The sequence below is a fragment of the Chlorocebus sabaeus genome, chromosome 10 (genome assembly GCF_047675955.1).
Source record: "Chlorocebus sabaeus isolate Y175 chromosome 10, mChlSab1.0.hap1, whole genome shotgun sequence".
Taxonomy (NCBI): Eukaryota; Metazoa; Chordata; class Mammalia; order Primates; family Cercopithecidae; genus Chlorocebus; species Chlorocebus sabaeus.
In genome coordinates, this window is record NC_132913.1 from 93,754,412 (window position 1) to 93,826,500 (window position 72,089).

The 72,089-nt window shown below is 39.3% G+C and overlaps 1 protein-coding gene across 16 annotated transcripts; it reads left to right on the forward strand.

Moving 5' to 3' along the window:
* The first annotated feature begins 5,102 nt into the window (after positions 1–5,102).
* On the forward strand, positions 5,103–44,020 carry ZDBF2 (zinc finger DBF-type containing 2). 16 transcript variants are annotated; one of them, XM_007965988.3, is made up of 7 exons: positions 5,432–5,520; positions 10,316–10,368; positions 11,314–11,357; positions 12,571–12,679; positions 21,382–21,484; positions 26,526–26,653; positions 34,312–44,020. In XM_007965988.3, the coding sequence occupies exons 5-7, from the start codon at positions 21,431–21,433 to the stop codon at positions 41,186–41,188; spliced, it is 7,059 nt and encodes a 2,352-aa protein (XP_007964179.3). In that variant the 5' UTR covers positions 5,432–5,520; positions 10,316–10,368; positions 11,314–11,357; positions 12,571–12,679; positions 21,382–21,430; the 3' UTR covers positions 41,189–44,020. The 16 variants fall into 16 exon arrangements, with proteins under 16 accessions (XP_007964171.3, XP_007964176.3, XP_072876080.1 ...); XM_007965980.3 differs by lacking the exons at positions 5,432–5,520; positions 21,382–21,484 and adding an exon at positions 5,103–5,387; XM_038001676.2 differs by lacking the exons at positions 5,432–5,520; positions 11,314–11,357; positions 21,382–21,484 and adding exons at positions 5,120–5,387; positions 11,390–11,466.
* Positions 44,021–72,089: the final 28,069 nt, after the last annotated feature.

Consider the following 72,089-nt stretch of genomic DNA (forward strand, 5'->3'; position numbering starts at 1 on the left):
AGTGGCGCGATCTTGGCTCACTGCAGCCTCCGCCTCCACCTCCCGGGTTCAAGCGATTCTCCTGCCTCAGCCTCCCAGGTAGCTGGGATTACAGGCGTGTGCCACCATGCCTGGCTAATTTTTTAGTATTTTTTAGTAGAGACGCGGTTTCACCATGTTGGTCAGGCTGGTCCCAAACTCCTGACCTCAAATGATCCGCCTGCCTCAGCCTCCCAAAGTGCTGGGATTGCAGGCATGAGCTACCACGCCATCCCCTCTCCTCCCCTCCCTGGCCGTCCCCTCCCTTCCTCCCTCTCTCTTTCTTTTTTCTCTCTCCTCTCCTCTCCTCTCCCCTCCCCTCCCCTCCCCTCCTCTCCCCTCCCCTCCTCTCCCCTCCTCTCCTCTCCTCTCCTCTCCTCTTCTTTTCTTTTCTTTCTTTTTTGACAGTCTCACTCTGTTGCCTAGGTTGGAGTGCAGTGGTGCAATCTCAGATCACTGTAGCCTTGATCTCCCGGGCTTAAGCAGTCCTCCCACCTCAGTCTCCTGAGTAACTGGGACTGTAGTCATGAGCCTCTGCACCTGCCCTGCCTGTTTTTTTGTTTGTTTGTTTGTTTGTTTTTTCTTGAGACGGATTCTCGCTCTGTCTTCAGGCTGGAGTGCAGTGGCACCATCTTGGCTCACTGCAACCTCCACTTCCCAGGTTCAAGTGATTCTCCTGCCTCAAGCCTCTGAGTAGCTGAGACTATAGGCACACGCTACCACACCCAGCTAATTTTTGCATTTTTAGTAGAGAGGGGGTTTCACCATTGTTGGCCAGGATGGTCTTGATCTCTTGACCTCCTGATCCACCCGTCTCGGCCTCTCAAAGTGCTGGGATTACAGGCGTGAGGTGCTGTGCCCGGCCTGCATTTTTTGCATCAACATTTTTGTTCCAACAACTGGGAAGATGAGGACATTTAACACTACTATCTTTCCCTCTACCTTACAGGGAGGAATCAACATGACAAATGGAGATATTTTCTGACCATTCACATTACTTTAATTGGATTTTATTATTTATTTATTTTTGAGCCAGAGTCTTCACTCTTTCTCTCAGGCTGGAGTGCAGTGGCGTGATCTCAGTTTCTCAGTTGCCTGCAACCTCCACCTCCTGGGTTCAAACGATTCTCCTGCCTCAGCCTCCTGAGTAGCTGAGATACAGGCTTAAGCCACCATTCCCAGCCAAATTTTTATTTTTAGAAGAGATGGGGTTTCACCATGTTGGTCAGGCTGGTCTCAAACTCCTGAGCTCAAATGATCCGCCTGCCTCAGCCTCCCAAAGTGCTGGGATTACAGGCATGAGCCACTGCACCTGGCCCACAATTATTTTAAAATAATGATTTGGATGGGGCATGTGCATGAATCCCTTTATGCTTAAAGAAAACATTTTACTTTTTAAAGAGCTAACATGCCAGGCTTAGGGGTAAAAGCTTTATAATGATCTCACCTGACTGAATAGGTAGAATGAAGCACACAGTAATAGAATTTGGGAAAAGAAATAGCCCACACTCTAAATTGATGAAATCTAAATTCTTTTATGACCCAGCTATGAGATCTTGTTTTTTCCCAATAGCCTTTCCTTAAGACATTAGCCTAATATTAGCTTAAATGGCTTACAAAATGTAGGCATTATTGGAGTGCTTTCTAGACACAAAAGAGCGGGTTTTGGTGTTCCTTAGAAGAAGGAAGAATGTGAAATAACAAATACCCAGCACTTTTTTCTCCCTGGACCAAATATGTTGGGAGAGGGAATGGAGTACATACAAACCCAACCCTGATCTCAAAGGTCCTTTAACTATGTTTAGATGTGTAATGTGTTTAGATCTGTAACGGGTTAATAAAGAATTGAGGGGGAAATTACACTTTTGGAGCTTAACCTTATAGATAACTAAGCTCTCCCACAAAACGTGCCCATTGCCAGTAGACGGAAATCTGATTTGTGCCAACTGCGGATCTGATGCAGAATGGCACTCCCTTTGATGTTTTATGATAGTATCATGTTGGAAGAAAAATTTTGCCAACTAAACTATAACACAACAATTTCGTGTAATTTAGTGTTTTTCTTTTTCTTTTTTTTTTCCTCTTTGAGACGGGGTTTCCACTGTTGTCCAGGCTGGAATGCAGTGGTGCGATCACGGCTCGCTGCAGCCTCTACATCCCAGGCTCAGGTGATTCTCCCGCTTTAGCCTCCTGAGTAGCTGGGACTACAGGCATGCGCCACCATACATACCCGGCTGATTTTTTTGTATTTTTTGTAGAGACGAGGTCTCGCTGTTTCCCAAGTTGGTCTTGAACTCCTGGGATCAAGAGATCCTCCCGCCTTAGCCTCCCGAATTGCTGGGACTACAGTGCGAGCCACTGTACCTGGCCTATTTTTATTTGATACTCAGAGCACTCTCAGACCTTGACACATTTATTACGCATTGATCTTGTAAAATTGGTTTAGGTATTTCAGAAACTTATTCATATTCGGAACTCAACTTTTACTTATATATTTTTTAAAATTTTTTTTTTTTAGAGACGAAGTCTCACTCTATCACCCAGGCTGGAGTGCGGTGGCGTGATCTCAGCTCACTGCAACCTCCGCCTCACAAGTTCAAGTGATTCTCCTGCCTCAGCCTCCCCAGTAGCTGGGATTACAGGAACGCGCCACCATGCCTCGCTAACTTTTGTGTGTGTGTGTGTGTTTTTTTTTTTTTTTAGTAGAGATGGAGTTTTGCCATGTTGGCCAGGCTGGTCTCAAACTCCTGACCTCAGGTGATCCGCCCACCTCGGGCTCCCAAAGTGCTGGAATTACAGGCGTGAGCCACTGTGCCGGGCCCAGAGCTCAACTTTTATGAATTACTTTTTGAATCAGTTGTCCATGGCTGTAGTTTTCCACCGAAGGTGTTGGTGATGCATCTAACCTTAAGAGTGCCCCAGCCAGGCACAGTGGCTCATATCTGTAATCTCAGCACTTTGGGAGGCAAAGGTGGGAGGATCCTTTGATGCCAGGAGTTTGAGACCAGCCTGGGCAACAAAGTGAGAACCCCATCTCTACAAACAATAAAGAAAATAACCAGGCATGGTGGCACACGCCTGTGGTCCCAGCGGCTTGGGAGACTAAGGCAAGAGGATCGCTTGAACTTGGGAGATCGAGGCTGCAGTGAGCCGTGTTTGTGCCACTGAACTCCAGCCTGGGTGACAGAAGGAGACCCTGTCTAAAAAAAAAAAAAAAGAGAGAGAGAGAGAGAAAGTAAGAATGCTGCATTATATTGTATGTGTATGCAGCATTTTCTTCCAAGCAGCTGATCTTATTCTGCAAGTTTTGATGCTGGCACCTTCTTGATCTCACCTGAATATGTCAATTGCGTGTTTTCACGCAAAACATTCAAGACTTGTTTTCCTTCTTCAATGGTGTTATTGAATAAAATCTGTAGGGGTTGTAATTGACTAACCAGGCTATCAAGAATAATATCCAAGTTATTTCATTTTCGGGGGGGTGCAAGTAGGCTTAGTATTTAACTGTTCATATATAGGTTCCCCAAATCCGTCAAGAATGAATGTACTTGGTGAGTAACCCAGGGCTTCCAGAAGACTACTAGTTCTTAGCCAGCCCCATCTCTTTCTTTTCTAAATGCTGGGGAAATCTCTTTTTGGTCCTAGGAAAATCTTCTCCAGGAAAATCTTCCTTCTTTCCCTAGGAAATTCTCTCTCCAAGTTTGAGTGACTTTTGTCTGTTAATTCCCTTCCTGCTAGGGTTATGTGTTTTATTAAACAATGCACTTATCTCAGTTGAAATGAGGACAACCTGCACAGCAACATCCACGTTGTAATATGTGGAGGTAATGACAACCGGGTCTGTACTGCTACCTGGTCAACGAGAGTTTGTAAGATGCATCTTGATTTCACAGATGTTAAACTGTGGGGGAAAATGTGGTTTAGCATCTGTGAAATACATAATGTCATGGTGGTTGGATCAATGTAAAGTGGATTTTCTATAATTCCAAAGTTAGGATGTGGAAAAAACTTGCCTTAAAAGAAATCCGTACTTTTTGGTATGTTAAATCTAAGGGAGGTTATAAATCGAACAGTTGCAGGAGTCCAAGTTTAAAGTGAGAGAAAGATGTAGTGGGGGAAGAAGGAGCTGAGAAATACAGAAAGAATGAAAACAATGGATGCAAAAGCAACGGCAAGTTTTGTTTTGTGTTTGTTTGTTTGTTTTTTAAAGGGACAAAATCACAAGCTTATTAAAAAGGGTAACGACAATTATAGCTACAGCCAAACAGCAAAGTAGCTCATTTTAATATTATTTTTACATTAGACATAAGCCTTACAACAGGGCCTCTCTTCATTTTAGTAAAATTGGTTTAGGTGTTTCAGAAACTTCTTATCGCAGATTATAATTTCATATTCAGTAGTGTGATTCATTTAGGTTTGTTATCTCCGTTACAATTAAACTGTTTTTGCTCACAACTATATTCGTAATGGGTAGCGCAGTGAATATAATTGCATGACCTAATGTTTGTTAATATTCGTAACCCTTTAATGTGCAGGATAGATCTTTGAATACCTAACTTCCTTAAGCCTCAGTTTTCTCATTTGTCAAAGGGGGGACAATAATAGGATCCATTCAGAGTTACTCTGAAATGAAATGCAGTAATGTATAGAAACCTTAACGCCTAGCACAGCAAGCGCTCATTGAACACCAGCTTTTGTGAGATGCACCTCACTATGAAATAGGCGTGGAAACAGAAAACGACTAGCTCTCTTAGCCCCGTTTTCTTTTCTACATTCATATGTTGCTTTGAATTGGCAAGCAGCTTTTATTTGGACCCTCAAACGCTAAAACCTTGGTCTCTACTTCGCGTCCTAACTGCGCTTATGAGTCTAGTCATTTTCGTTGGAACGTGATAGATTTCCAAGCTCCAGAGTGGGGCCCTGACCAGGGAGGAAGTGTCCGCTTTAAGAGCTCCTGGAGGGGAGGAAGGGGCTCCTCAGCCCGGGTGGGAGAGTGAGTGAGTGAGTGAGTGGGTGGGCGGGCAGGGGGCGGTCCCGCCGCTCCTGCGTCAGAAGGGGTCCGGTTTTCGCACCTTCCCTGACGTCAAACCTCCATCAGGGTTGCAACGCCACGTTGCCTTGGATGCCTGCGTGAGTGGAGTCGCGACTCGGAGCCCGCGTCCTGCGAGACGCGCTCCCGCCCCGCTTCTCCCCTGCGGATTGCAGGGGCGGAAGGCGCCTATTTCTGGCTCCGCGGGCAGCGGGGCCGCGGCGCTTGGACGGTGTGGGGTTCAGCCGCCGCCACGGAACCGGAATAAGAAGGGAGACCGCCCGGCGCAGTCCTCGGTCTCCACCGCGGCCCGGAAGGAATCCGGGAGGCCTCCGCGGAGGTGAGTGCCACGGCGGGGGCGGGGCGCGGCCGGGGCGACGCCCGCGGGCGGGGCGTGCTCGCCGGGCGCCCGGGGCGCCTTCTTCCTGAGGGACGCCAGGACCACTCGCTGGGCTCCCGCGGCCGCCTCGCAGGTCCTCGGCTTCCCCCAATCCCGCGTCCCTTTCTGCCCCTGCTGCGTGAGAGGTGTCAGCGGCTCCGGGCCGGGATCGAGGTGGCGGGGCGAGGGGAGGGGAGGAGGTGGGGCGCGGGCTGCACTGCGCTTCTGTCCGGGGCCCTGGGTCAGAGTGGCCGGCAGACGAGGCCTCGGGCCCGGGCTCGGGGAGGGGGCGGCCTGCGGGGTCGGATTGAGGGCCGGGAACCCGCGGAGTCTTGTCCCTGGGCACCTGTGGGGCCGAGATTCCGAGCCACCTGTCCACACACCCCCTTTCCCCAGCGCCCTGCGTTGGGTGCAGTTGGCCCCAGACCTAGGCCTTTCCCAGCCTCGGGCTATTGTAGTTTATTTGGAAACGTTTGATTTTTGTGTTAGTGATCCTTTTACTACCGCCGTGCAACAGTTGTGTAAATGTGGTCATGTTACGCCATCGTTTTTCCTTGCTCCTAAGAAGGCCCTTACCAGCTCCTGCGATTATCCCACGCGATGATTCTTGGTAGCTCGTGGAAAAAATGCGTAACAAGATACTGGTTCTCAAGGGACCAAAACCCCACCCCCACCTAAAGGAAATAGCTTGTTTTTGTTTTTCTTTTTTACAGCAATATGCTACGTGTGGGGAGGGGGAGGGACGACGGAGGCAGCCTGTAGCGATCTCATCCTCGAGAGAATCTGCTAACAATTTGGGGGGGTATCTTTCCCTTCTCATTAATTAATACACAAACGTGTGTTGCATAAGGGGTGTTTATTTGCTTTTTTCACTAAATACATGGAAGACCTTTTCTCTATCGTTTGAACCAAAAGCCTAGAAGGCAAGAAAGCAACTCGTTAGAGAGTTGATAAAGTATCACTGCAGTGGCCAGTGATTTGGATAGAAATAAGCTGAATTCAGGGTAAGAACTGGTTTCTATAAAATATTGTTTACTCTGCGTAATAATTGGAGGCAGTGTTTTTTCAAACTGAGTTTTTTCAGCCGGTTCGTGAATTGTGAAATTAATTTAGTGGGTCATGACTAGCATGCAATTTTTTTTTTTTAAAAGATTGCATTAAAAAATCAGAATGCATTACATGTAGTGAGAGTATTGTTTTGTGAAAAATGTTTGTGCGCGTGTGCATTGTGAAATTTAGTGGGTCGTGACTAGCATGAAAGATCGCATAGAAAATATCAGAATGCGTTACATGTAATGAGAGTATTGTTTTGTGAAAAATGTTTTAACTGAGCGTGTGTGCCTGTGAGTGTGTGCTCGGTTGTAATTAAAAATGTATTGATTCCTGTGTGTCATGTTAAATAATCTTGAAAGTCGCTAATCCAAGGTACTGTCAGCACTCAGCTGAGCAATGATGCAATTAAAATAAACATTAGTTTTATTTTTTCTTTGGAATAGTGTTGTTGTTGATTGCAGCAAATAAGAGTCCTAATTATTTGTTTTCACCTAATATTAAAGCAAATAGTATTCCTAAAAATACAGAGAGGAAGTGTCAAAGTCGTTAAAAGGTTAAAGCATAAACTACTCAAATTGACCAGTGATCACATCTCAGTTACGCTGGTTATTGGTGTGAGACCTGCAATGAGATACCTCTTTTCTCTCAGCCTCAGTTCCCTGATTTGTTAAATGGGAATTAATCATGGCAGCTACCTTATAAAGCTGTTTGTTATTTAGATGAGATAATGCACAGGAAGCTGTTGACTGAGCGCCTGGCTCAGATTAAGTACTAAGTATTAGCTATTATTATTTTATTAAGACTGAATAGAGGTGTCTAGGATAATGCTTGTCACCAGAGGAAAGCCAGCATAGCGTGGATAATCCAAAAAAGGGGAAAACTGAAAATTAATAGTGTTGTGTGGAGGAACTGACACTGAATTAGTGTGGTCTTTTTATGTCATTCGGCCATTGTTTTGTCATTGCCCCTCAATTGCTTCCCTACTACTGGACAGAAAATTCAGATTGTCTTATTCAGAAAACCAAATGCCTTTCTATTGTCTTTCCTTATTACTATTTTTTATTAAGTTGATGTCTCTTTTGTCAGGCAGTTGAAAAATATGTTTTATGAGGGTTGTGGGTTTTGTTGGTTCTTACCACACTGCCACACTCAGTTTGAGAAATACACACACGACACCTCCAAACTCATTTCAGAAATATTTTTATCGATGTTTACCTCTGCAGCTGGTGCAGATCTCAGGTGTGCAAGAAATATTTCTTTAAAAAAAAAAAAAAAAAAAACAGCCAAAATGCTGTTTTATTTTTATTTTAAGACATTTCTACCTAAGTCATCTGGGTAGCTCAGAAATCTCTGTTCACTGCCTGGGATAGGTTTATGCAATTTTAAATGTTATATAAATGAATGAAATAAGAAGGTGAACATAGTCATTTTTTAAAAATAGCATTTTTATTTTTATGAAAAATAAATAGAATGCTTTGGATTCATAAAAAGGTTATATTTGCAGAAGAACTGGGTATGATAACTGTGAAAGATTGAGGAAAAATGTTTACCATTGATCATAATTCTGCTCTCAGATTTGAAACTGCCTTCAGATTTTTGTTCTGCTTTAGAGGAACAAAAATGGAAACTCAGGGGTGAATTACGACGTAGTTTATGAAAAGACATGTCTCGAAACTCTAATCTGTCAAAAAAGAAAAAAAAAAAAAAGCAACAACCCCCATACTAAAAATACCAGTGAAACAAAAAAAGCCCAATTTGGTCTTAAACATATATAAATTTAGAAGTTTTAAGTTAAATATTAAGGTTATGTGTAGATTTAAAAAATTTATCTTACGATTGGCTTTAAGAAGTTAACCCACCAACTACTGGTTCTTGTCTTGACAGGGCTTTTATCTACACTGACAGAATACTATGCAATCATTAAACATTCTATTTTATTTTACTTTATTTTCTTCTATTTTATAATAGCATTTTATAATGATATATAAAGGTACTCATTATATGTGGTTCAGTGAGAGAGGGTGGCTATACAATAGAATGTACTGTACCATCCCATTTTTGTAAAAATATGTTTAGAACAAAGAAGAATACGACACGTTAATGGTGGGTAGATTATGACTGATTTTTATGCTCTTTATTTTTATAATTGTACTATTATAAATGTTTTACTTTTGTAATAAAAATTAATAAAAGTCATTTTTAAAAGAAAAATTAAATGTGTGTTTTCTTGTTTTATAAGCATACATGACTATGCTTTAAGGGATACTGACTCTTAACTTGGAGATTTTGGGAATTGACTAATTCTCCAGTATTTTAGGAAATGGTGCTGAGTAGTTAATAGTTATGTCCCTTACCCTTTGGAAAGCTGTTTTGAGTAGGAGAGAATCATTTTTCCAGAATTTTCTTAAAGCACTCTCAAGTATACCTCTTTCCAAAAAAAACTTCCACAGTGCCTAAAGGTACGGTCTAAATTCTTTAGTCTGCATTTGAATACTACCATGTCAAAATCCAGTCTACTTTCCCTGCTTTATTGCCCCTTAAATTCTCAAATGAAACCTTAGATTCAGCTGGATTTGTTAATTTACTGTCTCCAAATGTACCTTGTATTTTCTTGCTTTTGTACCTTTGCTTGTTTGTTAATTGGAATATCGTTTCCCAACCTTTGAGTGAGTAAATCCCACCCATTTTCCAGTATCTGGTTAAAAAACCATATCCACAGTGGCATCCCTGGCCACTCTAGCTAAAACTGAACTTTGCAGTTGAACTCATTGCATTTATTATTTTTGCTGAGGCATTTCTTAGGCAGCGCCTCATTCTTTGGCTTGAATTTCTCAATTTCATTTAAAATTTTTTTGAGGGCAAGAAAACTTTGTCTCATATTTGTCTCTATCCCTTAAAGTTTCTACCATGGAACTCTGCATTGAGTAGGTGCTAAATAGTTATTCTTTAGGCCGGGCGCGGTGGCTCACTCCTGTAATCCCAGCACTTTGGGAGGCCGAGGCGGCTGGATCACCTGAGGTTGGGAGTTCAAGACCAGCCTGACCAACATGGAGAAACCCCATCTCTACTAAAAATACAAAATTAGCCAGGCATGGTGGCGCATGCCTGTAATCCCAGCTACTTGGGAGGCTGAGGCAGGAGAATTGCTTGAACCCAGGAGGTGGAGGTTGTGGTGAGCTGAGATCGTGCCATTGCACTCCAGCCTGGGCAAAAAGAGCAAAACTCCGTCTCAAAAAAAAAAAAAAAAAAAAAAAAAAAAAAAAAAAAAAAGTTATTCTTTGATTATACCGTGGTGTCACTGGCTTTCTTGAGCCCATGTGTTGGAATTTTTTCTTAATCAGTGATCCTGGATAAGGAGCAGCACTTTGCCCACAACAATGCGGAGGAATAAAAAACATGCTTCTGTTTAATAGTGTATTGATATCAATAGGTGATAAAAGAATTGACAGTATTTTTCATTAAAGCTAACGTGTACCTAAGCCTCGGGAAGTTTCTTATGAAGCTAATTTTGGGTTTGACAGCATTTTTGTTCTGAACCTTACCAGAGGCACAATTCAGCCTTATAGTCTTTTATAGCTACAGTTCCAGGAACCCAGAGACCTGCAGTGTTTGATGGTGGGTTAGATGGGCCATCACAGTCACTGCGCCAGAACTTTAGGAGGTCATGTGTGAGATTCAGTGGGTCATAGTATGTAAAATGCTTTGTGTTCCAAAGTTAATATTTTTTCTTTTATTATTGGGAACATGTCACTTTTCAAAATATATCTGGATATGTTTGGTCAATGGTAGACACTTATGGGACCTCTTTTAAAAAATGATTTTATTTTAATTTACAGATATTTGACTGAACTAATACAGCTGATGAAATACCTGACTTTTTCTGCTCCAGGTAAATAATTTGTTACTTTAAAAATATCAGGTTCTAGTAGAATTCAGAGTTTGTATAAAAAGACCTATTTAGGCATGCAAAGTAATATAAATCCAGACCCTAAAGAAGTGATCCCTTTAATAAATAAGTTTTATTAGTTTATAAAAAATGATGACTTATGTTATTGAGTCAACTTATAGCAGAATCACCTTGAGCATTTTGTTTTATTTTATTTTTTCGAGACAAAGCCTTGCTCTGTCGCCCAGGCTGGAGTACAGTGGCGTGACCTTGGCACACTGCAGCTTCCACCTCCTGGGTTCAGACGATTCTCTTGCCTCAGCCTCCCGAGTAGCTGGGACTATAGGCATCTGCCACCACACCTAGCTAATTTTTGTATTTCTGGTAGTGATGGGGTTTTGCTGTGTTGGCCAGGCTGTTCTCGAACTCCTGACCTCAGGCGATCCACCTGCCTTGGCCTCCCAAAGTGCTGGGATTAGAGGCATGAGCCACCATGCCTGGCCACCTTGAGCATTTTAAATATGCTTTATAATGTATGTCCTGGGTTCCCTCAACCCATGGGATTTTGATTTGGTAAGTTTCTGATGGGGTCCTAACATGTTAATTTTTAAAAATGCCAACACATGCTTCTGGTTTATTGTAACTCACTGCCATTATGGCACTAGAGATGATGGAAGTGGCAGGTGATAATGCCACAAGAGTTAAGGACCATAGGGTTAAAGACTAAAAATATTTAAGTATTTACATTTTGTGTGTATGTGATATCAGATTAATGGTTTACTTTTGTCCTTTATTTAATGAATGTTTTAATTATATTTTCAATCCCCCAAAAGTTTATTTTAGGATTTTTCAAAGCTTACATTTAAGCTCTAGGTTCTCTCAGCTTGAAATTTGCCTTATGTGTAAGTACAATTTAAAATAAAAGTTTGTTCTGTTTTATTGCTGTAGGTTAATAAGTGAAGTAAATTAGTGGAAAAAAGACCAAATTTTAAGTAAGTAATGTCTTACATGTTTTTTGTGTCAGAGGCTGATTTAATTGATTAATTTTCCCCATAAATGTGAGAAGTCAGAAAATCAATTTCTCATAATAAGAAGTAATAGGTAAGTAAATGTTATGCTAGCATTTTGACTTAATGAAGTTTTTTTCACCTCATCTTATGGTTTTAAGGCTGTGATTTCATTTTTCAGTTATTGATTTTAATGATTACATTTTTCCCATTGCAGAAATACTCATAACACATTATAGAATGATTGTTATATATTTTCCAACAGATGAGAATGCTTAAATTAATTGAAATACAAAATTATTTGCAATTCTATTTTCAGCTTAAAGCAGCAAATAAACTGCATTAAATTTTTTACTTAAAATAATCATAAATTATATGTACTTTGTGTCAGTTAATACATTGACTGGGCATGAAAATTACTGGGGGAATTTTAAAAATTCTGAATCCTAGGCTCACCTCAGCTCTACTAAAATTTTGGGTATTCATCCTGGTTTGGCAACCATGCAGTATGTAATGTTGAAGGATTACACTTTTAGGTGAGTGGAAACTGGAAAACTATTTATTTGTAGAGAAATCTAAACACTAGTAGGAAAAAAAATCTCTCCTGTTTATCTGGCTTACATAATTCTAAGAAGAAAAATGTTTTGTGTTTCAGAGGCTAAATTAATTATTCTGATTTTTAGCAACTGTGTTGGATAAATTATTTAAAAATCTGCCTCTTTGTGAGCTGAGCAGAAAATGCCATGTGGTGTCTTTACACTCATGATGACAGAGAATGAGACGTTGTCAAATAATCTGGGGTTTGATATGGAAACATGATGGGGAAATTAATGAGCTCCATTAGAGTATAGTAAATATACCATAACAATATCATAGAAGTAATTGGTCTTCACAAATTTAATATTGTATTCTTTGTTACTAAATCAATATCTAATATCTCTAATAAGTTATTAGAAAAACTAAATATTTAGTCATCTAGTCTTCAAATGTTGGCAACTAACTGTTCTTTCATAAGATACATAGTTCTTGTCTCTGCTCCAGGCTCACTTATTTATTCAGTGGCTCATGGCAGCCTTGTATATTTTCCTAATTATTAGAAGAAGAAGTGAATTTCTGTTTTCTGCTAATTATCATAGCCATTTTCCTCATAAGATAAGGAATTATCATGATTTTTGCCGTTTCTCTATTTGTTTTTCAGCTTGAGTATTCAAAGACAGTAGACATCTGTCTTCAGTTATTTATTCAAGATGCAGAAAAGACAAGGATATTGCAGTTATTGCCGTGTGCAGTATCATAACCTGGAACAGGTGAGAGGTTTCTATTAATATGATAATATCTCAAAGGACCTAGTTGTGACGTTCTCTTACATTTTATTAAATTCATTTATTTATTTATTGAACAGATCATATTGGAAATCTGTTAGTTGGCAGACACTGTTTAAGGTTCTAGGGATATGACCATGAACAAAAACCAAGCCTCTTTTTTCATGAAGCTTGTATTCTAGTGTAGTAAGACAGAAGATAAATAATATATAAATTTAGTACATAATATGTGAGATTGTGATAAATGTTATGAGGAAAACAAAATAGGGAAGGGGTAGGGCAGCCAGGTAAGGCCTTTTTAAGGAAGTGACATTGAGTTGAGATTTGGAGTTTGGGTCTCAGGTTTACATTTATCTGGGGAAAGAGTTTCTAGGTAGAGGGAAGAGACAGAGACCCCAAGGTTACAGAGTGGTTGGCACACTAACGAAGAGTCAGGAGGCTGGTGGCTGCATGGATATGGGGAGGTGGGGGAGAAGTAATAGGCAAAGAATTCAGACTAGTAAATTGTGTATTTTAGATTCAGGAGGTATATGGGCTTGTTTGTTACATGGGTATATTGCATACCTGGTGGGGATTGGGCTTCTACTGTACCCATTACCCAAATCAGAGAAGTCGATTCTTTAAGACATTGTAGGCTAACGTAAGGACTTTGAATTTTATTTCAAGTGACATGGGAGAGCATCTCAAAGTTTGAGCATAGGAGTTAAGTCATCTACTTTGTGTTTTAAAAGGCTCATTCTGGCTGCGGAGGGAAAAATAGTTGGTGTAGAGATTTAAAAATTTTGTTATCGTGATATAACTCATACACCATATACTTGACCCTTTAAGGTGTATAATTCAGTGAGGTTTTGTTATGTTCACAAAGTTGTACAACCATTGTCTAATTCCAGAACATTTTCGTCACCCTAAAAGGAAGCTCTGTATCCACTGAGCAGTAACTCACTCCTCCCTTCTATCACTAGCCCCTGGCAACCACTTGTCTATTTCCTGTCTGTATAGATTTGCTTATTCTGGATATTGCATGTAAATGGAATCAAACATTGTGTGGCCTTTTGTGTCTGCTTTCTTTAATGTAGCGTAATATTTTCACGGTTCATCCATGTTGTAATGTGCATCACGACCTCCTTCCTTTTTATGGCTGACAATGATCCATTACATGGATATATCATATTTTGTTTATTCATTGAGCAATTTATGGATATTTGGGTTATTTTTACTTTTTGACTGTTACGAATAGTGCTGCTATGGATATATGTGTACAGGTTTTTGTGTGGATATATGCTTTCACTTTTCTTAGGTTTACATGTAGGGTGGAATTGTTCGGTCATGTGGTAATTGTGTTTAACTTTTTTGAGAGGGTGCCTCACTGTTTGTCCAAGTGGCTGTACCTTACCACCAGCAATGTATGAGGGTTCCAGTTTATCCACATTCTTGTCAGCACTTGTGGTTGTCTTTTTTGTTGTTGTTGTTGTTGTTATAGCCATCTTAGTGGATGTGAGATGGTATCATTTTGGTTTTGATTTGCATTTCCCTAATGACATACAGTGTCTTTTCATTTGCCATTTGTGTATCTTGTTTAGAGGAATGCCTATTCAGATCCTTTTCCTGTTTTTAATTGTGTTGTGTTTTTATTGATGAGTTGTATAAGTCTTTATATATTTTGGATACTTGACCTTTATTAGACATATAATTTACAAATACTTCCTCCATTCTGTGGGTTGTCTTGTTACTTACTCTTTTTGTTTTTTGAGATGGGGTCTTACATCGTTGCCCAGGCTGGAGGGCAGTAGTACAATCATGGCACACTGTAGCCTCAGCCTCCTGGGCTCAAGCAGCTCTCCTGCCTCAGCCTCCCAAGTAGCTGGGACTACTGGTGTGCACCACTATGCCCAGCTAATGTTTTATTTTTTGTAGAGATGGGGTCTCACTATGTTTCCCAGGCTGGTCTCAAACTCCTGGGCCCAAGTGATTCTCCTGCTTTGGCCTCTGAAAGTTTTGGGATTACAGGCATGAGCCACCACACCTGGCCTTCTTTTCACTTTCTTGATGCTATGTTTTGATGCACAAAAATTTTAAATTTTGCTATGTTTTGCTCATGTTTTTTGGTGTCAGAAGGGTTGCCTAATCTCAGGATTGAAGACGTATGCCTATGTTTTCTTCTAAGAGTTTTATAGTTACTCTTACATTTAGGTCTTTTATCCGTTTTGAGTTCATTTTTGTATAAGGGTGTGAGATAGGGCTGTACTTTTTTTTTCTTGCGTCTGTAAAATTAAATCTATTTCCTAGAAATCATGTTAAGATTCATGCTCATCAGAGCTCACCCTGTGCTACCCATAGTGGATTTATATATGTATGTATTTATTTATATTGATTTGTTTACTTTTATTATTTTTACAATAATTATACATATTTATGGGGTACAGTGTGATATTTTGATACATGTATATAATGTGTAATAATCAAACTGGTAATTAGCATACTAATCGCCTCAAATATTTATCATTTCTTTGTGTTGGAAACATTTAAAATCCTCTCTTCAATTGTTTGGAAATTTACAATCAATTATTGTTAACTATAGTCATCCTACAGTGCTATATAGGACACTAAAACAACTAGAACGTATTCCTCCTATCTAGCTGTAATTTTGTATTCATTAATTATCGTCTCCTAATTTCTCTCCCCTGACTTCTTCCCAGCTTCTAGTAATCACCATTCTGTTCTCTACTTTTATGAGCACAACTTTGATGACAAGATTTTCTTCTTTTATGGCTGAATTGTATTCCACTGTGTATATATACCACATTTCCTTTTTTTTTTTTTCTTTTTTTCTTTTTTTTTGTGAGGTGGAGTCTTGTTCTGTCACCCAGGCTGGAGTGCAGTGGCATGATCTTGGCTCAGTGCAACCTTTACCTCTTGGGTTCAAGCAATTCTCCTGCCTCAGCCTCCTGAGTAGCTGGGATTACAGGAGTGTGCCAACATACCTGACTGATTTTTGTATTTTTAGTAGAGATGTGGTTTTACCATGTTGGCCAGGCTGGTCTTGAACTCCTGACCTCATGTGATCCACCTGCCTCAGCCTCCAAAAGTGTTGGGATTACAGGCATGAACCTCTGTGTCTGGCCCTTTTTTCTTTTATCTGTTGATGGACACTTAGATTGATTCTATATCTTAGCTATTGTGAACAGTGCTGTAGTAATAAACGTTGGGGTGCAGATATCTCTTTGATATACTGATTTCCTTTCCTTTGCATAAATACCTAGACAGTAGGATTGCTGGATCATATGATAGTTATATTTTTAGGTTAGTTAGAAAGCAGTCATAGGTGCTTGGAGTGACTGTGGGACCAGAGTCCTAGGCTCATAGGTTTATGAACCTATTGTTGCACCTGGATCTTGGGGTACAGATTTGCTCTTTGGTGGAGTTGGATGTCTTTTCTCTTTCTCCTTTGCACGTCTGTTCTGCCAGTGAGTTTTTTACTTTTGGAAGTTTTCATGACAGTAACTATTGTCTTTTTTACTTGCCAGATGTAGGACTCCTTTGATCATTTCTTTTTTTTTTTTTTTTTTTTTTTTTTTGAGACGGAGTCTTGCTCTGTCGCCCGGGCTGGAGTGCAGTGACCGGATCTCGGCTCACTGCAAGCTCCGCCTCCCGGGTTCACGCCATTCTCCTGCCTCAGCCTCCCGAGTAGCTGGGACTACAGGCGCCCGCCACCTCGCCTGGCTAGTTTTTTGTATTTTTTTTAGTAGAGATGGGGTTTCACCGTGTTAGTCAGGATGGTCTCGATCTCCTGACCTCGTGATCCACCCGTCTCGGCCTCCCAAAGTGCTGGGATTACAGGCTTGAGCCACCGCGCCCGGCCAATCATTTCTTGAAAGACTGGTCTAGCGGTGATGAATTCCTTCAGTTTTTGTTTCTCTGGGAAAGACTTGATTTTTCTCTCATGTTTGAAGGATAGCTTTGCTGGGTATAGTATTGTTTGGCTGTTGGAATGGTTTTAGCACTTTCAATATATCATCCCGTTCTTTGCTGGCCTTTAAAGTTTCGCAGATAAATCTACTGTTAGTCTAATGATGATTCCCTTATATGTGACTTGATGCTTTTGCTGTTTTTCAGATTCCATCTTTGGGGGTCTTCGACCTTTGACAGTTTATAATGTGCCTCAAGGAGGACATTTTTGGGTTGAATGTATTTGGGATTCTTCTAGCTTCCCATATCTGAATGTCCATAGACTTGGGAAGTTTTTTGCTATTAGTTCATTAAATAGGTTTTCTATGCCTTTCTTCTTGTCTTCCCTGTCTGGATTCCCCTAACACAAATATTTGTTCACTCAGTGGTGTCCCGTAAGTCTTGTAGGTTTTTTTCACCTCTTTTGCATCATTTCTTTTTTTTCCCTCTTTTGCATCATTTCTTTTTTTTCCCTCTTACTGGGTAATTTCAAATGACTGATCTAAAAATTTAGAGATTTCTTTCTTCTATTTTATCAAATCTGCTGTTGAATCTCTCTATTGTATTTTTTACTTCATTCATTGAATTCTTTAGCTGTAGGATTCCTGTTTGGTTCTTTTTTATGATTTTTTTCTGTGTTGAATTTTTGCTCATATGTGAATGGTTTTTCTGATTTTATTGAATTGTCTATGTATATTTTCTTGTCTCATTGAGTTTCCTTAAGATCTTTATTTTGAATTCTTTTTCAGAAATTAGTTTCTTTTCTTTTCTTTTTTTTTTAAATGAGAAAGTTATGTTCCTTTGGTGGTGTTATATTTCTTTGCTTTTTTGTGTTTCTTATATCCCTGCGTTGATGTGTCTGCATCTGGTAGAATAGTCACTTCTTCCATACTTTCTGGAGTGGCTTTCATATTGAATAACTTTCACCTGCAGCTGGGCTTTAATGTGCTACTTGGGAGAGTGTGGTTACTCTGTTGCCAGATAGATGCAGTGGTATATAGTCTTCATTCCGTTTCTTCAGCTGTGTTCACCATCAGCAATAACTGTGGGCACCTCAGTGGCCTACACTGTAGAAGTTTGTGGCGGTGGCAGCAGCATAGGCTGAATGTCCTTGATGTCAAGGGCTTCTAGGATCCACCTGTTCTTGTTTTCATTACAATGGGGAGACTTAGCTCAGTAGATTCCTCTTGGTGTTAGGTCTGACACGGCCTGTAAGCAGCTTTAGTAGCACTGTGTTCCAGTTGCAGGTGTTTGGAGTGGCTGTGGGACCAGGGTCCTAGACTCATAGGCTTATGAACCTATTGTTGCACCTGGATCTTGGGGTACAGATTTGCTTTTTGGTGGGGTTGGATGTAGGTTGCCCACAGAGCCAGGACCTGTAACTTTTAGGCACCCCCTAGTAGCTGGGGCCCAGGGAGTCAGGTTGTAGCTGAGATTTCTACCCCTGAAGGGCAGGGCACAGCACTGACCTGACTCCAGGGAAAAATAGTTGCTCTGGAGGTTTGATCCTGGGGAACAGGGTGTGGCTGCAGTTCAGAAATGTGAGCCAGTAGAGCTCAGTGGCAACTTAGGTCTCAGGGGATGAGGCATTGTGTAGTAGTGACTCTAGACACTGGGATGGTAGGACTCAGCAGCAGCAGATACATAGCTATTGTTTGGACCCTGGGTAGGGCAGGGAACAGTACAGTGACTCCATTCCCCAGGTAAAGGCATGTCTCAGCAGCTCAGACTCTAGGGGTCTAGTCTGGTCTAGGAAAGCAGAGTACTAGAGTTGTTTGGCTAGTAGGATGAGGTGTCTAAGCTTAGCCACTGCTCTCTTTCCCTGGGACATGAGGTACTCAGCCCTGGGGTACACAGCTGCTCAGCTTGGCCAGGACACCATTTCCCCAGGGGGCAATGTGCTGCTTCAGTTCAGGTTTGGGAGGGGATCGGGGACAGTGGCATGACTGTTCCGGGTGGCCATTTCTCTGAGATGCAAGGTGCCACTTCAGCTTAGGTACTGGGTTGTGTGACTACTCTAATATCTAAGGTAGTTTCCTGCAATTCAGGATGCTACTTTAACCTAGGCACTGGGGACGCGTGACTGCTTTGAGCCACAAAGATACTATTTTCCTGGGAGGCAGGGTACCACTTCAGCTCCAGCCTGATGGGATGAGAGCAGAGGTGGGTGAAGTGGCTTCATTTCTTCTTGATTCTGTGAGGAAGGATTTAACTACTGTTTGTATCTTGGCCTGGGGATGTCAGGCCACTGGGCTGGGATGATTCAGCAGTGGCTTAGCCTCAGGGATGAAAGGGAGCTGTGGCTACTTGCCCTTGGAGCAAAACACGTTTCAGCCATAGTTCCACTTGCAAGGTGGTGTAGCCACATGGGCTACAGGGGCCAGGGCACAGTATTGGCTTCTTCTTTCAGGGGAACACAGTGGTGTAGACTCCAGATAGCTCCTTCAGCTGGTCTTCGTCCTTGTGAGGACTGCAGGGGTGAGGTCTGTAGGTGTACAAGGTATTAATGGGGGTTGGTTTTTGGAATCCTCTTGCTTGCCTCCTTGCTATAGGGAGAAGTTCTTCCTGGTTCCCTGCTGATCCCGGTTGGGAATGGGGTGCTGGAGGCCTGGCATTCCCTTCTGCTTTCTGTGTTGCCTTTCTGAGTTCTTTGCTCACCCTGGTTTCTGTTTCTCCTCTGATGCACTCCATTGCCCTTCTTCAGTTGTTTTTGTTAAGATATAGTGGTTTGTTCATTGTGCTGGCCATCTTTTTCCAAGTTTGTTCTTTTGCATGTGATGTACAGTAGTACCAGCACCATTTGTTGAAGACTATCCTTTCCAAGGATTCAATTGCCTTGACATCCTTGTTGAAAATCAGTTGACCATAAATATAAGGTTTACCTCTAGACTTTCAATTCCATTTTATTTATCTATATATCTGCTCTGATGCCATCACCACATAGTCTTGATTACTGCAGCTTTGTAGTAAAATTTGGAATCATGACATTTGAGTCCTCCAACTTTGTTCCTCTTTTTCAAGATTGTTTTGGCTATTCTTGGTTCCTTGTATTTCCATATGAATTTAAAGATTACCTTGTTAGTTTCTGCAGAAAAGCAGCTGGAATTCTGATAGGGATTGTGTTGAATCTGTAGATACGTTCATGGGGAATATACATCTTAATATTAAGTCTTCCAGTCCATGAATAGAGGTATGTATTTCCATTTACGGAGAGATTTAAAATCTTTCAACAGTATTTTGTAATTTTCAGTGTACAAGTTTTATACTTCTTATGCTAAATTTATTCCTAAGTATTTTATTCATTTTGATGCTATTGTAAATGGAATAGTTTTCTTAAGTTCATTTTGGATTGTTTGTTGGGAGTGTATGGAGAGCTTCAATAGATTTTTAAATATTGATCTTGTATCATACAACCTTGCTGACCTTGTTTATTAGTGCTAATTATTTTTTTGTCGATTCCTTAGGATTTTCTATATACTAGATTATGTCCTTTCCAAATAGTTTTACTGCTTTTTTCCCCAATCTGGATGCCATTATTTCTTTTTCTTGCCTAATTGCTCTTGCTAGAATTTCTAGTATGATGAGTGTTAAATTACAGTAGTGAGAATGGATATCCCTGTTTTGTTTTGAATCTTGGGAGAAAACTTTCAGTCTTTTGTCATTAAGTTTGATGTTAGTTGTGGGTTTTAGCCTTCTATTCCTAATTTGATAAGTGTTTAATCATGAAAGGGTATAGGCTTTTGTCAAACGCTTTTCTGCAACTATTAGATAAGTATGTGTTTTTTTCCTTTAGTCTATTAATATAATATATTACAGTATTCGTCAGCTCAGGCTGCCGTAATAAAATACCATAGACTAGTTAACTTAAATCAGCAGTCCCCAGCCTTTTTGGCACCAGGGACCAGTTTCGTGGAAGACAATTTTTCCACAGACAGGGTGGAGGGGTGGTTTTGGGATTTAACTGTTCCACCTCAGATCATCAGGCATTAGATTCTCATAAGGAACACACAACCTAGATCCCTTGCATGTACAGTTCACAATAGAGTTTATGCTTCTATGAGAATCTAATGCCTCCACTGATCTGACAGGAGGTGGAGCTCAGGTGGTAGCGCTTGCTTGCCTGCCGCTTACCTCCTGCTGTATGGCCCAGTTCCTAGCAGGCCATGGACCAATACCTAACAGCCCTTCTTACTGTGTCCTTCTGTAGCAGAGGGAGAGGGCAATTTCTCTTCCTATTTTATAAGGCCACCAATCCTATTGAATGATGTCGCTACTGTTATGACTTCATTTAACCTAAATTACCTCCTAAAAGCCCTGTTTCCAAATACAGTCACATTAGGGGTTAGAACCTCAACATGTGAATTTTGGGGGGGATGCAGTTCAACCTATAGCAGTTAGATTGGTTGGTTTTCAGATGTTAAACTAATCTTGCATTTGTGGGCTAAATCCCACTTGGTCATGGTATATAATCCTTTTTATATGTTGCTGGATTTGGTTTGCTATTAATAATATTTTGTTGAGGATGTTTGCAGCCTTGTATTTCAAGGCTTTGGAGAACTATAAAAGCAGTGAAGTAATATGGGGCCCATATCTAGTGAAGTATTTAACAGAAACAATGGAAGCCAAAAGAAAGAAAACAACTGCACCTAGAATTCTCTACTCAATACGTATATCTTTTAATAAGGAAGGTGAAATAAAACTATTTTCAGGAAATAAAAATTAAGGGAATTTGTCACCAGCAGACTCTCACTAAAGGAAAAACTAAAAAGGAGTTCTTCAGGCAGAAGGAAAATGATTCCCGATGGAAGCTCAGAGATACAGGAAGTAATGAAGAACAGTGGAAAGGTAAATATGTAGGCATCTAAGTGAATTCTGTCTTGTGGGATGAACAACAATGGCATATAAATTGGGAGGGGAGTAAATAATGTTAATTTCTAAGGACTTTGCATTGTTTATAAAGAGAATAAAAGTAACAAGTAATTTTAGACATTGACAGTTCAGGGTTGCTCATTGTAATCTCTTACCCAAAATAAACTATGAAAAGTCTATAACTAACTACAGAGTTAACAGAAAGGGAAAAATTGAAATGATGAAATGTAGTCCACAAGAAGACAAGAAAGGAGAGGAAAAGGGATAATTGTATAGGCAAGAATAACAGATTGAAAAAGAAAAAGTTAAATACAACTCTATCAATAATATATTAAGTGAAAATAGATTTGATGCTTGAATTACAACTGTATTCAATATTTTGTCAGAGGTCCTGGTCAAGGAAATAAGGAAAGAAAAATAAAAATGATAAAGATTGGATAAGAAGAAATAAAACTATTATTTATACACAACATGTGGGCATAAAAACTCAAAAGATATCTAGGTAAACCATTAGAATCAATAAGTGAGTTAAAAAAGGTTGTTAGACCATTGTAAAAAGAAACTGTATTTTTATATACAGATACCATGTAGAAAATGAGATAAAAAAATTACAATAGCATCAAAGAACATCAAAATCTAGGAAATAAACATGAGAAAATGTGAGATCTTTAAACTAGAAACTATAAACATTGAAAGAAATTTTCATGTTCATGGATTGAAGAATCAATACTGTAAACATGTCATTTGTGCCTAGATTGTTATATTTATCCAGCATAATTTCAATCAAAATCTCAGAGAATTTTTTTTTTTATGAAAAGCCAATTCCAAAAATAAATGTGGGAAAGTAAAAGGCTCCAGAAGAACTAGGATAATCTTAAGAACAAAGTGAATAGATGTCCTCTATCAGATACTAAAACTTATGAAACTTTAGTCTAAAATAATACAGTCTTGCTGCAGAGTTAGACCATGGAAACAAACCAGGAATTCCAGAAACAGACACATATATGGACGTCTGATTTGTAACAAAGGTGGTGCTGCACAGCAGTGAGGACAGAACTTTCTTCAATAAGTGATACTGGGTCAATTGAATATTCATATGGAGAGGAAAGTGAAACTTTATTGCCGAATCACCCTGCATATAAAAATCAGTTAGAAGTAGACTATAGACGTAAATGTTGTAGCCAAAATAGTAAAGCTTCTAGAAACAGGAGAAAATCTCTAGGACTTTGATGGTAAAGAGAGATTTCTGGCCACAAAAACCACTGACAAAAAAAGATAAAAACTCTGGACTACAGTAAAGTTAAGAAACAATGGAAGATGTTTAAGAAAGTGAAAAGAAGCTCCAGAGAGGAAGATGGTACTCAAAACACATATAATTGAGCAAAGAACTGGTGTCCAGAATAAGGAATTTCTACACATCCATAAGGAAGAGACAGAACATCCATTTGAAAAACAGAGAGACTTAACAGACCCAGCATAAAAGAGGATATCCAGATGGCCAGTAAATATGAAAAGCTATCACAAAAATTACAGATTAAGGCCACAGTGATATAACAATAAACATCCTTGTAATTGCTAAAATGAAACAGACTGACAATACCAAGTGTTGATAAGGAGCTAGGAATACTGCTGGTAGGAATATACATTGGTACAGCCACTTTGGAAGACTGGTCGATAGTGAGTACTAAAGCTGAACGTGCGCAAATTTTTATGACCCAGAAGTTTCACTCCTATTAATGTACTCAACAAAAATACATGCACATTGGCACCAGAAGACACATACAAGAAGGTTCTTCACAGCATTATTAGTAATAGCCAAAAGCTGGAAACAACGCAATTGTCCGTCAAGAGTAGAATGAATGAATGAAATATGGCATATTCATACAATGAAATATTATGCAGAAAAGAAAATGAACAGATTCAGCTAATATGGATGAATATCACATATATAATTTGAGTAAAATAAGCTGAATGCAAAAGCATACATATTATATGACTCCATTTATATACATTTCAGAAAATTTCAAAACTATAGTATTAAAAGTTAGGTAATAGTTACTTTTGGGGAAAAGGGAAGGGATATTAGATTGGGATGAGACATTACAGGGATTTCTGGATGCTTGTCAACTTTTCATGGATAGATGGTAAGGATGTGTCTACTTTGTGATAGTTGATTGAGCTGTATGCATATGATTTGTGTACTTTATGTTATACATCAATTCAAAAAATCTAAAGGAACTGACGCCTTATGGGATGTAAATGAAGTTTTCTATTCACATTTCTTTTTTCTTTTTGCCTTGGCAGAGAGAGGACAAGGTTGGATTTTATTATTTATTTTTGTAATTTCAACTTTTATTTTAGATTAGGGGGGACACATGTCCAGGCTTTTTACGTGGGTATATTGTGTGATGCTGAGGTTTGGGTTACAAATGATCCCATCATTCAGGTAGTGAGCATAGTACCTGATAGGTAGTTTTTCAGCCCTTGCCCCCTGCCCTGTCTCTCCTGACCCAGTATCTCCCAGTGCCTTTTATTCCCATCTTTATGTCCACATGTACCTAATGTTTAGCTCCCACTTAAAAGTGAGAACATGCGGTATTTGGTTTTCTGTTCCTGTGTAAATTTGCTTAGGATGATGGCCTCCAGCTGCATCCATGTTGCTGCAAATGACACCATCTCATTTTTTATGGCTGTGTAGTATTCCATGATGTATATGTACCACATATTCTTTATTCAGTAAGGTTGGATTTTAACTGAATATTTATTTGTTTCCTTGTGCATTTGTCCCCTTTAACCACCAGGCATTCTAACTCTGGTGATGGGTCCTGGACAGTGGAGAGTTTTGTAGCAGGATTTTGAAAGTGTCATAATGTAGATTGTTCCTGGGGCTAGGAGCACTAGCTAGCATGGACCTCTGAAGTCAACATGGAAGAAAATAATGCCAAGAGTTGTAACAGTGGTCAGGAGTTAGCAACCTGATTTAAGTTCTTTAACACCTTTACTGGGATATTCTAAAATATCTTTTCTAAGTATTGTTAAATTAAAATGCACTGTTAAATTATAAATAACATGTTAGAAATATGCCATTTCCTAGCATGATACAAAGAAAGAGGATAAGCTTTGGAGTTATTAAAATCCTGGCCTTGCTGTTTGCTCAGTATAAAACTTTGGGCAGTTTACTCTAATTCTTTTTTTTTTTTTCTTTTCTTTTCTGTTTTTTTTTTTTTTTTTTGAGACAGAACCTCACTCTGTCACCCAGGTTGGAGTGCAGTGATGCAGTCTCAGCTCACTGCAACCTCCGCCTCCAGGGTTCAAGCAGTTCTCCTGCCTGAGCCTCCCCGGTAGCTAGGACTAGGCACACAGCACCACCATGCCTGGGTAATTTTTTTTTGTTGTTCACTAGAGACGGGGTTTCACCTTGTTGGCCAGGCTGGTCTTAAACTGACCTCAGGTGATCTGCCCACTGCAGCCTCCCAAAGTGCTGGGATTACAGGCCTGAGCCACTGTGCCCAGCCCAGTTTACTCTTAATTTTTTGTACCTTAGTCTTTTCATCTAAATGGGGACAATATTCTTAGTGAAAAGTCAGTGAAGATTACTGTGTAAATGGAATAGCACTGTGTTTGGTACATCATAGGTGCTCCATAGGTAGACTTTTTCCCATTCTGCTTGCTAGTCCACTAAATAATATTAGTAAAGAAAGAATCTTTCTGACTGTAGAGAGAATTGCAAGTCTGAAAAATTTAGTGTATTTATTTTAATTTTGTGTTCAAGTTAGGATTTTTAATTTCTGAAAAAAATAAAGGGGCCTTTTTTGTCAGTTAATCTTTGACCTCTTTTAATACAATAATCCAACCCTGTTCTCTCTCTTAACAGATTTTCATTTTAAAAAACATTTACTCATTGAAAAAGATAAGAATTTATAAGAAAAATTGAAAAATTACCCATAACTGCACCACACTGACATCTGTACTAGTAAGGTTTGGTATACATACACACTAGTCCCCCCTTATCTGTGGTTGGTTTCAGTTACAGCCAAACATGACTGGAAAATATTATATGGAAAATTCCAGAAATAAATGGGCAAATAAATCGCACGTCATTCTGAGTAGCTTGATGAAATCCTTTGCTGTCACTCATTGTCCCACTCAGAATATGAATCATCCATTTGTCCAGCATATTCCTGCCGTATATACCATCTGCCCATTAGTCACTCAGTAACTGTCTTGGTTATTAGATCAACTGTTGGATATCATGGTGCTTGTGTTCAAGTAACCCTTATTTTACTTTTATTACAGTGTATTGTTATAATTGTTTTGTTTCATTATCAGTTATTGTCGTTAATCCCTTACTATGTCTAGTTTATAAATTAATCTTTATCATAGGTACGTAAGGAAAAACATATATAGGTTTGGTACTATCCACCGTTTCAGGCATCCACTGGGGGTCTTGGAACAAATCCCCGGAGGATAATAGGGGACTACTGTAATTTCTTCCATTTACTTGTCTGTATGTTTTTAAACTGTAGTTTGACATGAAACCATACATGTAGTTTTTGCATTCCTCATTTTTTTCTAAATCCAGCACCTTAGACCGCTTGGCCACACTGCCACACTCATTTTTTCTTAATATGTAACGTTTCCCCATGTTATTAAAAATTCTTTGTATTATTTTAGATAGCTGCGTAGTATTACATCTTAGAGCCTATTATAACTGAAGTCTTTTACTGTTAGAAACTTAGGAGGTTTCCAGTTTTTTGTTATGCTATGATAATGGTATCTTTTTTGCATGAATCATTTACCTTTAAGACTATTTCCTTAGGCTATACTTAGGGAAATCTCATTATTTTACCTAAGGGAAAGTAGTTTTATGGTTTTTAGATGCAAATTTCAGAATTGCTTTATAGAAAAGCTTTCAGTTCATAATTTTACCAGAAGTATATAAATGAATCCATTTTGTCGAACTCTCACTACTAAATACTATCCATTTAAAAATATTCCATTTCTTTTTTCTTTATAGCATTTGTTCAGTGCTCAGCACAGGAGTTTGACCAGACAGAGTAGACGTCAAATATGTACCAGCAGTTTGATGGAGCGTTTCTTACAGGATGTACTGCAGCACCACCCATATCACTGTCAAGAGAGCAGGTAAAGTAGTTGATTGGAATAGTATTTGTACGTAGTTATATGTTACAGTGGGTGTTTGTGTTCATGTCCCAATCAATACTTTAAGTGAATCTTTGAATCAAGGAATATAAAGTGAAATTTTAGTAACTTTCATTTGCAATTTTAAATTTTTCTTAGCTTAAGTAAGAAATTTCACTATAGAAGATATGGACTACATTATTTTTTCTTCCTAAATAAAAGTCTTAGGCTAATAAATAATTGTATATCATTAAGATGTTTTATAAGTATGTTATAGGATTAAGCAGGGGGAAAAGGAGGAAGAAATAGTTTTTATCTGTTTGTTTGTTTGTTTTTTCTGAGGTGGAGTTTCGCTCTTGTTGCCCAGGGTAGAGTGCAATGGCATGATCTCGGCTCACCGCAACCTCCACCTCCCAGGTTCAAGCGATTCTCTTGCCTCAGCCTCCCGAGTAGCTGGGATTACAGGCACGCGCCACCACGCCTGGCTAATTTTTTGCATTTTTATTAGAGGCGAGGTTTCCCCATGTTGGTCAGGCTGGTCTGGAACTCCTGACCTCAGGTAATCCACCCACCTTGGCCTCCCAAAGTGCTGAGATTACAGGCGTGAGCCACCGCACCTGCAAAATAGTTTTTGGAAGGTTAGCAACAGAAAATCTGATGACAAAAGCAGAGTAAGGACAATCAAGTCAAAACTGAGTCAGTTCCACATTAATAGAACTCTTTGCTAATTCTGAGTAAAAGAGATACCAAAAAGAATTGGGTTTTTAAATAATCTGTCTTTATTTTGATAGCTTTTCTTGTATCCATATGTTTTAGTTGTTTTTAATAAAAGTAATTATTTTGATAACATTTAAGAGTTAATGCCCTATGTTAAAGAAAAACATTGGTAGAAAATCAGATTAAATACTGTGGTAAGTTTTTAGCTCCAGCTGTATAAGATAAGGTAAAAATAGATCATTAGCACATCTGTGCAGAATTAACTGAGATGTGCACCAATTAGTAGAAAAAGAGATAAACTTCTTTGCCTTGCAGATCACTAACATAGACCTTAGAAATGGCAAAAATATGTTAATGGGGAAAAGTTAGAGGAAAACAAGATGATTTCTTAGCTGATGGGAAGATAGAATTAGCCTATCCTGGGGTCAGTATAAATTTCCAGTTTTTTTTTTTTTGAGACGGAGTCTTGCTCTGTTACGATCTCAGCTCACTGCAACCTCCGCCTCCCTGATTCAAGCAATTCTTCCTGCCTCAGTCTCCCGAGTAGCTGGGATTAGAGGCACACATCACCACGCCTGGCTAATTTTTTTGTATGTTTAGTAGAGACTGGGTTTTGCCATGTTGGCCAGGCTGGTCTTGAGCTCCTGACCTCAGATGATCTGCCCACCTTGGCTTCCCAAAGTGCTGGGATTACAGGCATGAGTCACCGTGCCCAGCTCCATTGTATAACTCTCATGAGCAGTGCTTCAGCAAACATGTTTTTACATGAAACTGTTTCTTTTTTGTTTTGTTTTGTTTTTTTGAGACAGAGTCTCACTCTGTCGGCCAGGTTGGAGTGCTATGGCATGGTCTTGGGTCATTGCAACCTCCATCTCCTGGACTCAAGCAATTCTCCTGCCTCAGCCTCCCGAGTAGCTGGGATTACAGGCATGTGCCACCATGCCTGGCTAATTTTTGTATTTTTAGTAGAGATGGGTTTCACCATGTTGGCCACGCTGGTCTCAAACTCCCAACCTCAGGTAATCTGCCCACCTCGCCCTCCCAGAGTGCTGGGATTACAGGCGTGAGCTACTGCGCGGGGCCACATGCAACTATTTCTATGTTATATCTTGCTAGAATTTGAAGTTCTGGGTCAAAGTTTATGGACCTTAAAAATGTTTTTTTAATTTCTTTTTTTATTTTTTAACTTTCCTTTTTGGAATAATTTCAGGCTTACAAAAATGTTGCAAAACGGGTACAAGAAGTTCTTGGATCACCTTCCCCTGGCTTTCTCAAATATTAAATCCAAAATAACCACAGAGGGCCAGGAGTGGTGGCTCACACCTGTAATCCCAGCACTTTGGGAAGCCAAGGAGGGCTGATGGCTTGAGGTCAGGAGTTCAAGACCAGCCTGGCCAACATGGTGAAACCCCTGTCTCTACTAAGAATATAAAAATTAGCTAGGCATGTTGGCACATGCCTGTAGTCCCAGGTACTCGGGAGGCTGAGGTAGAATAATTCCTTGAACTGCACTCCAGCCTGGGTGATAGAGCTAGACTCCATCTTAAAAAAAAAAAGATAAAAAAAAAAAACCCCACAGTACAATGATAAAAACCAGGAAACTACAAATGCAGTAGGAGGATTACTTGACTAGGGGAGTTGGAGGCTGCAGTGTACTTTGACCTCCCTGCAGCCCGTGAATAGGTGCATCCAGCCTGGGCAACAAAGTGAGGCCTGTCCTGGCCTCTAAAAAAAAACAAGCCTCAAGCTGGACACAGTGGCTCACACCTATAATACCACCACTTTGGGAGGCCGAGGTGGGCAGATCACCTGAGGTTGGGAGTTTGAGACCAGCCTGACCAACATGGAGAAACCCTGCCTCTACTAAAAATACAAAAAATTAGCTGGGCGTGGTGGTGCATGCCTGTAATCCCAGGTACTCAGGAGGCTGAGGCAGGAGAATTGCTTGAACCCGGGAGGTGGAGGTTGTGGTGAGTCGAGATTGTGCCATTGGACTCCAGTCTGGGCAACAAGAGCGAAACTTCGTCTCAAAACAAACACACCCAAAGCAAAATCTCCCTGAACCCTGCTCAGAGGGAGCCAATTTTAAAAACACAAAAACCAGAAACCAAGAAATTACATTGATACCATACTAACAGCTAATCTATAGACCTTGTTTAAATTTTGTTGGTTGTCTTAACTCATGTCCATTTCTTGGACCAGAAGCCAATCCAGAATCACCCATTGCATTTTGTTGTCAGCATCTCCTTAGTTTTCCTTTATCTTAAATCGTTCCTCAGTTTTTCTTTGTTTTTAAGACCATGATACTTTCTTTATAGAGTACTGGCCAGTTAATGTATGGGATAGCCTTCAATTTTTGTCTGTCTAATATTTTCTTATGATTAAACTGTGGTCATGCATTTTGGGCACGAATATCTTAGAATCGATATTGTGCCCTTCTCAGTGTGGAATCAGGAGACACATAATGTTGCCCTATCATTTGGGTGATGTTAGCTTGAGCCACTTGATTAAGGTACTACTGTCTGCCAAGTTACTCCACTGTGAAGTTACTGTTTTTCCTAATTAATAAGGATCGGTATGGGGAAGAACTTTGAAACTATGTAAATACCCTGTTTCTTTTCTTACTTTTGCCCACTTATTTTGTGCAGCCATTAATGATTCTTTAATCAAAATTCTACCATAAAGATGATCTTGTTCTTTCACTTATTTATTCAAGTATTTAATATTTATTTATATCATTATAGACTCATGGATATTTCTTTTATTCTATGGGTTTTAATTTGTTACTAGTTATTATTTATTTTGTTGCTCACATTGTGTACGGACATTTGAAATCCTTGCTAGACACTTCCTAGAAGGCTATACCAATTTATACTCACACCAGCAGCATAAGAGAATGCCGATTTCCTGTCACTGTTGCTAACCCTGGGATTATCAGCTTCTTTTTTCCCTACCAAAATAATGGGCCAAAAATGTGTAGATATACATACTGATAATCCCATATTATCTATTTTCAGGTAGAACTTTTTTGTGTATTGATTGGCCATATTTTATTCTATGATATGTTTGTTAATATACTTTGCCCATTTTTCTATTGAGTTATTTGTATATTTTGGCTTTGTAAGCAATATTTGAGTATGAGTAATATCCTTTGTATTTTAAATGTGTTACAGATTTTTTTTCGGAACCCAGTTGTTTGTCTTTTAACTGTATATGTTATTCTTTATCATACAGAAATTAAAATTTTTGATTTAATCAGATGTAAGGAGAATTTTTCTTTACAGCTTCTTTTATGCCTTTTTCTTCATGCCTTTGTTTTTTGTTTTAAATACTTGTAATCATCTTGGAGTTTGTTTTTATATGTGGTGTGAGGCAGGACTTCTTGTATCTCTCATTATCCCTGCTGATATAAAATGTCACCACCTGTGTCATAACCTGAGTTCTTGTATTTGTGTATATGTGTGTATGTAGATCTTTTTTTTTTTTTTTTTTTTTTTTTTTTTTGAGACGGAGTCTCGCTCTGTCACCCAGGCTAGAGTGCCGTGGCCGGATCTCTGCTCACTGCAAGCTCCACCTCCCGGGTTTATGCCATTCTCCTGCCTCTGCCTCCCGAGTAGCTGGGACTACAGGCGCCCGCCACCTCGGCCGGCTAGTTTTTTTTTTGTATTGTTTTAGTAGAGACGGGGTTTCACCGTGTTAGCCAGGATGGTCTCGATCTCCTGACCTCGTGATCTGCCCGTCTCGGCCTCCCAAAGTGCTGGGATTACAGGCTTGAGCCACCGCGCCCGGCCGTAGATCTTTTTGAATATCATTTTGTTTCCTTGATTTTAAAAAAAATCACAGGCCAATAGTACGTTATTTTATTATATATGTATAAACTTTCTAACTTACAGGATTTATGATTTAAAAAAATTTCCTTTCTGTTCTCCTCTTGTCTAGACATTGTAAATTTTTCTATTTTAGCTTTCCTGAAAATCAGTTCTTGCTTTATTTTTGTTTTGTCTTCATTAATTTTTTCCTTTTCTTAATATATTTCATCTACCTTCTTATGGGGGCAATTTGGTTGTTATTTTTTTCATCTTAAATTGGATGCCCAGTTGTATTTATGAATTCTTTTCTTAATGAGGAAGTATTTAAAAGTATGACGTTTTTATTTTGGCCATATCTCATAGTTTTTATTTCTTTTAGATAATTTAAAAAATATTTTCTTTTTAGCGCAAGAGTTTTTCTTTTTAGCTCAAGAGTTTAGCTGTTTTTTGTTCGTTTGTAGGTCTCACTCTGTGGCCCAGGCTGGAGTGCAGCGTGTGATTATAGCTCACTGTAGTCTCAAAGTCCTAGGCTCAAGTGACCCACCTGCTTCAAACTCTCGAGTATCTGGGACTATAGGCATGTACCACCATGCCTGGCTTATTTTTTAAAATTTTTGTAGAAACAGGATCTCATTATGTTGCCAAGGCTGTTCTCGAACTCTTGGCCTCAAGTGAGAGGATCACTTCCAAAGTGAGGGGATTACAGGCATGAACCACCACACCTGGCCAAAAGAGTGGTTTTTAATCTTTAATGGTTAGTTTTTTAGAGAGCTTTTTTTTTGTTGTGTAGTTACAAATGATGTGTTAAATGTGGATTATGATTTAATTGTTAAACATATTATACACACACAAATACAGATGCAGATCAAAGCATCCAGATGGCAGTTCATGACCTTCTTGGGATTTTACAAACTGTATTTTATGATTCTACCTTCTTTTCTTTTCTCCCTTTTCTTTCTTTTCTTAGCTACATGTTGCAAAATTGGTTTTATTTTGAGAATGTTGTGGTAGTCCTTAAGACAAATGAAGAAGTCTAGGGTTCTGAAGAACTAGAGTAAAGTGGTTGTTGCACTGCAGTGTCATTGTTGAGAAGTATGAAAAATTAGGATTGTTTTTTGCTGCATCACAATACTTTGGATGCCAGGTTAACTTTTTTATTTTCCAAATTCAAAATTAATATTAAGGCAATCAATTTATATGGGAAAGATAGTAACAGTAATACTTAGGCTAAAATAAAATTGCATATGGCTGACACATGTGCATGTTCTCTTAGACAAATGACATCTCAAATTGGAAAAATTCAATACATTTTTAGGTGTTTATTTTTAATTTTTATAGGCTATTTTTATAAACAAACAGTTTCAGATTAATGGAAACATTGAGGAAATAGTACAGAGTGGGCCTATAATGCTCTCTCACCCAATTTCTCTATTATTAACGTTAATGTGGTATATTTGTTACAAGTAATGAACTAATATTAGTAAAGTCCATGGTTTATTCAGACTTCTTAGTTTCTACTTAAACTAAGTTTTCTTAAACTAAGATTTCCTTAGTTTTACTAGTTTTTCTGTTTCAGAATCACATCCAGGATACCACATTACATTCACTTGTAATGTCTCTTTAGGTCCCTCTTGGCTGTGACAGTTTAATCTTTTTTTTTTTTTTTTTTTTTTTTAAGTCTAGATGTGATACTTACCTCCTTGAATTATTATTTTTTATGTGTCTGCCTTCTGCACCTACTTGAATGGTCTTTAAGAGGCAGCTCAACTTTTTTTGAATTTGCCTTAGTACCTAGCATAGTGCCTGTAGTGCAGTAGTAAGTCCTTAGTAGATGGTTGTTACGTGAATGAATGTTTGCCTGACTTTAAGAATTCAGGCCATGGCAATATCATTAGGTCAGCTGGTTATATACATGAAAGAGCAGTCCCTGAAATGCTTTGGTCAAACATGTTGTCTTGATACTGATAGAAGAGATTCATAGACTGATTTTAGATATGAAAATTTTGGGTCTTTTTAAAAATAATGGGATTTAAATTTTGAATGGGAAATGCATATACATAGACATAATTCACAGGGCACGTTCAAAAGTAAGTCTTCTTAAATTGCTGCCATCCTGTAATCACTTCACTAGAGGTAACACGTGATACCTCTAGACTTCTACAGTTGTATGTGCCATTCTCTAGATATTCTAAGTGCATTATTTTTTCCCTTCTATTTTACATAAATGGTAGCTTTCTGTGTACCCTTGCTTTTCACTAACAATGTTTATAGTAATTGGTTTTTATTTGTATGTATAGAGCTGTTTTATTATTTTTAAAAACCACATTGTATTCCATTAAATACCATTAATTATTTAACCAGTACCCAGTTACTGAGTATTCAGGTTGATTCTAGTCATTTGCTATTACTCCTCCCTCCTCTCAAAAGTAGCAGTAAATATTCTTGTACATGCCTCATTAAACCCATGAGAAAACCAAAAGTGGAATTAGAGGTCAGAGGGTAGGTACATTCTTAATTTTAATAGAAATTGCAAAATTGCTTTTAGTAGAGGTTACAGATCTACATAGAGGTTAACCAGTAACCGTTAACTGATCTATATTCCTGTGAACAATGTATTAAAGTGCCTTTGTTCTTACACCCTTACCAAAACATTGTGTTAAGATTAATAATAGCTAACATTTGTGAATGCTTACTATGTGTCGAGCTGTTTCTTCATTTTAATGCTCCTTACATGTAACAATTAATTTACTCATCAAAACAATCTCATGAGGGAAAATAGTTAAGATTCCCTTTTTTTGGAGGCAGAAACTAAAGCATACAAAGTTAAGTAACGTATGTCAAACTTTTTGCTGTTACTACTCTGATAATTGAAAAATAATATATGATTTTGTTTGATTAATTATTCATGTTTAGGGGCCATTTGTATTTTGGTAGCAATTGGTAGCACCACCTCCACCTTCTGCAGTAATTCCCTCCTCGCAGTCCATGCAGTGTTCAGCCTGTGGTGACTGCCTGGATTCCTTGTCCTTTAAGGATAGTCCAGAATAGAAAGCAAATAACATTTATTATGCCTCTCTTTTAATATTTTAAACAGATATTAGAATATGTTTATGAGTCTCCCCCCTTTCTTTTTAGTTCAACACAAGATGAGACACATGTGAATACTGGGTCGTCATCTGAAGTGGTGCATTTGGATGATGATTTTTCTGAAGAAGAGGAAGAGGATGAGGATAAGATTGAGGATGAGGATGCTACTGAAGAGAGACCCTCCGAGGCTTCAGAACCTATTGAAGAGTTACATTCCAGACCTCATAAATCTCAGGAAGGCACACAGGAGGTTTCAGTTCGACCATCAGTTATTCAAAAACTGGAGAAGGGACAGCAGCAGCCCTTGGAGTTTGTTCATAAAATTGGGGCCGGTGTGAAAAAATGTAATCTAGTAGATATCGGTCAGGCTACAAATAATGGAAGCAACTTGGTACGCCCGCCAGTGATTTATAATGCTCCTGCTAGTTGTTTATCTGAACGCTCTAATGATAGACCAGTTACAACTAATACAACTGGTTTACCAGCAGCAGCTCATTTGGATTCAGTTAGCAAATGTGACCCAAACAAAGTTGACAAATATCTTGAACAGCCAGACGGGGCCTCTAGAAATCCTGTGCCATCATCCCGTGTAGAAACTTCTTCATTTTCACATCAGAAACCTAAAGAATCAAATAAGAAATATTTACGCATGAATTCAGATAAGTTGATTTTGTGGAGAGATGTAAAATCTCAGGGTAAAACTTTGTCAGCTGGCTTGAAATTCCAGGAACGCATGGGTACTAAGGGCTCCTTAAGAGTTAAATCTCCTTCCAAATTAGCAGTAAACCCAAATAAAACTGACATGCCTTTGAATAAAGGAATCTTTGAAGATACTATTCCAAAGCACCATGAAGAATTCTTTTCTAATATGGATTGTACCCAAGAAGAAAAGCATTTGGTTTTTAACAAGAAAGCCTTTTGGGAACAGAAGTGCTCAGTGAGTTCTGAAATGAAGTTTGATTGTAGCTCTCTTCAGTCAGCATCTGATCAGCCCCAAGAGACTGCACAAGACATAAATCTTTGGAAGGAGGAGCGAATTGACCAAGAAGATAACTATGAATCTAGAGGTTCAGAAATGAGTTTTGATTGCGGTTCCTCTTTTCATTCACTGACTGACCAATCTAAAGTGAGTGCCAAAGAAGTAAACCTTTCCAAGGAAGTATGTACTGATGTACAGTATAAGAATAATACATCTTATGTTTCTAAAATAAGTTCTGATTGCGGTGACATTCTTCACTTGGTTACGAACCAATCCCAAATGACTGTTAAAGAAAGAAGTCTTCAGAATGCAAGGCGTATTAGCCTGGTTGACCAAAGCTATGAATCTAGTGATTCTGAAACAAATTTTGATTGTGATGCTTCACCTCAGTCCACTAGTGACTACCCTCACCAATCTGTAAAAGAAGTAAACCTTCCTAAGGAAGTGCACATTGGTTTGGTTGATAAGAACTATGGTTCCAGTAGTTCTGAAGTAAGTGCTGATTCTGTTTTCCCACTGCAGTCAGTAGTTGACCGACCCCCGGTGGTTGTCAGAGAAACAAAACTTCGGAAGAAGGCTCATTCTGGCTTGGTTGATAACTATGGATCGAGTTGTTCTGAAACAAGTTTTGATTGTGATGTTTCTCTTGAGTCAGTAGTTGATCATCCCCAGCTGACTGTCAAAGGAAGAAACCTGAAAGGTAGACAAGTCCACCTAAAACATAAGAAGCGTAAACCCAGTAGTGCTAAAGCACGTTTTGATTGTGATGTCTCACTCGGGACAGTTGCAGATGAATCCCAGAGGGCCGTTGAAAAGATAAATCTTCTAAAGGAGAAGAATGCTGACCTTATGGATGTGAACTATGAATCCCATGGTCCTGGAATGGGTTTTCACACCGGTGCTCAGTTAGTGGCTGACCAGCCTCAAGTAGCAGAAATAGAGCCTCAGAAAGTGGATGTTGACCTTGAGAATAAGAGTGTTCGGTCTAGCAGTTCTTCTCTAAGTTCTGATTCTCCGGCTTCTCTTTATCATTCAGCTCACGATGAGCCTCAAGAAGGTTTGGATGAAGTAAATCTTAAAGAGTTAAATATTGACATGGAAGTTAAGAGCTATGATTGCTCCAGCTCTGAGTTGACTTTTGATTCTGACCCGCCTCTTCTGTCAGTTTCTGAGCAGTCTCATCTGGATGCTGAAGGAAAAGAACGGCACATTGACCTGGAAGATGAGAGCTGTGAGTCAGATAGTTCTGAAATAACTTTTGATTCTGATATTCCTCTTTATTCAGTAATTGACCAACCTGAAGTAGCTGTTTATGAGGAAGAAACTGTTGATCTGGAAAGTAAAAGTAATGAATCTTGTGTTTCTGAAATAACTTTTGATTCTGATATTCCTCTTCATTCAGGAAATGATCACCCTGAAGTAGCTGTTAAAGAAGTAATTCAGAAAGAAGAGTACATTCACTTAGAAAGGAAGAATGATGAACCCAGTGGTTCTGAAATAAGTTCGGATTCCTATACCCCTCGTCATTCAGTGACTAATTCTCCCGAAGTAGCTGTTAAAAAGCTAAATCCTCAAAAAGAAGACCAGGTACACTTAGAAAATAAGGAAAATGAACCTATTGATTCTGAAGTAAGTTTGGATTATAATATCATTTTTCGTTCAGTGACTGGACATTCTGAAGATCCCATTAAAAAAATAAGCCTTCACACAAAAGAGCACATGTACTTAGAAAATAAGAGTGGTTTTGAAACAAGTTTGGATTCTGATGTCCCTCTTCGGCCAGCGACTCACAAACCTGAAGTAATTGTCAAAGAAACATGGCTTCAAAGAGAAAAGCATGCTGAATTCCAAGTTGGAAGTGCTGAATTCAGTGGTTCAAAAACAAGTTTAGATTCTGGTGTCCCTCATTATTCAGTAACTGAATCTCAAGTAGCTGTTAACAAAATGAACAGAAAGAAGCAATATGTTCTAGAAAACTATGATAAATGTAGCGGTTCTGAAATAATTTTGGATTCTAATGTTCCACCTCAGTCAATGACTGATCAAACTCAGCTAGCTTTTTTGAAGGAAAAACATGTTAATTTGAGAGACAAAAACAGTAAATCAGGTGATTCTGAAATAACTTTTGATTCTGAACAACTTCAGGAAGCAGTTAAAAAAATAGACCAATGGAAGGAAGAGGTTATTGGCCTGAAAAATAAGATTAATGAACCTAGTACTTCTAAATTAATACATGATTCTGATGTTTCTGTCCAATCTGTGACTGATCAACCCAAAGTAGCTATTAAACATGTAAACCTTGAGAATGAAAACCATATGTACTTGGAAGTTAAGAACAACCAATATAGTTGTTCTGAAATGAATTTGGATTCTCGTTTCTTGGTTCAGTCAATAGTCAATCGACCTCAAATAACTATTTTGGAGCAGGACCACATTGAGCTAGAAGGTAAGCACAATCAACGTTGTGGTTCTGAAATAAGTTTTGATTCTGATGACCCTCTTCAGTCAGTGGCTGACCAGCTGAGAGAAACCGTTAAAGAAATAAGCCTTTGGAAGGATGAAGAAGTTGACATGGAAGATAGCAGGAATGAAGCTAAGGGTTTTGAAATTATGTATGATTCTGCTGTTCTTCAGCCAGTGGCTGGCCAACCTGAAGGAGTAGTTAAGGAGGTCAGTCTTTGGAAAGAGCATGTTGACTTGGAAAATAAGATTGTCAAACCTACCAGTTCTAAAATAAATTTTGATTCTCATGAACCCCTTCTGTCTGTGACTAATAAAATTCAAGGGGTAAATAAAGAAATAAATCTTTTGAGGGAGGAACATGTTTGTCTGGATGGTAAGGGCTATGTGCCCAGTGATTCTGGAATAATTTATGTTTCAAATATCCCTCCTCAGTCAGTGATAAAACAACCCCAAATTTTGCAAGAGGAGCATGCCAGTCTGGAAGATAAGAGCAGTAATTCTTATAGTCCTGAAGAAAGTTCTGATTCCAGTGACTCTTTCCAGGCAGCAGCAGCAGAGCTTCAAAAATCTGCCAAAGAAATAAATCTTTGGAAGGAAGACCATATTTATCTGGAAGATAAGAGCTATAAATTAGGTGATTTTGATGTAAGTTATGCTTCTCATATTCCTGTTCAGTTTGTGACCGATCAATCTTCTGTGCCTGTCAAAGAAGTAAACTTGCAAAAGAAGGATCATAATGATCTAGAAAGTAAGAACTGTGAAGTCTGTGGTTCTAAAATAAAATGTGATTCTTGTATTCGTCTTCAGTCAGAAGTTGACCAACCTCAAGTGTCTTATAAAGAGGCAGACCTTCAGAAGGAAGAGCATGTTGTCATGGAAGAAAAGACCGGTGGACCTAGTGATTCAGAAATGATGTATGATTCTGATGTTCCTTTTCAAATAGTGGTTAACCAGTTTCCAGGGTCAGTCAAAGAAACACATCTTCCAAAGGTGATACTTGTGGATCTGGTGCCCAGTGATAGTGATTATGAAGTAATTTCAGATGACATTCCCCTTCAGTTAGTGACTGACCCACCTCAGTTGACTGTCAAAGATATCAACTGTATAAATACAGAATGTATTGATATAGAAGATAAGACCTGTGACTCTTTTGGTTCTGAAGTCAGGTGTAGTTGTAAAGCCTCTACTCCCTCAATGACAAACCAATGCAAAGAGACTTTCAAAATAATAAACCGGAAGAAAGACTATATTATTCTGGGAGAGCCAAGTTGTCAGTCTTGTGGTTCTGAAATGAATTTTAATGTTGATGCCTCTGATCAGTCCATGACTTACGAGTCACAAGGACCTGATGAGAAAATGATGAAATATATTGACTCAGAAGATAAGAGCTGTGGATATAATGGTTCTAAAGGAAAATTTTGTTTGGGAGACACTTCTTATCGAACGACTCACCGACTGCAGAAAGCTCGCAAAGAAGCCAAGCTTCGGAAAGATCCAAGAAATTCTGGCCTAAAAGTTAAGAGCTGTCAGTCTAGTGCTTCTGCAGTGGATTTTGGTGCCTCTTCCAAGTCAGCGCTCCATCGAAGGGCCGATAAAAAAAAACGTTCAAAGCTAAAACATAGAGATTTAGAAGATGTGAGCTGTGAACTGGATGGTTTTGAGATGAATTTTCAGTGTGCTCCCCCTCTTCCGTCTGATACTGATCAGCCTCAAGAAACTGTTAAGAAAAGACACCCTTGTAAGAAGGTGTCTTTTGACTTGAAAGAAAAGAACCGTGATTCCCAGTCAAGCTCTGTTCCCAAGGTTGATTCTGTAAGGAACCTGAAAAAAGCAAAGGATGTCATAGAAGATAATACTGATGAACCAGTTCTTGAAGCCTTACCTCATGTACCTCCTTCATTTGTGGGGAAAACATGGTCTCAGATAATGAGAGAAGATGACATGAAAATTAATGCTCTTGTGAAGGAATTTAGGGAAGGTCGTTTCCACTGTTACTTTGATGATGACTGTGAGACCAAAAAAGTTTCTTTGAAGGGGAAAAAAAAGGTTACCTGGGCTGACTTGCAGGGTAAGGAGGACACTGCACCAACTCAAGCTCTGTCAGAAAGTGATGATATTGTCTGTGGTATTTCAGACATTGATGACTTGTCAGTGGCCTTAGATAAACCATGCCATCGTCATCCTTCAGCAGAGAGGCCTCCTAAGCAAAAGTGGCGTGTGGCTTCTCAATGCCAGACAGCGAAAATCAGCCAGAGTACTCAGACCAGTTGTAAGAATTACCCAGTGATGAAAAGAAAAATAATTAGACAAGAGGAAGACCCACCAAAAAGTAAGTGTTCACGTTTACAGGATGACAGAAAAACCAAAAAGAAAGTCAAAATTGGGACAGTTGAATATCCTGCATCATGTACTAAAGTTTTGAAGCCCATGCAACCCAAAGCCTTAGTCTGTATTCTTTCTTCTTTAAATATTAAACTGAAGGAGGGTGAAGGCCTCCACTTCCCTAAAATGAGGCACCATAGTTGGGATAATGATATTCAGTTTATATGCAAATATAAACGGAATATCTTTGATTATTATGAGCCCCTGATTAAGCAAATTGTAATTAATCCTCCCCTGAATGTACTAGTACCAGAGTTTGAGAGGCGTAACTGGGTTAAAATTCATTTTAATAGGAGCAACCAAAACTCCAGTGCAGGAGATAATGATGCTGATGGACAAGGCTCTGCTTCAGCACCTTTAATGGCAGTGCCGGCAAGATACGGATTTAAGTCACGTCAGGGAACCAGTGACCCTTCTCTGTTTCTGGAAGAATCAAAGATTCTGCATGCTCGTGAGGTTCCAAAGAAAAATTTCCAGCTAACATTTTTAAATCGTGATGTTGTCAAAATCTCTCCAAAATCAGTTAGAAATAAGTTTTTGGAAAGTAAAAGTAAAAAGAAAATTCATGGAAAAAAGGTGACAACTAGTAGTAATAAGTTAGGTTTTCCCAAAAAGGTTTATAAACCAATTATTCTCCAGCAAAAACCCAGAAAAGCTTCAGAGAAACAGTCAATTTGGATTCGGACCAAACCAAGTGATATAATTAGAAAGTATATTTCAAAATACTCTGTTTTTTTACGTCATAGATATCAGTCCAGGAGGGCTTTTCTTGGAATGTATCTGAAAAAGAAAAAATCTGTTGTCAGTAGGCTAAAGAAGGTGAAGAGAACAGCTAAAGTGCTTTTGAATTCCTCAGTTCTGCCAGCTGGTGCTGAAGAGCTGTCGAGCGCTACGGCAAATCCTCCTGCAAAGCGACCTGTGCGGGCTTCTTGCCGCATCACACGAAGGAAGAAGAGGAGTGATGAAAGCTACCGTGGCCGAAAGAGAAGTCCTGCTGGACCTGTGAGAGCATACGATCTGAGAAGCTCATCTTGTTTACAACAATGTGAAAGAAGGATGACTCGGCTAGCAAACAAATTGAGAGGTAATGAGATAAAATAGAAGTTGTTTTTGTGTTCAGGCTAGTTGAGGATTCAGTACTTCAATTGAAATATATTTGGTACTTTGCACACACAGCTTTCCCAACTTTGGTGAGAAAACTAATCTTGAACTATTTTGCTATCAATATTATTTTTCACAATTTTTATATTCATTTAAAATTAGTGTTTAGAGTCCTTTCATTTTAAGATTCAAAGCAACCTTTGTCCAACATTTTCTGTAGAAGAACTTCATCTTATGTCACAAAGTAATTTAGCACCATATATAGAATTTTGTTCCTCAAATCATATCCCTCTTATTTTTTATGATTCTCTCTCATCCCTGCAAATTTAACATTGTGAGAATGAATATAGCAAACTTATTACAAAGAAGGAACTATAATGAATTATGTCAGCTTTTGAATGGGGTTGACTTAAATGAATACAAACAAAAGTAGTTTGTCTTTCTTTTTAAAACATTCCAGAAAATGAGATTCCATAATCTTTAATACAGTTTTTAAAAACTGGTGATTTTTTTTTATGCCTAACACAAACTCCTCCTGCTTCATTTAAATTGGATCTGCAAGTCTCTAACTTTTATCATTTGGACGCATGCACACATACAGTCTCTATAAGTTTTTTGGGTTAGCCTTATTAGATCTTAAAAGGGAAAATAATTTTGCCCATGTGTTTAAGCATTCCCCCCCTTTTTTTAACCACCTTTACTCCCTTGTACATGAAGAGTTGGTGGTTTAATATGAAAATCCAGGTTACTTTGTGGCCTTATCTCCTAAAAATATTTTAGACATTACCATATTAGTTTTTATTTTCATTTTTATTTTTATTTATTATTATTATTTTTGAGACGGAGTCTCACTCCGTTGCCCAGGCTGGAGTGCAGTGGCCTGATCTCGGCTCACCGCAACCTCCGCCTCCTGGGTTCAAGTGATTCTCCTGCCTAAGCCTCCCAAGTAGCTGGGACTACAGGCGTGCGCCACCATGCCTGGCTAATTTTTGTATTTTTAGTAGAGGTGGGGGTTTCACTGTGTTGGCCAGGCTAGTCTCTAACTCCTGACCTTGTGATCCACCTGCCTTAGCCTCCCAAAGTGCTGGGATTACAGGTGTGAGCCACCACACCCAGCTTACCATATCAGTTTTTAATAACGAACTGAAATTATTGGCTTGGTAATATTTGGGCAGGCCATTAATTCTCATTAGAAAATTACTTAATATTTCAAAGAATTGAATAAAACTGGTAATCTTTGTGGAGGCCCATTTTGCGAGTGGAAACCTGTATTTATACATGAGTTTGTCTTTAACTTGTTAACAGATTTTAACAATTCAAATAAAAGATGTTAACAAGATGCTGTTTGAGTCTGGGATACTCAGAATACATCCAGAACTTGCATTCAGGGACACTGATTGAGTTGATACAGATGCATTCAGTTGTCGTTCATTCATGTTAAGCCAAGATCCTGGATCTTCTTTCATTAATGTTAAGGGGAAACATGAATTACAACTATATTGTATGACTGCCGTATTTTCTTGAAACTAAGGTCAGTGTTAAAACATATCTTGATTTCAGAATTTAAAATGTGTTACCTTAGAAATAATGAAATATAGTGTAACAGTTGGTTTCTAAATGTGGTTTTATTTCAGGGGCCATTGTTTAACCTGTGTGTATGCTATGATGGAGTTCTTTTGTAATTTCTTTACTTCTAAATTTAAATAGTAATTATGTTTAAAAACAAATGTTTTTGTTTTTAGTTGCAAAGCAGCATATATCTCATTTCCTTCAACCTTGCCTCCTCATACACAAATATATTTTCATTTCTCTTCTTAAAAGATCACTGTGGGCCAGTAGTTTAAAATAATCCTCCAATTTTAATTTAGGAACGAAGCTTTATCCTAGTGACTAGGAAGTAAACAAACAGCTGATGTATAAAATATTCTATTTGTGGGTATTGGTGTCTTTTTTCCCTATGGAATAGACACATAGTTCCCTTAAATTTTATTAATAGACATTCTGTATTCTTTCGGTGTAAGTTTAAAAGCAAGAGATCAAATGAAAATATGTACTACATACTTATGATGTGTTATATCTATTGTGATTACATCATGTGAGAGAACAGTTCTTATAATTCAAGTAATTCAAATTTCAAGTTATACAAATGTTACCATTTTCACATTGGAAGCCCTTCTAAGTACCATTTTCATTGGAGGCAGGGAGAAGGTTTATATTTAAATTTTATATTACCAAACATAGAAGTACAGTGCAGTACTGATGGTTTTGTTTAAAATTTTTGAAATGTTTACTAGTTCTTGTAATCATTGTTTTAGACAAGCTTGAAAACTTGAAATTGTTGAAACTTATAATTTAAATTAAATTGGAAATTACTTTCAGAATTTGGTAGTATACAAGATGTGCCCCTTTGTCTAAATAAATGTTGGCTTAATTTGCAGATTAGATAAAACAATTGATGTTTTTGTGTATTCAAGAGTGCATTAAATTCTTTTAGTAGTAAAAAGTCAAATTACAATCATAATGAGTATTTTATTAATCTTGTTCTTGTTCAGTATTTTGCATAGATTTTTATTGTAATTGTCCTGAGTTCTACAGTATGTGGACAATATCGTGTGAAGTGTGTTTTTGCATTTGTGCATTTAAATTATTTATGTAACTAGGGCTCTGAGTAACACTTTTTTTTTTGGTTAAAGAAAAGCTATATTTAAATATTCAAATAATTATATATTTCCATGTAAAACTAATGTGAAGACTAATGTATTTTTTATATTGCAATGTAAAAGCTAAACTTGTTTTTGATGTTATCAAGATAAAATTTATTAAACCTTGAAATTTGTCTCTGTTCTCTCTTCATGTTAGAAACTTTTTCTGGGAATACTCGAAGAATAAGAGAATAATGGCCTGAGAGATAATAAATGAGAGAATGTAAATGTTGATGCCAGCGAGAAAATAGTTTAACCAAAGATATACAGATTATATTTGATGCAGTAGTTATTTCAAAGGATTAAAATTAAACCATTTATTTGACTGGTAGAGTGGTGGATTAGCAGCTTTTCACTTTGTGTACCTGGATTGAAAGGGCCCGTGAACAAGACTGAGTTCATGAGGCTGCGTCTATATCACTGTTTGACACCTACTGGGAAGGGAGAACTTGGGAGCCTCCACTGCCACACCATGTATTATAAAGGACAAGAAAACATGAGAAAGTGTATGTGGGTCAGTGAGGTAGGTGTCTTTGGCCCCAGTAGTACTGACTTCCAGAGTTTGTTGGCCTAGATGTTATTGCCAGGATGAACAACATCCTAATATTTTTTTTCTTTCTTTCTTGAGGCGGAGCCTTTCTTTGTTGCCCAGGCTGGAGTGCAGTGGTGTAATTTCAGCTCACTGCAACCTCTGCCTTCCAGGTTCAGCCTCCCAAGTAGCTGGAATTACATGCATGTGCCACCACACCCAGCTAATTTTTGTATTTTTTGTAGAGACTGGGTTTTACCATGTTGGCCAGGCTGGTCTCGAACTCCAGACCTCAGTTTGAGACCACCTGCCTTGGCCTCCCAAAGTGCTGGGATTACAAGTATGAGCCACCACACTCGGCCTCTAATATTTATAATAAAAATCACGGCTGGGCATGGTGGCTCATGCCTGTAATCCTAGTACTTTGGGAGGCCGAGGCGGGTGGATCACGAGGTCAGGAGATCAAGACCATCCTGGCTAACATGGTGAAACCCCGTCTCTACTAAACAAAATACAAAAAATTAACCTGGTGTGGTGGCAGGTGCCTGTCACTACTCAGGAGGCTGAGGCAGGAGAATGGCGTGAACCCGGGAGGTGGAGCTTGCAGTGAGCCGAGATCACGCCACTGCACTCCAGCCCGGGCGACAGAGCGAGACTCCGTCTCAAAAAATAAATAAATAAATGACTAGAGTGAAGATGTAAAATGGAGTCCATTTTCAGCAAAGGGCTTCTATGTAAAGAAAATATAGTTTGTTGTTGAATCTTTAAGTATAAACTTATAATTTTCTGTGTTTATAATTTATTACATGAATGTTATGATAAATTTATTTCCAGGTTTCCTTATTTTAAGGTTAAAACGTGTGTGTGTGTGTGTGTGTGTGTGTGTGTGTGAATATCTTGGGCCCTTACTGAGTGCCAGACATTGTTCTAAGTTTTTAATCTGTTATCTCATTTTGTCTTCAAAGGACCATTATGAGTTAGATACTGTAATGTTCACGATGTATTAGATGAGAAAATTGTGGCATATTGTAGTTTATAGTTAATCATCATTCCCACCCTCCAGTTCCAAGCCAGCACTAATCTACTTTCTGTCTTTATAGTATAGCCTTTTCTGGATAGTTCATATGAATGGAGTAGTAAAATATGTGGCCTTTTGTGTTGGCTACTTTCATTTACCACGATGTTTTGTCATTGTGTTGTAGCACAAAATTTGTTCCTTTTTATTGCTGAATAATACTTACAGTTCGTTTTTAATGAAAATAATAACACAGCCCTGGTCTCCTGGTAGCAAATATGAGAAAACCACTAGGTTTGAGCCTAGCTGTTCCCTTTATCCCTCTTCTATGTGTTATCCTTGGTAACTCCCCAGACCCAAGACCAGACAGGACCATTGCCTTCTAGAGTTCTCTTATTCCATACCTGGATGTTTGTGCTTCCTCTCTTGGACTTTTTGTCCCTTTACTACCCTTCCTGGCATTCTTTTCACTGTTCTGTGAATTCTCATTTTCAGTGTCAACACATTACCCTGTGTTCTCAGTGCTTTCATAGTGGATTGCTGGCAGGTAATTGGAATCTGAGAATTTTATCCAAGTTGCTCATTATTCTAATCTCCATGAGCCACAGAACCAGGAACTGCTGATGGTGTACTACTGGTTGTGGCGAACACTGGTTTTTGAAAATTACTGTCTTATATAACCACAGCATGTACCATCAAAATCAGGAAATCAGCATTGATCTGATAAGACCATCTACTCCACAGATGTTGTTCAGGTTTGGGGGATTATTCCAGAATGTTCTCTCCTGGTCCAGGATTTGATCCAGGATTATCTACTGGCATGACTCTAATTTTCTTCAGTATGGAGCAGTTCCTCAGCCTTTCTTTGTATTTCATAGCATAACTTATTGAAGATAACTAGTTTTTTTTTGGTGGAAACTCAGTTTAATGTTTCTTCATAATCTGCTTTTCTAGGGGAGGAGCAGAAATTCTGTATTCTTAGTGAACTAGAGCCATGTGATGTCAATTTGAATAAATGTGATAGAAGATACTCAGTGTTGGTCCTTAGGGAAAAAGGTTTTCATAATCGGATAGAAGTGGGGGCTCTCACTGAGGTTGAGTTATCAACAAATAGTTACATTTTCTGGCAGTATTGACTGTGAATTTTATCTAATTATTTAACTCATAGATAAGACAATCACTTATTCATACATTTAACAAATATTACTTCTACCCCTACTACATGCTTACCCCTGTGTGGGTGCCAGGGATCCAGGCATCAACCAAACAGGCCTGTGGTTGCTCACCCTCATGCACTGATACGTGTGAGGGGGAATTTGAGTAGTGGTAGGTCAGTGGGCTTGCAACATAATTCTTGTGCTTTCAAAGATCGTTCATAGACTCATATAGCTAACACTCACAGGATACTGCTCTTTGGCATTGACCAATTCCTCCACTTTCTGCCTTGAGACCCATTGCAAGCTGTTTCTGATCATTGTCTGGAAAGATTGTTTTCCTGTGTTTGTGTTATTTTGAAAAGGCTCTCTGTGTTGGTTTGGTGCGCCAGGATGGTGTTATGTAGACTCACTTGCCACAGCAAAAAAAAAAAAAAAAAAAAAGACATCCTAAGGAGAAGTTGGTATACTCATCAGATGTTAAGTTTTTGAGCTGAGATTTTGTCAGCTTTTTTGACCTGGAAAAATAGAAGGCTTACTATTTTTTTTTTTTTCAAGAGTTGTCACTGGTCACAGATAATTAAATAAGTGAGTGGTGTTTATCCATTGAGCTAGACCTAGTTTACTAGCGGATTGATTACCTGAAAATCTGAGTTTGAATGTGGTTATTTCACTGTGTCAAATGGTAGCCTAGTAATTGATTATTAGTGCTGTTTTACACAGTGGCCTTCTTATGTCTAGGATATATTTAGGTGAGTGAGTGAGGTAGCTTTGATGCCTTAATAGAACCAGAGAAACCACTTGGCCATAATAACTGATAGTTTTCGGGTTTTCATACTGTGCTTACTACTTAACACATCTGTAACCTAGCAGAGCTGCAACGTTCCTCTTCTTTTTGTTCCTACAGAGAAAGGATCTCAAGTCTAACTTAGAATGTGGCATAACAATGTGTGACAGTCTTTTGAGGAACAAATCACAGTAACCCCAAATTGCCCAGGGTATTCAATAGCAACTGCCAGATTGCATTTGGAGCCAGGACATTTCTTTGGCTATACTGGATGATCATGTAAGATCTGGAAGAACATGAGGATAGTTATAAGTGGCTGGATAAAAACAAAATGAAAATATATGAGTTCCTGTTGCGCTAAAGATGTTGATGAGAATTATTCTGAAGAAAAATGGCCACTACATTTTAAGTGCTAATTTAAGAATGGCTGCTGCTGCTTAGAGATTGTTGAGTATACTGATTCTAAATTACGTAGTTTAAGTTGTGTAAATTTAAATTCTGGAGTAGGTTTTTTTTAAATATCATATCCATCATAAAACAGCTGTTTTCATTTGCCATAGGTGAAACTATGGGCAAACATTTATGTGCAGGTGTGTTGTAGCAACAGATCTTGTTAACAGTGTAAGTGCTTAAGGAATTTTTAGTACAGATTCTGTGAGTTAAAATTACAGTATGGAATGGTCATGAAGCCTGATTCCCTTCCTCAGCCCCACTGTCTAGTAGAAAAATAATCCTGATTTAGTCTTCAATATGTAATCTATCTTCTTCTTGGACATACAGAAGGGTTTGTATTATATAGTATTTAGGGCTTAACATCTTGTGCCAAGTAATTTTGGTTTTCTTCTGAATCACAGTAAAACTATGTGGATATCGATTCAAGAAAAATTTGCTTGATGCTAGTGCATTACGGTAAGTGGGGGCATTGGGAGTTCATCCTGAGTAAAGGAAGAGAGCCTGTTCCTTAAGCAGAGTCCATTCTGCCAGTGAATTGCCCACATCTCCAAATGAACATAATGCAGTTGGGTTGGGGAGAATGACACAGGAGGCTCAGCATCATTTCTGTCTCCCCACTTTTCTTGGCACCATATCCTAACACAAAGTTTTATTGAATATTTACCTAAAAGTTATCCCACATTGGTTATTTTCACTTCTGTGGTTTGACACTGTGATACCAGATGGAACAAACAAGAGCCTGGTCAAAACTTCAAACAAAAAATCTGGGGAACAAGCTGTCCACAGGGTCTTTGAAAAGCTCTGATACATTCCCGGGGATCTAAAAGGTTGCATAAATGTGCAAAGCTGTGGGCATGCCTGGGAAAGACCTGAGAGGACCCTACTCTTTCACCTCTGGCTGATTGGAGTTTCTGTGCAAGTAGGAAGTGAAGGCTAAGGCAGAGTTCTAAGCTACCTGAATGTTGAGGGCATGTCTTAACACACATACATACATCTAGAGCTTCTCAGCAAATAATGGAATATTTATTGGTTCACAGAATTTAAGGAAATGTCTGTCAAATCATTGGCCGACCACTAAGTTAACTGAGCAGAGACTTCAGTTGCTGTACAGTACAGGGAGTAAAGACTATTGAATTAGTCCCGGAAGGTCGCTATGCTAACAAATAGCAGCAGCAGAAACAACAAAACAGCAATTACAACAAACCCTAAGGGTGGGGGAAATCTGATTTCCAGAGTTTCTACATTATAATATCTAAAATACTTAGTTTTCAATTAAAAATATTGAAATATGCAAAGAAATAGGAAAGTATGACCTATGCACAGGAAAAGAACTGTCAATAGAAACCATTCCTGAGAGGTCTTATTGTTGGACTTACAAATACTTTAAATGAGCTATTAAATATATATATTATTTATAGGATAAATATAAAAATATTATAGACCAGGTGCAGTGACTCATGCCTGTAATCCCAGCACTTTGGAAGGCTGAGATGGGTGGATTGCTTTGAGCCTAGAAGTTCAAGACCAGCCTGGGCAACATGGTGAAAGCCCATTGTGCATGCCTGTGGTCCCAGCTACTCTGGTGGCTGAGGTGGGAGGATCGTTTGAGCCTAGGAAGTTGAGGCTGCAGTGAGCTGTGATTGCACCACTGCACTCCAACCTGCACAACAGAGTGGGATCCTATCTCAAAAATATTTTTAAATATTAATATGTACATAAAAATAAAGTCTAAAGGAAACCATGTCTAAATAATTAAAATACGAGAACAATGCTTAACCAAATAGATATCAATAAAGAAAAACTGGAAAAAAGAACTACATTATAAAGTTTGAAAGCTTTTTAAAATATATTTCTTGATAAAAATGTGTAAACCTTGTCCTCTTCACTAGGTTATGTAGACTTCTTAAAGATGTTAACAGTTATTGTGTACATTACATTTTTGTGTCGGTCAATATGCCTAGTGTAATAAAAGGTTTTCCTTCTTTCCACCTAGCATCACTTGTGTATGTATATTTATTATGTGCCTGTCTTCCCTACTAGCCTAGAGACTTGATGAGAATGGGGCCTTGTTTACTCACCAATTTCTGTCCAGCATGTGTGTATTAGTCCATTTTCACACTGCTATAAAGACACACTTGAGACTGGGTTGTTTATAAAGAAAAGAGATTTAATTGACTCACAGTTCTTCATGACTGGGGAGGCCCCAGGAAACTTACAATCATGGTGGAAGGGGAAGCAGGCACATCTTACGTGGTGGCAGGTGAAAGAGCATGCAAGAGCAGGGAAAACTGCCGTATGAAATCATCAGATCTCGTCAGAACTCACTATTACAAGAACAGAATGGGGGAAACCACCCCCATGATCCAATCACCTCCCTCCCTTGACACATGGGGAGTCGACACAATTCAAGATGAGATTTGGGTGGGGATACAGAGGCAAGCCATATTAGTGTGATTCAATATCTGGATGATAGTAAGTTTTCAAAACATATATGTGCAATCAAGAAATTACAAAATAAACGTGGTATAAAATATTAAAAATATGGTATAAAATATAAAAAATAGTACATTTGTATAGTTTAGACGTTGCTCTGGGTGAGAGTGAGTGATGAGTGAATGTGAAGGCTATGACATTACTGTATACTCCTGTAGACTTTAAAAACACCCTACATTTAGCTACACTAAATTTATGTAAAAATATTTTTCTTTGATAATAACCTTAGCTTAGTGTAACATTTTTACTTTCTAAGCTTTTACATTTTTAAACCTTTTTTGATGTTATAGTAACACTTATTAAATACTTTGTGTAGCTGTATAAAAATATTTTTTTGTATTCATACTCTATAAGCTTTTTTCTATTTCCTTTTTTTTTTTTTTAACTTTTAAACTATTTTGGTAAAAACTAAGACACAAACACATACATTAGCCTGGGCCTACACGGGTCAGGATCATCAATATCACTGTCTGCCACCTCCACATCTTGTCCCAATGGAAGGTCTTCAGGGACAGTAACAGGCATGGAGTTGTCATCCCCTGTGATAAAAATGCCTTCTTCTCAAACACCTTCTAAAGAACCTGCCTGAGGCTGTTTTATAGTTAACCTTTTAACAAACAAAAGGAGCCAGGTGCAGTGGCTCAAGCCTGTAATCCCAGCACTTTGGGAGGCTGAGGCGGGCAGAGCCCTTGAGGTCAGGAGTTTGAGACCAGCCTGGCTGACATGGTGAAATCCCGCCTCTACTAAAAATACAAAAATGAGCTGGGTGTGGTGGTGTGCACCTGTAATCCCAGCTACTCAGGAGGCTGAGGCAGGAGAATCTCTTGAACCCAGGAGGCAGAGGTTGCAGTGAGCCAAGATCACGCCACTGCACTCCAGCCTGGGTGACAGAGTGAGACTACGTGTCGGAAAAAAAAAAAAAAAAAACAGAAACAAAAATACCCTAAGTAAAAGGAGTATATTCTATTAAAATAACAATAAAAAGTATAGCACAATAAATACATAAACCAGTAGCATAGTTGCTTATTACCACTATCAGGTATTATGTACTGTACATAATTGTATGTGCTATAGTTTTATGTGACTGGCAGCATGATCAGTTTGTTTTACATGAGCATCATCACAAACACAAAATGTTATGTCGCATTACAACATTGAGGTGGCTATGACATCACTAGATGATAGGAATTTTTCAGCTCCATCATAATCTTATGGGACAACCATCATATATGCAGTCTCTTCTTGACCAAAACGTTGTTCTGTGGCACATGACTGTATTATTAGATGTCAAAATTCCTGTAACCTAGGCACTAATTTCCTTATCTTGGAAGTGGGAAATAATATTAATTAAACTGGCACTATGTGCAGTTTAACAATCATATGGTCTCTAGATCAGGAATTCCTAGCCTCCCTGGCTGTCCCTACTGAGTATGATTGGTTGAACAATTGGTGTCCTCCTGTCCTTTGCAAGAAAGCACGCACAGAACTCCAAAAGTTATTGTCTTTACATGAGATTCCCAATGATAGACTCCCTGTGGGGTCGCTAGGGGAATGGGCTCCACTATGGCACACTGGGAGATCTTGGACATATCCACATAGGCTGTGCAGGCAAAGGCTGGAACCACAGCTAACCTGAGTCTTGGCAGAAGCACCTTATTATTCTCCCAGCACATGACAGAATGTGAGGTCCATGATTAGTGGCTCCAAGGCCATCTCTCAGGAATCTTTCATGCCTCCTGGGTTCTGGTGAGGTATGAAGTTTTCTGCCTTAGAATACAGCTGCAGACTCTAGAACTGCCTACCTGCAGTTTAGAATGAGCTTCTCAGCAATGCGATGTCCCACAGCTCACATGGCAATCATCTGGCCCCCTTTGTTTTGGGTCATCCTTTTTGTTGTATGAGACAAGGATCACAGGGAGCTGGAACTTTTGGCTACCTTCTGTCTAGGTAAGTAATACATTGTCTAAGTCTAAAAAGGATTCGTGTGTCTCCTCTGATTCAATCTGTCCACCAGGCCTTGGTCTTGGCCCTGCTTGCTGCTCTGTGCTTTACGGGGCCCTGATCCCAGTGTGGGAGGCCTCTCAACCCAGACCTGGGGGGCCACTCTCTCACCTGGCTGCGTCTCCCCTCCTCTGTGGGATTAGCCCATAGAATTTTAAGTTCAGATCCTGGTTCTTTCTCCTAGGTAGCTTTTAATCTTCCATACTTTGTTGTAGGGGATGAGTTTTGTTTTGTTGTTTTTTACCTTAATTTTCAAAGTTGGACAGAAGAAGGTCCTGAGATTCACTGAGGGCCATAGACTTGGTGTGGCAGCTTGCTTCTTTTTTCTTTATAATTGGCCTTGAAAAAAATTTATACATGTATAAAATTTTGTATATAATTGACCTATATTAAAATTCAAATATCTAACACTGGGATTCTGGAAGGGTTAATTTCTGTCATGCTACAACATGAATGAACCTTGAAATCATGATGCTCAGTGAAAGAAACCAGACCAAAAAGCAACATTTTGTGTGATTGCATTTCTATGAATGGTTCAGAGCAGGCACATTCAAGACATGGAGCAGTGATTGCTAGGAAACAGTGAAAGGGGAGATGGACAGTGACTGCTAATGGGTTTTTTTGGGGGAGTAATAAAAATATTCTGGTATTAGATAGTGGTGACGGTTGTACAACTTGTGACTACATTAAAAATTACTTATTATACAGTTTAAAAGGGTGAATTTTATATGTAAATGATGTCTGAGTTTTTTAAATTACATAAGATAAATTATAAACTTGGTGTATTAGTTTCCATGGCTGCTGTAACAAACAACCATCAACTTGGAAGTTGTGGCGTAAAACAACAGAAATCTACCCTCTCACAATTCTGAGGCTAAATGTCTGAAATCAAGTTGTCGGCAGGCCTCTTCTACCTCTGGAAGCTCTATGAGAGAATCTGTTCCTTGCCTGACAGCTTTGGTGGCTGCCGGCATACCTTGGTCACATTATTCTAATCTGCCTCTGTCCTCACATTGCCTTCTCGTGTGTGTGTGTGTGTGTGTGTGTGTGTGTGTGTGTCTGTGTGGACTCCCTCTGACTCTGTGGTGTCAATTCCCACACAGCTTTTGCTTCTTCTTATGCAGAAGAGGGTTTGTTTCATTCAATTTCATTTAAAAATACTCTCTAATAACTTTCCATTTCAGTCAGTCTACCAAAAAAAATGCAACAGAGATTTTACATATGGTTCTTTCTTCTATTTGTTCATAATAAAAAGCCAAGGCTGATGTTTGCACTGTCACACTGTGAAAGGCAAATCCGTTGAGGAATAAAAAGCAATATGCATCTTTCTGCTGTTTTTTTTTTTTTTTTTTTTTTTTTTTTTTGAGACTGGGTCTCACTCTGTCTCCCAGGCTGAAATGCAGTAGTGCCATCATAGCTCACTGCAGCCTTCATCTACCAGGCTCAAGTAATCCTCCCACCTCAGCCTCCCGAGTAACTAGCACTAGGGGCGCCCACCAACATGCCTGGCTATTTTTTATTTTTTATTTTTGCTTTTTGTAGAGAAGGGGTCTCTTTATGATTCCCAGGCTCTTCCCGAACTCCTGGATGCAAGTGATCCTCCTGCCTTGGCCTCTCAAAGTGCTGGGATTTCAGGCATGAGTCACCGCATTCGGTCTGGTCAATTTTTAATTGTCTGTCTGCCTGTCTCATTAGAATGTAAGTTTCATGAAGATAAGAACTTTTTACTGTTTTGGTTCCTGTTGTATTCCCATTGCGTACCAGAGTATCTAGAATAGAGTAGATACTTCATAAATAATTGTTGAATGAATGAATTAGTGACTTTAGGTCTATTACAGGTGCTGTAGCTAACAGTACAAATTGAGATCCTTAATGAGTACTTCATTGTGTGCTGTTATTTAGAGGCCCATTGGTGGGGTGATGGTGAAGTAAGAAATGTAAGTTAATGTTATTAGATTGGCTGGTAAGAAAAATCGATCACATGTGTCAGTTTAGGCCCTCCAGGAAGGAGACACTGGGATGGGTTAGACATGCAACAGCTGTACTGTGAAAGACACCTGTCAAAACTGCCTGGGAATTAGAAAGAAGGCGGAGCAAGAGGAGGAGGAGGAAGTCTTCAGATGCAGTGCAAGTCTGATGCCTATGTAAGGAGATGGGGGAAAGAAAGAGGGTTGTGTGGGAACAGCCACAGACTATAGTGCCTGTCTGAGAAAGTCTCAGCCAGCCCACCAGAAAGCTCTGGTATAAAGATTTCCCATAGATGAGTTCCAACCCGGGCAGCAATGGCTCAGTCGTTAGCTGGGGGCTATCCAGGAGGATCATGGACTGAGCCCAAATACTTCAGGTTCTTGAAGGGATATCCACGAGGTGCACTTCGTGGTTACCACGGTCCTCCCATGCCATGCAGATCCACTTCTCCACACACAATTGGGGAGCAACTTTTTCAGGGTTTGCTACAGTGTTGCCTCTCAGCTTGGGTCTTGGTCATCTCACCAGTCAGCCAGATCTAGAAGCCTGGTTGCATTTTGGATGGCATTGTGTCTGGTATAACCAGAGGATCCCATGGTCATGGACCCACTCCTCTACTTCCTTTGCTATCAAGTAGGTTGGACGCTATGTTGTGTGTGATTTCATGCCTGCAGATTAGCTACTCTAAGCCCCCAGATCATGGTGCTGGCAAGAAAGGTGTAAGTAGGAAAGACAAGCCCTTACTTGAAGTAAGTGTTTATTCCTGAGAGAATAAATCATTGGTCCTTCCATGACATAAGAGGTCCAATGTAGTCAACTTGACCAGAAATGGCTAGTTGGTCCCCTCGAGGAACAGTGCCATCTCATGGGTTCAGTATTGGTCTCTATTGTTGGCAGATTAGACACTCAGTGGTAACAGTACCTAGATGAGCACTGGCAAGTAAATGCTGTTGTCTACGCTGTTGGGTCCATATGTTTCCCCATCTTTGCCAGGGTAACTACTCCATTTGCATGCCATTCATTTCAGTTGTATTTTATTTTATTTTTTGAGATGGAGTCTCACTTTGTTGCTCATGCTAGAGTGCAGTGGCCTGATCCTGGCTCACTGCAACCTCCGCCTCCAGGTTCAAGTGACTCTCCTGCCTCAGCTTCCCGATGAGCTGGGACTACAGGCATGCACCACCACGCCTGGCTAATTTTTGTACTTTTAGTAGACATGGGGTTTCACCATGTTAGTTAGACTGGTCTCGATCCCCTGACCTCAGATGATCTGCCCGCCTTGGCCTCACAAAGTCCTGGGATTACAGGTGTGAGTCACCGCACCCAGCCCTTTCCAGTTCTTAAGTGATGGATAATGAAGACTGGCTAATGTCAGTTGGCTGAGCCATTTTATCTACTTGGTTGCTTATTGCCTCTTCTCTGGTACATGCTTTCTGGTGGGCATTAATGTGTGATACAGCAATTTACACTTTGTGCTTATCTCCATATGTCCACCCACTTGTCCCTACTCCAGAATTCTTTGCATCAGTCTCTCAGAATTTGCTTTCTAGGCCCTTGACCAGCCTCCCGGGCCATTAATTACTGCCTGTGATTCCATATGTATTCTTATGTCGGACCACCTCTCCTTCCACACAAAGTGAATGACCAAGTGTACCTGGTGAAGCTTCTGTCATTGGAAAGATTGTATCTCACTACTGTTTTTCAAGGGCAGTCCTGAAGGGGACTGTAAAGCAGCCTCCATTTATTTTCAGCTTTTATCCACAAACAGAGCCAACACATTTATAAATGAAGCTCAGATTGTCTCTTCTGACTTCAGCTGGTCATGTGGGACCCTCTGTATGCCCAGTAGGTATAAGCTAAAGAAGGAGCGTTGAAGTGGGAGCCTGCACTACCGCCTCAGGCAGGTCACAGTGCTACTTGTTCTGCCTGGGCTAATCCCAGGTACCCTTTTCTATCCTTATGGGGGACTTCTGCTGGGCAGTTTTCTACCACCACCTGGCCTCTACTCGTTGTCACCACTGCTATTAGCAAGCTACTCTCTGAGACTGCTTCTCCTTTAGTCAGCCCTGGACTATGGAAGAGGACCACTCCTGAATTCCTTAGTTATGTTGGTATTTCTCTAACCACTGCATTTCTGATGGCCTTTAGGTGTCTTCTAGGTTCTCCTATGAAGCATAATCCTCTGATTGGTCTTCTGGCCCTGCATAATACATACATTCCAGCATGCCTATTTCCCTGCCTTGTCATTATTTCACCCCTACTTGATAGTAATTCGTGCATTTCAAGTTCACTCAGTATGGGCCATCACTTTCTCCAGGTTTTTAAAACCACCCTTAGGCCAGGTGTGATGGCTCATACCTGTAATCCCAGCACTTTGGGAGGCCGAGACAGGTAGATCACTTGAGGCCAGGAGTTTGAGACCTGCCTGGCCAATATGGTGAAAATTAGCTGGACATGGTGGTGCATACCTGTAATCCCAGACACTCAGGAGGCTGAGGCAGGAAAATCTCTTGAACCCGGGAGGCAGAGATTGCAGTGAGTCGAGATTGCACCATTGCACTCCAGCCTGGGCGACTAAAGTGAAACTCCATCTCAAAAAATAAAATAAAACCACCGTTTCAGTTAGTTTGTCCCATCCCCTTCCTAGGGTGTTAAATCCCGTGTTCTAAGAAAGTGCTCCTAAGTCAATAAACTCTTAAACAAACAGCAGTTGATCAGAATCCCATGGTTTCTGCTAGTATATCCTAGCTAATCCTTACAGCATCTGTCTTATCATTGCCAGTATGTGCCCAGTTGTTTTAGTTGAGATTTAACCCTAGTTATCAATCTGGCAGCCAGGTGAGAAGAGGGGTCAGCTTCTGAAGGGAAATCAGTTGTCTTGCAGAGGAGGGGTCTTTTCACATAGGGTAAATGCTAACTCAAATAGAGTCTCATGGAAGAATCACTAACTCTGAATACGGAGGGGTAGGGAACCTCAGCATGCTCTGAGAGCCAAAGTCTTTGAAGATTCATCCACATCCCATGATTCAGGGTCCCATAATTTCTAAACAAAGCCTCGATCTTAGCATAACAGACTTGCCTTGGCTGAGTATTCATTGTCTTTGAAGTTTGGCTACCCTGAATTTGCTCCACAGCTGTGTCTGTTCTCTCACTGCAGGAGATAAAGGCCTCTTTGTAAGCTGCCAGAGAGGTCCTTTGGCTCTCATACTTAGTTTTTAAATGTTTGTTAACTGCCTTCAATTTCCCATTATCCTATTGTATGGCATCAATACAAATTAATAACCAGCCAATTCCATTGTCCTTGTATGCATCATTCACCCTCAACTGCCTGAATTATCGCACTGGCCAGAGAAGTTGCCTCTACCAGAATACTGTTCTGAGTTACCATTGGTAAAAGTTTAGCAAACAGACCCCTACATTCTACCAGAGACTAGCCATGCCACCAGAGTATGGGGTCATCATTTCTAGCAAGGAAGTGAGTTACCTAATCCCCGAGGTCCATCTTGCTATCTGCTGTCTTGGACCACTCTCAGTTATCTATGGATTAAGTCTGGTTTCTCTAAGGGAGAAGACGCCAAGCCCAAGTCGGCAATGCGAGAGATTCATGAAAGTGACCCTGTGAAATGTAAAAGGAAGAAGAAGTAGGAATGGGTAGGTAAGGAGAAGAAGAAGAGAGGTAGATTAAGGAGGAAGAGCTAAATCTCAGGCAAGCCAATGGGAGCTCTGGCGTAAAGACTGCCAGGAGATGAATTCCATGCTGGGAGAATGAGTAGCTTCTCATATCGCCAGACTCAATTACTGGCTTGGGACTGCTTGAGAAGAATGTAGCTTCAGCTCAAATGATGTGGCATATCCTGAAGGTAATATAGCTGGAGGCTGCCAGCTAATATACAGCTTCATGCTGACTGGCAAGTTCTTTCTTTCTTTTTCCTTTTTTATTTTACTTTAAGTTCTGGGATACATGTACCGAACATGCAGATTTGTTACATAGATATACACGTGCCATGGTGGTTTGTTGCACCTATCAACCTGTTGTCTAGGTTTTAAGCCCCGCATGCATTAGGTGTTTGTCCTAATGGTCTCCCCCACCTTGCCCCCCACCCCCCGACAAGCCCCAGTATGTGATGTTCCCCTCCCTGTGTCCGTGTGTTCTCATTGCTCAACTCCCACTTATGAGTGAGAGGCAAGTTCTTTCTTGAAGGAAAATTCAAGTGGCACACATGAATGGCTGCCATACTACATCAGTTATTTATCTATAAACCCAGGTGTGGTAGGTTGATAATGACTCTCAAAGATATGTCCACTTCAGAATCACCAGAACCTGTGAATATTTGGAAAATGGGTCTTTGCAGATATGATTAAGTTGAGAACCTTGAGATGAGATGATCTTGATGGACCCTAAATGCTACAAGTGTTTTTACTAGAAAGAGGCAGAGGCAAAGGGGACACACACACACAAACACACACACACGCGCGCACAAGAAGGCAATGTGAGGACAGAGGCAGAGATTGGAGTAATGTGACCACGGAATGCCAGCAGCCACCAAAGCTGTCAGGCAAGGAATAGAATATCTCATAGAGCTTCCAGAGGGAGTGGAGCCCTGCTGACACCTTGATTTCAGACTTTTGGCCTCAGAACTGTGAGAGAATATATTTCTGTTGTTTTAAGCCACAGGTTATACCTTTAGAGTTGTTTGTTACAGCAGTCATGGAAACTAATACACCAAGTTTTTAAGTTATTTTATGTAATTTTTAAAGCTCAGACATCATTTACATAGCATGAAATTCACCACTTTAAAGTGTATAATTGATTTTTAGTGTAGTTACAAGTTGTACAACCATTACCACTATCTAATTCCGAAACATTTTCATCACGCCTAAAAGAAACTCCATCCCCCATAGCAGTCCCTCAGCATCTCCTCTCACTCTGCTTCCTAGCAATCACGAATCCATGTTAAGTCTCTATGTATTTGCCTGTTCTGACCTTTCATATAAAGGCAATTGGCTGGGCGCGGTGGCTCACGCCTTTAATCCCAGCACTTTGGGAGGCCAAGGCAGGTGGATCACCTGAGGTCAGGAGCTTGAGACCAGCCTGGCCAATGTGGTGAAACCCCGTCTCTACTAAAAATACAAAAATGGCCAGGCGTGGTGGTGGGCACCTCTAATCCCAGCTACTAGGGAGGCTGAGGCAGGAGAATTGCTTGAATCTGGGAGGCGGAGGTTGCAGTGAGTGGAAATTGCACCACTAACCTGAGCAACAGAGTAAGACTCCATCTCCATAGATAGATAGATAGATAGATAGATAGATAGATAGATAGATAGATAAATCAATAATGGCAATCATACAATATGTTGCTTTTTGGCCCAGTTTCTTTCATGTATCATTATGTTTTCAAAGTTCATCCATGAATGTTGTGGCATGAATCAGTACTTCATTCTTTTTCATGGTCAAATAGTATTCCAATGTACAGCTATACCCCCTTTGGTTTGTCCATCAGTGATGGACTTTTGGGCATAATTTCTTGAAATCAAATTTCTATAGGTAAAAAATTTTTATTTGAACCATGTGTTACCCAGATGTCAATTTGAATCATTGTTCCTCTTAATATTTTGAATAAATCTCAATTCTGAATCTGGTAGAAAGTCCAAAATGCCCTCAATATATTTCCAGCAAGTCCAAGTTTGTTCTGCCTGTGAGCAGTAAATCAATCACTGTGACACGAGTTTTACAAGAGAGAAAAGACTTATTTGCAAGGGCACTGATTGAAGAGACAGGAGAACAGCTCTTGAATGCACCTCCCCAAAGATAAGGCTTAGGGATGTTTACGCATCAGGGAAGTGGGTGGTCTAAGGTGTGGGGAAAGGTGATTGGTAGTGGGGAAAAATGAAGCAACAGGTTCATTCTGTGCAAATATAGCTGAAGTTCATGGCATTTTGGAGGACATATGTACAGAAAATGATGGTGCTACCATAATCTAAGGATGAAGTTTTTGGCCCTCTGATGTCAAAAAACCACCCCTCAGGCACTTGCACAGGCCCGATTCAAGGGCTAGTGGTCTCCACTAGTTTGAACCGGACAGGAGCTAGCCCAAGTTTCTGAAAAACAACTGAAGCGACCATTCCTATGGTGATCTATGAATGTTATCTCTAAAGTAGCCAGTGAAGGTTAAGTTTTGACGTCCAGTGGCAAGGCCTCCAGCTTCGTGGAAAAAGAAAACAACAAAACAAAACAAAACAAAAACACCCAAAACACAAAAAGCAAGTGAACACAAGCAAGAAGGGCAGGCAGACCTGATCAAATTGACCTCTTGGTTTCCAATGTTTTTATAGATCCTTAAGTTGGGAGAGCAAGGAAAGCTTAAATTATCACAATCACCTCTGGTTCCTATAGTTTGCATTCACTGAAATCTTTTTGTTTGTTCTGAATATTGAGGCTGATTCTTTATCTTGGCATTGGAATCTTCCCAAACTTGGAACTCAGCTCCTTTCCTCTTCTCCTATATCAGTTCTGACTTTTGTTGCAAATGGCAAAAAACTGACTCAAACTGGTTTAGGCAAAATAAGTACACGAGCATCTCAAGTAGCAGTTCTCAAGCTTTCTGAGCTCAGGATGTCTCACACTCTTCAAAATTACTAAGGATCCCAAAGAACTTTTGGGTTACATCTATTGTTATGTATTGCATTAGAAATTAAAACTAAGAACGGTTTAACATTTTTACTCATTAATTCAATTAAAAATAGCAATAATAATCCTAGTGTATGCTACCACAAATAACACATTTTAAATAAAAGAGAACTATATTTTCAAAAACAAAAAATTAGTGTGAAGAGTGACATTGTTTGACATTTTAAAAATATTTTAGTGCTTAATTTAATAGAAGACTGCTGGATTCTTATATCTTCTTCTGCATTCAATCTGTTGTAAAATGTGGCTTCTAGATAACTATAAAGAAAATTTGGCTTCTTAGAGATATAAATTAGAATGAACAAGGAATATTTTAATAGCTTGTCAGATAATTATTGATCTTGTTCTTTGAAATTTCACCAAAATTTGATAAGTGGTAGTTTCTTAAAGATTAGTTGCAATGTGGAATGTAAAACCATACCAGTGATTTTTTTTTTTTTTTTTTTTTTTTTTTGAGAGGCAGTCTCGCTCTGCTGCCCAGGCTACAGTGCAGTGGTGCAATCTCGGCTCACTGCAACCTCCGCCTTCCAGGTTCAAGCAATTATCCTGCCTCAGCCTCCCGAGTAGCTGGGATTATGGGTGCTCGCCACCATGCCCAGCTAACTTTTGTCTTTTTAGTAGAGACGGGGTTTCACCATTTTGGCCTGGCTGGTCTTGAACTCCTGACCTCACATGATCCACCTGCCTAGGCCTCCCAAAGTACTGGATTACAGGCATGAGCCACCGCGCCTGGCCCATGCTGGTGATCTTTTTATACTTTCTTACATTCAAATCCATTGCTCTAATTTGCACTTTGAATGGATCTTTTACGCATGCATGATTTTGTAACATTATGAATTAGTTGTCTGGAAAGTATCGTTTCCCTGAGTTATGTAGATCTTTCAAATGTTGGCACATTTCATTATACAATATCAAAAAAAGCACATTTGTTATATTATTACCAATTTCATCATAAAAGCCTTTAAGTATGGGTAAACTGTTATGTACTCAGTGTTGGATACAAGTTTTCCGAAATCTTAAGTGTCTACTTGAAAGCTAGCATTTTATCATTAGGAACAAAATTGTCAGCTGTTTTCTGTGAAGTTAAAGTCTCACTGTGTTCATTTCAATAAAATGTCTGCCAAATACCCATATCTGAATTAGCATTGTGCCTGTCAGTTGTTCTTTCTAGTAAAATAGTGTTACATGAAAAAGCAGCTAGTTCAGCTCACGAATCAACTTCACAAATGCTTTCCTAGAGACAAAACTATTTTATTTTAGCATGCAGTAGAAGTTCCTTATGCATGTTTTCCATTTCATCTTACAGAATATTTTAAAATACATGTTCCCAACAGTTCAAATTTAAGAAAATTAACATTTTTTTGGTGCTTTATGCAGGGCAGTATTAAGTGAAACTGACCTTTTCCCCCTCCAGGAAGTACATGTTGGTAAAGAATAAGAGGACGACTAGCATGGTTTGGTGTCACTATATTAAGATGTACCGAGGGGCAGCAGTTTTCTTCACTATTGCCTTGTGATATCAATAGAAATGTTAACATGGTGAGAGGCAGAAGCAGAACCCCCAAATTATGTCTTAGTAATATTATAAAATTAATTTTTTGTCTCACGGACTCCCTGAAAGGGTCTTCCCAACAGTCCACGGGTCATCGTTTGAGAGCTGGTGACTTGCAGCATGCTGCTCTCGTAGGATTAAGCCTTCATCATTTCAGTCAAGGAACCCTGAGACAGGAGGCTGGGAGCTGCAAACATCACAATTTTGCATTGAAATTAGGCTTGGACAAAGAGTATTTAAACTGTTTGATCTACCAATTATCTGTTTATCATGTGACATGTTTACTTATGTACTTATATCACTTAGTTCGTACGGTTTATCTTATAAGTTAGAGCAACGAATTCATCAGTGGAATTTTATAAATATTTTATAGTTAGTAAGAAATAGTTTGATGAGATAAAAGGTAATCTTTCAGCTTGAAAAATGAAGTTATTCAGTTTCTGTAGAACTCTAGATGTTCCAAGGACATAAGTCACCTATAAGAATAGAGAAAAAGGCAGAAATCAATGATAGTATTTCATACGGGGAAAGTGCATTTTCACATTCCAAAATTAATCATTATTATATTGGAATCTAAAAGGAGAACATTTTCAATACGAATTCTGTTTCTATTACTTGCTATTGGAAATGGGTAACATTTATTGATAAGCAACTGTATAGAACACAGCAAGTTATATATATATACACACACACATACATATACACATATATACCCATATATATACACACACACACACACACATACACACATATATATATTTTTTGAGATGGAGTCTTGCTCTGTTGCCCAGGCTGGAGTGCAGTGGCATGATCTCAGCTCACTGCAACCTCTGCCTCCCAGGTTCAAGTGATTCTCCTGCCTCAGCCTCCTGAGTAGCTGGGATTACAGGTGCACGCCACCACGCCTGGCTGATTTTTTATTTTTAGTAGAGACAGGGTTTCACCATGTTGGTCAGGATGGTCTCAAACTCCTGATCTCATGATCCACCTGCGTCGGCCTCCCAGAATGCTGGGATTACAAGCGTGAGCCACCGTGCCTGGCCAAGTTCTATATTTTTTAAGGACACGTTTTGATTGAGGCCAGTTTCAGTTTAAGCAACAACAAGATTAAGAAGTTGTTATGTGAGTGGAGAGTTATACTAAAAGGTTTTTAAAATGGTCATGAGGATATGCAAAAAGAGAATTCCAGTGTGTCTTCAGGTGATAAGAAAGGACTCGCCTTACACATTAGTAGTAGCCAGTGAGAAGAAAATAGAAATCCATAGATACTACTGCTTTGAGAGAACCAAGATATGCAGTTGTCTTGCTATGAAGAATAATTGGGAAGTTTGATCAAATCTCTGCTAAGAAAAAGTGCCATGATCCTAAGAACTTAAAAGCTTCTTGTCAGGGAAATATCTGATGCAGTGACCTTCACCATGGTGACACATCTCGCTTATTCAGACACTTTTTAAAAATAAATTGAGGATCTGCTCTATTGAAGGCACAGAATAATTGCTCTGAGAAAAAATTGTAAATACGTGTCAAATCTGCGTGTTAGAATTAACCAAAAGCTTAACAATAGTTTAGTAACATGGTGATATGATACAAGAAAATGGAAACACGGCACACGATTGGACGCACATTTATACAGTCCTCCATCCCTTATTCATCTACTTTTATTCTGACTAACTTACACTTTATCCTTTCCTAGTCTTTCATCCTCTGAGAGAGTCCCAGGCATTACCCTCCTCCTTCCTTCTCTCTTCGTTCATTTATTCAGCAAATATGTATTGATCATTGCTTGTGTGCCAGGCTCCCTGTTAAGCACAAAGGATACAGCCGTGCACAAGGCAGATAGGTCCATTTGACACTTACAGTCTCGTTGAGAAGACAAAAATTAAACAAATAATGACATAACCAATACTTACAGTTGTGATAAGTCCTACTCAGGAAAAATAGAGAGGGCCACGAAAATGTAAAGCAGATCTGGCCTAGACTTGTGGGTTTGGACTGAGATTCGGTCCTGTGTACAGGTCAGACAGCCAGAGTCATCAGGCCAGTAACTAATTGTGTAAGCCCAAGGGACTAGGGGACATATGAAGCTACAGTAGGGTGACCAGTCAGATTGAGGTGCTTCCAGGGCCATGGGACTATTAGTGCTAAAATTAGGGAGGTCCTGGGTAAACTGATATGAGTTGGTCACCTAGGACTATATTCATCCCAGAAAATTTTCTATCCAGTGACAGGCTCTAAGCACCTTTATTTCAAATTTAAAATGAATTTTAAAGAGGCACCTGGTAGTGATACAGAATTTTCCCACCTTGTCATATAAAGGGATGGGTTGTGAAATGTATGAACTGGATCACAGGAGGTGAGACCCAAGGGCAGGTCTCTGCCACTGCAGAACATTGTTCAATGTGGCACTGGAGATTCCTGGTGGCCCCAAGCCCATTCAGTCAGACTGCTTCATTTACAGAGGGAGCGGTGATTAAGTGACTTTACTGTGGTCAACATCACTAGTTGACAATAGAAGTGATGCAGATCTGGTTTCCCTGGAAACAGACTCTGAGATGGAGATTCTATTGCAAATGATTTATTAAGGCTTGTTCTCAGGAGTGAGGGAAGCAGGATTGGGCAGAGAAATTGAACTCTGATGCAGCCTTAGCCTGGAAACAAAAGCTGGAGGAATCTTCAGAGATGTGCAGATAAAGATGAGGGGGCTGAGCCCCCCAGTCATTGCATGCAGACTGACTCCTGGGGGAGGCATAACCTTTTGGCTGAGGTCCCTTTTATTCAGCTGAGGCCATGAGTACGTAGTCTTGAGGAGAGGACCTGGGTGGCACACAATCTCACACACCAGGTCTTCCAATTTCAGGTCAATGTTTCCATTTTATCAAGCGTCGACATTTACCAAGATTTGCCCAGAGACATCTTTCAGCTCTTGATTTAACATACAGTTAAATAAATGCCCTGGCTTCAGAAAGATACCATTCAATAATGTAAAATCATAAAGCTGTTAATAATGAATTAATCTGTAGATAAAAATGGGATATAATTACTGCATAATACTTTCACTGAAAAGACACTGATTATCTCAGGTGGAAGCTGACTTTTACAATATAAATTATGATGTGCCTATGACTAAAGAACCAGATATTTCTAGAATGCCAGCATTTGCCAAGATAAAATATGAGATGACATTTCTCTGATAGCTTAGAAAGTATTTCATGGACCTCTGAGAAGTTTCAACACAAAGTTAACAGAGTTGATAAAATATATCTAAAGACATAATTTTCAAAGATTTACATTAATCAATTATTTTAAAAAACTGTCAATGAAGCCAAGATTTCAGACCTTGATTTAATAGACTTTGGGCTTTTCCTCAATATTAACATAGTGTTATGTAAAAGCATAACCAAAAGTCTACATTTCATCATATAAAATTAGGACTTTTGGGATTGAGTCGGTTATAAACAAAAAATAATCACATTTTTGCCTTGAAATCTGATATGGTGAAATTGCAGAATAATAGCCTTCAACGCAGGTTGCGTATTAGAATTGCCAGAGGAACATAAGAAAATGTTCAGACCCCACTCATTCTAGATATTTTGAGTTAGAACATTGATGTGGGTCCCAGAGTTTGGATTTTAGCCAAGCTCCCAAAATAATTCCCAAACAGCTAGCCAGGCACTAGTCTAGTGTCCTCATTTACTTTTGTGAACTGCTGGCATAGAGTACAGCTTCTTTTCCAGGGCCATGTTTTGTTGTAGCTGCCTTTTTAAAAAAAATGTGGTAAAATATGCATAACATAAAATTTACTGGCTGGGCATGGTGGCTCATGCCTATAATCCCAGCACTTTGGGAGGCCGAGACAGGAGGGCTGCTTGAGCCCAAGGGCTTGAGACCAGCCTGGACAACATAGCAAAACTCTGTTTCTAAAGAAAATTAGCCGGGTATGGTGGTGCATGCCTGTGGTCCCAGCTACTCGGGAGGCTGAGGTATGTGGGTTACATAAGCCTGGAGGCTGGGGATCAAGGCTGCAGTGAGCCATGATTGTGCCACTGCACTCCAGCCTGGGTGACAGAGCAAGACCCCATCTCAGCCCCCCGAAATCTATATATCTATACCATTTTAACCATTTTTAAGTGTACAGTTCAGTAGCATTAAGTACCTTCCGTACATAACTACATTGTTGCATAGCTATCACCACTATCCATCACCAAAACTTTATCATCTTCCCTAACTGAAAATTTTTACCCATTAAACAATCATTCTCCATTCTCTGCCTCTTCCTAGGATCTAGTAACCACCATTCTATTTTCTTTGTGAATTTGACTTTCTGAGTTTCCTTATATAAGTGGTACTATACAGCATTTGTCCCTCTGGGACTGGCTTATTTCACTTAACATAACATCCTTAAGGTTCATCTATGTTGTAGCATGTCTCAGAATTTCCTTCCTTCTTAAGTCTGAATACTATGCCTTCTCACCACATTGTAGATGGACACTTGTCTTGCCTCCACTTTTGGCTATTGTGAATAATACTGTTACGAACATAGAAATATAAATATCCGTTCAAGTCCCTGCTTTCATCTCTCTTGGATACATACCAGAAGTGGAGCTGCTTGATCAGATGATAATTCCATTTTTAATTTTTAAAGAAATCACCACAGCATTTCTCACAGCAGCTCCACCATTTTATCAACAACAATGCACACACAGGGTTCCAATTTTTCCATATCCTCACCAATGATAATTATTTTGTTTTTAAAAATATAATAGCCATCCTAAATGGTATGACGTATCTCATCGTGGTTTTGATTTACATTTCCCGAATGATTAGTGATGTTGAACATCCTTTTTGTGTTTATTGGCCATTTGTATATCTTCTTTGGAGAAATATCTATTCAAATCCTTTGCTCATTTTAAAAAGCACAGTTTTTTGTTGTTGTTGAGTTGCAGGGGTTCTTCATTTATTACGGGTATTAACTCCTAGTCAGATATGTCAGTTGTGGATATTTTCTCTTATTCTGTGGGTTGCCTTTTAACTCTGTTAATAATGTCCTTTGATGCATAAAATTTTTATATGTACAGTCCAACTTAATCTGTTTTTTTTTTGTTGTTGCCTGAATTTTTGTTATCATATCCAAGAAATCATTTCCAAAATCCATGACACAAAGTTTTCTTCTATGAGTTTTATAACTTTAGCTCTTATATTTAAGTCTTTGATCTAGTTTGAGATAATTTTTATATATGGTCTAAAGTAAGAGTCCAACTTCATTTTTTAAAAAAATTTTTGCATGTGGATATCGGTTCTCCCAGCAGCATTTAGTTGAAAAGACTGTCTTTTCCCCACTAAATGATCTTGGCATCCTTGTTGAAAATCATTTGACTATATAGGCAAAGGTTTATTCCTGGGATCTCTTTTCTATTCTATTGGTCTATATGTCTATCTTTATGCTAGTACCACACTGCTTTGCTTACTGTAGTTTTGTAGTAAGTTCTGAAATCAGAAAGTGTGAGATCTGAAACTTTGTTTTCATTTTAAAGATTTGTTTTGGCTATTTGTGACCTTTTGAAATTCCATAGATGTAACTGACTTAACAATTGCTTCTTTAAAAAATGATTTTAGATGAAGTATATTACGTATAAAGAAACGTACAGGCCAGGCTCACACCTGTAGTCCCAGCACTTTGGGAGGCCAAGGCAGGCAGATTGTTTGAGCTCAGGAGTTTAAGACCAGCCTGGGCAACATGGCGAAACCCCATCTCTACAAATAAATACAAAAACTAGCCAGGCATAGTGGTGCATGCCTGTAGTCCTAGCTACTCAGGAGGCTGAGATGACAGAATCACTTTTAGCTGGAGAGGCCGAGGCTGCAGTTAGCCATGATTATGCCACTGCACTCTGGCCAAAGTGACAGAGTAAGACCCGATCTCAAAAAAGGGGGAAAGGGAGACAGAGAGAGAAAAAAAGAAGTGAAAATTAATTATCAATCAATTATAACAAAGTAAATACCTGGGTAACTATCACTTGGTTCAATAAATAGAACATTGCCAGGACACCAGAAGCCCCTTTTGTCTCATCCCAATTTCCATTACTTTACCCCCCAAAAATTTGGCCTTCCAATGCCATAGTTTAGTTTTGCTTGTTTTTGAACTTTATTTTAATTGAATTGTACAGTTGTACTCTTTTTATTTCTGGCTTCTTTTGTACATTTGTTTGTGGGAGTCATCTATGTTTTTACATATAGTCGTAGTTTCTTCATGTTTCATTCCTGCAAGATTTGATTATTCACAAACAGGCTTACCTTTAATTTTTAAAAGAGCTAAGAGGACTGGGAACCTGTTTTACTTATATCTCTCAGGAGTCACATATTTAACAATATGCATACTATTTTGTCTTAGTCATTTGCAGACCAGCCAGAATCTGTAGGCTTTACAAATGCATAAAGTTAGCTTGGACAGCTGGGAAAGACTCAGTAGTGCTCTGTAGAAGGAAGTCTAGGCAGTAGGCAACAAAGTGGTCTGGTAGTAGGTACTAGGCAGAAGTGCTATGTCAAGCTGGAAATGCAAACATTTAGGATCAAATGGACCTTCCAGTATCTTTTAAATCACAGCATATAGATAGATGACTGCCAATTTTGTATTTATGAACAATTGGTTCCAAATCCGATCAAGCAACAACTTGCTGGGAGTTAAAGGTACTTCTTACTTTATGAGGCACATTGAATTGAGACTATGTCGAAGAGTCCATGGTGCTGAAGTAATGCCAGTGAAATGACATGTGAATAGAATTCTACTTCCCATCCATGGCCCTAGCCTTTCTCTCAACTAATCTCTCCTCCCTTCCTCCTTTACTCCCTTCCCTAATTGCTTTCACATCTGCTGGAACTATTTTCAGAATTCATTATTCAGGCCAATTCATTTTGACATAACTGGCAGGTTAATCATGTGACTGGTTAAATTAATCATGGGTTAGAAATCTGTCATTATGGTACCATATTGGAGCTATCATAACTCAAGTGTTATCTTTTGAACTAATTTTCCTCCCCCTTTCCTCAGCTTAACATCTAATTTCCATTTTAAAGGAGAGCTCCCTGAAACTGTCTTACTCACTGTTCTGATTTAATTCAATATCTTCATTGCTGACCTCATGAGAGTTGGAATGTTATTTCTTCTATTTTGGAAGGGACACACAAAATGGCTGGACTATGATTCAGAATTAAAGAAGTTTCTACAGGGTGTACCTGTTTTACAGTAAATGAAATTATTGTAATACAAATTGTGCATATAAACTGTTCAGAGCATGATTGGGTCACAGGTATTCAGAGCTCAAAGGAACTCGGTTATAATTTAGCTAAGAGACTGGCCTGCTATAGAGTATAGTAATTTGGTCACATTGGAGAGCATTTTAGTAGCTATTTAGCAGCTACACTCTTTTTGTTGTTGTTGTTGTTGTTGCTGTTGTTGTTGAGACAGGGTCTCACTCTGTTGCCCAGACTGGAGTGCAGTGGCATGATCTCGGCTTACTGCAACCTCTGCCTCCTGGGTTGAAATGATTCTCCTGCCTCAGCCTCCAGAGTAGCTGGTATTACAGGCGCATGCCACTACCGCCCAGCTGATTTTTGCATTTTTAGTAGAGACGGGATTTCACCATTTTGGTCAAGCTGGTCTCGAGCTCCTAACCTTAAATGATCCACCCACCTCGGCTTCCCAAAGTGCTGGGATTATAGGCATGAGCCACAGCGCCCAGCCGCAGCTACACTCTAATATGAGAATAAAACAAAATGAAAAGGGATGGATATGTAATATACAGTTCTTGAAACTGGGATCTAGGTTTGTTCATCTTTGAATGCCTACTAAGTGTTTACCACATATATGGCTGAAGGCATTTCCTTTATTAACCTCCTTTATTTATCTGTCATCTATGTTTGTGGTATAATTTAAGAGATATTGAAAGGTCCATTTGCCCTCCAATTTTTGCCATTCCAGTTTGATATGAGACTTGAAATCCTCACCATGATAGCTGTTCCTCACCATGATAGCCATCCCATTCAATCAAGTCATCCTATTGAAGGTCTCCAGGACTACGCAAATATTAATACTTCTACCAGGTACCTACTGTCATTCATCTCCCTCGTAAAACTGCTCACTATTTTAAAAAGACAGTGTCTCACTCTGTCATCCAGGTTGTAACCTCAAACTCCCGGGATCAAGAAATCCTCCTGCCTCAGCTCAGCCTCCCAAGTGACTGGAATTAAATGTGAGCCACCACACTTAGCTAATTAATTTTTTTTTTTTTTAAGAGATAGGACCTTGCTATGTTGCTCAGGCTGGTCTCAAACTCCCGGCCTCAAGCAATCCTTCTGCCTCAGCCTCCTGAATAGCTGAAATTACGGGCATGAGCCACCATGACCCACACTCACTATTTTTGATGCTATTCTCACTTTACCCATTCCAACCTTCCTTACCTCCTTCCTGAGAATTTCCCTAACTCCTTAATATTTAACCAGTTAGTGGCTGTGGGAAAACAGCTTGCTGTATGGCAAGAGTGATGCCATCTTGAAGTGAAACCTCCATGATGATTGATGTTTGAACCCCACATATCAAAGTGTTCTTTAAACAATGCCTGTAGCATAGATAACCCCTCATAAAGATGTTTACCTAACCTTCCCAGTGGTCATGAATTTCACAAGGAAGTCTGAGGCATAACTAGCTGCACATGTTTTACCCTAAAATCTTGCTATACAAAGAATACTTTCTGGAGGACAGGTGTGGGGATCCACTATCTTGTGGCCACCAGAGAAATGGCTTCTATTGGTAAGTCCCTATTAAATATTTCTTTCTGAGAAACTAGATTTGTCTGCTGCTTTCTTTGACCTCTCAGCACCCTTGGTCTTTGGGGGTAGGTTTGCATAGACTTGCTTACCTCGGAACAGTGGTTGTCTCTGCCTCTGTCATGGTCCCCACCAATCTTGAAGTAGGATTTAGTGAGTCTTTGCATTTCTGCAAATATAGTACACACCTGCTATAATGCAGGTATGTACAACCCCTTATCTGTACAGATAAGGGGTTCTCTGTGTTTCTCCCATCTGCTGGCTGAATACCATACTGTTACTGGACTTTCTGTCAGCCCTCATGGGCACTGCTCTTCTCTCATGGATCTGTGAGTAATAAAATGCTTTGGTTATTTCACGTGTTTTGGTATGCCCACTTCCTCTGTGTCCCACCTGACCAACACACCTGAACCTAACTCTCCTTATAGTCGGGGCTGTCCTAGAGAGTGGCTATCTTGGTAAGAATAAACTGGACACAGGTCAGACACAAGCTACAAGGGCATCTGTCAGTGTAAACAAGCTTCCTGTGAGAGGTACACGTGGTTACAGGTTGGAAATGTAGGCATTAGGCCAAGATAGATAAAGGAGTATTCTGTGAAGTGTATTGTAAACATCCACAACCACCTCCCTGGGGCCCTGTCAGGGGAGGGCTAGACTTTATAGCTACTCTCCTGGGAAAGATATTTTTCAAGACCAAATCCCATGAAAAGATCAAATAAGAGGAAAGTACTATTGGTACAGT

Bases quoted from the DNA above. Each gene is read 5' to 3' on its own strand.
- ZDBF2 (XM_007965980.3), top strand. From the start codon at position 12,620: ATGCAGAAAAGACAAGGATATTGCAGTTATTGCCGTGTGCAGTATCAT. The intron at 12,680-26,525 runs GTGAGAGGTTTC...TTTTCTTTATAG, and splicing joins AGTATCATAACCTGGAACAG to CATTTGTTCAGTGCTCAGCA. The intron at 26,654-34,311 runs GTAAAGTAGTTG...CTTTCTTTTTAG, and splicing joins TATCACTGTCAAGAGAGCAG to TTCAACACAAGATGAGACAC.